The 61,692-nt window shown below is 33.5% G+C and overlaps 3 protein-coding genes across 5 annotated transcripts; 2 read left to right on the forward strand and 1 right to left on the reverse strand.

Annotated features, from left to right (window-relative positions):
• Positions 1-13,233: 13,233 nt before the first annotated feature.
• On the reverse strand, positions 13,234-16,678 carry LOC110102018 (receptor kinase-like protein Xa21). Its single transcript, XM_020830150.2, has 2 exons — positions 13,877-16,678; positions 13,234-13,758 (listed from the first exon to the last, which is right to left on the reverse strand). Exons 1-2 carry the CDS (start codon positions 16,596-16,598, stop codon positions 13,382-13,384), a joined length of 3,099 nt encoding a protein of 1,032 aa, XP_020685809.1. The 5' UTR covers positions 16,599-16,678; the 3' UTR covers positions 13,234-13,381.
• Positions 16,679-26,448: 9,770 nt separating this feature from the next.
• Positions 26,449-52,643, forward strand: LOC110102038 (peptidyl-prolyl cis-trans isomerase CYP95). Of its 3 annotated transcripts, XM_020830182.2 has the most exons (14): positions 26,449-26,560; positions 27,279-27,413; positions 27,711-27,765; positions 29,772-29,860; positions 30,157-30,181; positions 32,892-32,930; positions 35,069-35,186; positions 38,901-39,058; positions 39,340-39,703; positions 40,598-40,710; positions 50,439-50,643; positions 50,727-51,620; positions 51,713-51,775; positions 51,959-52,643. In XM_020830182.2, the coding sequence occupies exons 2-14, from the start codon at positions 27,336-27,338 to the stop codon at positions 52,320-52,322; spliced, it is 2,565 nt and encodes an 854-aa protein (XP_020685841.1). In that variant the 5' UTR covers positions 26,449-26,560; positions 27,279-27,335; the 3' UTR covers positions 52,323-52,643. The 3 variants fall into 3 exon arrangements, with proteins under 3 accessions (XP_020685841.1, XP_020685843.1, XP_020685842.1); XM_020830184.2 differs by lacking the exons at positions 26,449-26,560; positions 27,279-27,413; positions 27,711-27,765 and adding an exon at positions 29,991-30,040 and having other exon boundaries at positions 29,766-29,860; XM_020830183.2 differs by lacking the exons at positions 26,449-26,560; positions 27,279-27,413; positions 27,711-27,765; ... (1 more) ...; positions 30,157-30,181; positions 32,892-32,930 and adding an exon at positions 33,461-33,535.
• A 2,184-nt stretch (positions 52,644-54,827) lies between these two features.
• On the forward strand, positions 54,828-59,742 carry LOC110102015 (nudix hydrolase 19, chloroplastic). The gene is made up of 6 exons (XM_020830147.2): positions 54,828-55,396; positions 56,295-56,435; positions 56,519-56,623; positions 57,391-57,490; positions 57,882-57,974; positions 59,357-59,742. The coding sequence occupies exons 1-6, from the start codon at positions 54,944-54,946 to the stop codon at positions 59,647-59,649; spliced, it is 1,185 nt and encodes a 394-aa protein (XP_020685806.1). The 5' UTR covers positions 54,828-54,943; the 3' UTR covers positions 59,650-59,742.
• Positions 59,743-61,692: the final 1,950 nt, after the last annotated feature.

Here is a 61,692-nt window from a genome sequence, read left to right on the forward strand (position 1 = left end):
GATTCATGTAGCCAACCCCACTTAGTAGAAAAAAGGCTTCATATTGTCATTGTAATACAAATAGCAATAACTAGCAAGACCTTATCCTAGAGTTTTTGAAAATTCTACTAGTAGTACTAAATTTTGCTATAAAATCTAATATGTGATATGCCACATTTAAGTTGAATTCTACAAGTATTATTTAGTTGAATGAGTTGTTTTGTTTGCAAAAGAAATGTAGAATAAAAAAAAAAGTATAAAATAAATTTTATGTGTTTAGTTAGATGAAAAGGGAATGCTATAAAAAATTCACATGCATTCATTTTTCACTCGCTAGTTCATTTTTATTGTATTGTAAACAAGCCCAATTTTGATCAAATTCCTTTTTCAACGTGGCCATAAACCATCATTGCCAACTTATCACTATCATATTACTTTATGTACCATTTATTTTACTTCAAGCCAAATAAAAGATCTCATACATTCATTTTACACTCATCCAAATAACTTCAAATTTTCATATATACTATATTCCTTTTATGTTGTATCCCTTTAACTCTTCATTCTTTTTTCAACAAACAAAACAACCCCTTAAGAAAAACCCTGACATTAATATAACAATTTTAAAATTTTTTATATGAGGAGAATCTTAGTTTTATATCCTAATTTATGAAATATTTATTATGTTTTTTTTTTAATTTAAAAGTGGTTGTCATTTTTTTCATATGACCAAGCTATGAATTTATATTGTAGAGTAAGGATTACTTATTAATAAAATCATTTTTGTGAAGATATGATTGATAATAATGTACCAGTAAAAGCCATTGATGAAGATGGATGGATAATTCGATTCGTATATGTTTCATCTAAATATTTGTTACATAGGAGAATGAGTGTTTAAAGTATTAACTTTAAACAAAAAACCAACATTCTTGTAGAAGGAACATAGTTGATAGTTGACGGAGGTCGAAAAGACCATGGTCGGCAGTTGACGGAGGTCAAAAGACCGTTGTCTAGCGATGGACGTTGGAAGGACAACAATATGACGTCAGAGGCTGGAAGGACCGCAATCGGTGAGCGATTGTGGTCAAAAAGATCGTTGTATGGTGATGGAGGTTAGAAGGATCGTAGTCGGCAGGCAATAGTGGTTAGAAAGATTGTTGTATGGTAACAGAGGCCAGAAGGATCGTAAGATGGCGACGGAGGTCGGAAAGATTGTATAAGGCGAGCAATAGTGGTCAGAAAGATCGTTGTCTAATGGCAGAGGTCAAAAGGACCGTAGTCTCGCGACGGAGGTCATAAGGATTGTAGTCGTCGGGCGAAAATGGTCAGAAAGATTGTTATCTGGCAAAGAAGGTCTGAAAGATCGTAGTCGATGGGCGATAGAGGTCAGAAAGACCATAGTCTAATGAGAGAGGTCAGAAGAACCGTGCAGTTGGCGGGCGACTAAGGTTTGGCGGGCGACTAAGGTTCAAAAGACTGTTGTCTAGCGACGGAGGTCGAAAAGACCATAGTATGGAGACAAATGTCCATACTATGATCGAAAAGACTGTTGTCTAGGGACAGAGGTTAAAAATACCATAGTTGGTGGTCGTGTGGAAGTTCGGTGGCCAGCTAGAAGTCCTACATCAATTGGTGGCCGGGCAGAAGTATGACGTGTAATAGCCCAAATTTTTAACTATCGAGATATTTCCCTCGTTGGCTTAAGAGCCTCACAGTTTTGTCCTGTTGGTGTAAATTCTCAGTAGGCCATCCATCACATAATTACTCTGAGATGAGCACGCTAAAATGTGAACTTTCTTAAAGAATTCCACCTAAACCAAAAGACCCCTCGATGTTTAAGAGTTTAGCTTTTTTTATTTAAGGGGTTTCACACGACATCAATCGGTGGCCAGGCAGAAGCTCGGCGATAGTCCAGCGACGGTCGGTGGTTCGACGGTGGTCAACGAGGAGACTTGTGGCAAGAGAACTATAGTTTCTCTCTCTTCCTTCTCTTCCTTGCTTCCCTCCCCCCTTCCATGAGAAATGAAGGGGTTTATTTATAATTTTTCGAGAGTGGCATGGCTAATGAATAGGAGGGAGATCAAGAGGTAAGTTGGAAGTGGTTTAAAATGACGACATATATTGATTCCCTTGATCGTAGAATATTTATTGGGCATTTAAATATCTTAATGATTTCAAGATTTGCCGATCTTAGGCTCGTTGGATTCATCTTGTCGAGCCGCTAGATTCGAATATAAGCATGTCATGTTTGGAAACCGTTTGGTAGTCTAATGTATAGTTAAAACCTTTCAAATGAGCTTCAGGTCTTTGATTTGGACCCATTTAGGCTCGAATTGAGTTGAACTTGATTTTGTTGGGTTCGTCTTTTTGAGACATTCAGATCAACTATAAATTTGCTGAAATTGGAGTTCATATGGTCTTAGATTTAATTTTGGAAGCTTTTAACTTGATTTTGCCTCAAGATTTGTGTCTGATCAAGATACATTTTTGATGACATATATCAATTATAGAATGAAGTTTGATGATTTATGATTCCATTTCTGAGTGCGCTTATATTTTCTATGTGCAATGTTTGCATTGCATTTTGCAATTAGGATTTTGGATTACTCTTGCAATGCATATGGTTACAAAACTTGGTAAGACCCTTCTCTATAACTAGAAATGTTTTAAATTTATAAATTTGAAAGCATAGAATAAACTAGAAAAGTTGAAATGAAACTAGGGAAAGTTTCTCTGGGAGCATTGTGGCGCTGACATTGTAAGTATTGTGACGTTTCCCTCTCTTTTTGAGAGACAGAACTAGCAAAGCACAACGATATTCGGCACTGTCCTCTCTATCTTGTGGTGTAACGTTGTCCTCCCTGTCTTGAGGTAAATTTAAGAGAGTGCTACAATGCTCATAGTAAATGTCGTGGTGATGAATTCTCTATTTGTAAAGGGCCTAAGGGAATCTATAATATGTTGACTGAGCATTGCGATGCTGACTACTAATACTTATTTTTATATAAAAAATATAAATCCATTTTTCATAATCCCTCACTCCGAAAGCTTGTCAGATAAGAAAGAAGAGAAGATTAGAATGATTCAAAGGCTATGGTATGAGATTCGTCCATCTGACTAGTGAGGGGAATTGTTGTACTCGAGGTAAGCTCCCAATACAATATTTCGTATTTCAATTACGTACGACTTTTCTATGAAAAGTTATGAAGTAAATTTTATTTAAATGAGTATAACAAACTTTTCAAAGCGTAACTTCTGATATGTTGTAGAATGCATTATTCTGGTCTTTTTAACATTTCACTAGTTGATTTCATCTCTATGAATTTTTTAGTATTTTCTGCTAAAATTTGATATTTCTGTCATTGGCTATAGTTCATTAAAGGTCCTAAAATGATGTTTTAAATATCATTTATAAATAGTTTTCTAAATGGTGAATGATAAAAAATATGAGCAAATTACACATGCATTATCCTTTATAATATAGCATACATGTGTTCATGTTATGTTCACATCCTAAATATCTATTAATTATATTTATCTTTGCATATGCATTCATATTCATATGGCAAAAGTTCTGATATGTAAAGTAGATAAAGTGCACAATAAGTTCTGTTACACAAACCCAACTTCCTATTATGGTATGCTTTTAATTATGGTAACATCTGTTATATATAGACGTCGAAGGTTATTGCTAGCTCTATCTTTTTTATGCGGGAGTGAGATGTTAAGGGGAATCATAAGTGGAAATGAAATTATAAGCGAATTTGAGATGGTCTCCTTCACCTAATCAAGGTTGATTGTTGGAGGCATAAATAAAAGTGGAGTTATAATCGACATTAAGATATGCGTGTCACAATTCATAGATTGCATATTCTATTTAATGAAATTAATTGAATATAAAGAATATTCTTGATACGTCCACAAAAAATTGCCTTGATCGAGCACGAATCTCGAGGCATGTTCCAATTGGATTTTTTTTGGGACCATATGGATTCCAATTTCAGCAAACTTATAATCAAATTGAACATCTCAAAGGGACGAACCGAACAACACCGAAATTTGTCTAACCCAAGCCCAAATGGGTCCAAATCGGGGGCTCGGACCACATTTGGAAGGGTTAAAGCATTATTTGAATAATGAAATGATATCCAAATATGGCATGCTTATAGTCAAATCGAGCGTCTCGGCGAGACGAATCCAACGAGAAGTTTAGTGGAATATTTTCACCTGGGTAAGGCCCCGTGGTTTTTCCCTCTTCGGGCTTTCCACGTAAAAAAGATTTGGTGTTTTACTTCTCTCTTTCTGTTTGTGTGTTGGATATTCGTGCATCACTAAGACAAAAAGTTTAATCATTCTACCGCCACGAATCTTTCAGACCGCAACAATTCTATTAAATAAAAAAAATTTTAATACAAAATGCTAATGTTGATAAGTATATTACGCTATTCCTTTATAAGTATATATTGTTGTTTCTTTGAAAATATAAGTAGAAGTACATGTTCTATTCTATTAGTCAGTATATTCTAAGATCCTTGAGAAAATTTAAGAAAAGTACATATATATGTTTGTAATATTCAAGTTTAAACTATAAGTTCTGAAAAAAATAAATTCTAACATGTTTTTGAAAGTTAACAATTATTTTATGTTTATTCAAGTTTAATATTTAGATGTTTTATTCATGAATTACAAATATTTATATTGATTTTTTGCAATAAGATATGGGGTTGCCTATTAAGCATGTAGCTGAATATGTTGTCTTATAATATTTCCGGAGAAGGAAAGAGTCCAATAGACAAGCGGTCAATAGAAGTAGATCAATTTAGAGGCTCCACCAATAAAGTATTTAGTAATCCAATTTTTTATATATTGATGTATAGAACCAACTTATGCTAATTTGGGTGTCTGATTCTTTTGGAAAATGAATTTTGGAATTTCTTTCGCTGTTTAAATAATTTTGGATTATTTAGCTTATACATATGCGCCAAAGAAATTTGCCCCATAATTATTTCTAGAATAATATGTAGCCCAAGTGAGAGATTGTTAGGGCATTATATATAATTTTTTAAAAGAAAATCATTTTTTTATATTTGCCAAATACAAATCTCATTTTAATTTATTAGAAAATCAGGTTTCCTATATTAAATTATTTGCTAGAAATCACTTTTCCTATGTTGGGCAGCACATAATTTCTATTCAATTATATATATAATTTATTTAATGTGGGTTGAAATTAAGTAATCCAAGCTTTTAAATTACTCCTAATAATATTAAATAATTGAGTAGAAAAGCTTTTTGTGGACCATTTTGGTCCACAAAATTAGGCAATCATTCTCAATTGATCTAGATACATTGCTCAAATCAATAAATCTTAACAATCTAGAAATTTGTCGATCCTGAAACACATAATCCGAGTATAAGCTAGCATTGGATTTGTTTTCAACATCTTGAAACCAGGTCTTGAGCAACACATACTTGACAAATTTAGAGTAGAATTTTCAGTAATTGCATGATTTTTTTTTTTTTTATCAATATATAGCTATGATAATATGTTTATAGCTTTTGAAATAGTACACAACTCATCTTGACCTGTAGGTTGGGAGCTTAGGCTATCAACAAAGAGGTGTTGGATTCGAACATTAAATTATAAATCTATATTAACTTATAAACTTAATATTATATTTAATACTAAATTTATTTAATTATTTAAATAAAAACAATTGAATCAAGTAGTTTTAAAAAATAAGACCGATTGAACTGGCATTTTTTGTTGGTTCGGTCTAGTTTAATGCAAGTTTTTATGATGGATCAAATCAGCCATCTGACTGATTCACGATTGGAACAGTTGAACCAGCCGGTCCTAACAATTTTTTTTAACACTGCAATTTTGAGCTTTTCTACTTCTTTGTTGTTGTATTATCTACTTTACATAATAGTAGTTAAGGATAGCAAAATAACAAGTATTACAAGGAGAGTGATTATGTTTGAGATCAAAATCATCCTACGTTTTTGTTATTTTGTGAGATTAGTAATATCTTTAAGCTTGAAGCTTTCCCATAGAAATAGGAATGGGGGCATAAAAAAGGTTATTCTATAGGTAGATTTTGGTTAAAAATTTGAAAACTTTCAAGTCCTTCTGGCATTCTACCTATGAATGTATTACTAGAATGATCTAGCAAATTGAGACACGCTAGCTTTCCAACTTCTGCAAGTGTCCCAACAAAATAGTTTGCAGCTAAACCTGAATAATATGATAGTAAAAATTTACCAAAAAGTTCTTTTTGGAATAGAGTACCCATTTGATTTTTATATTAAAGATTCAAAGAGGTTTAACCATGGAGATTTTTAAAATTTGAAGCAATGGGACCTATTAATTATCTCCCAAATTCAAATAGCCAAATCCGGTGAGTTTAGCCAAGGACAAAGGAATAGTTTCAGTACGTCCAATCATGCCAAAATATATAACTCCTTCAACATGTTAAGCTTCCTAATGTTGTTTGATGTGTCTCCACTGTTAATGATGAATGAATTATTAATTGAAGGCTATTTCAGATGGGAGGTTTCTTGATATATGATTGCGTCATATTTATTATTATTGAAGTTGAGATATAGAGTAGTTAACTGAAGGGATTTTGCCTCTAAGCTGGCTACAGCTGAGGTCAAGAATTTGAAAAAATAGAGCTATGCATGGCTAGCCAATAGATTAACAGGAATGTCTTCTCGTACATTGCTCATTTTTATATGTCGCTTGGGAGCTCTGACTACCAATCAAGAGGTTTGGAAGCTTATCTATGTGTTTGTTTGCTTTAATTAGCTCAGGAGTCCGTAAAAAAAGATGTCTGCTTATAATAACGAGTTAAAACTCAGGTTGAGTTAATGTGTTCAATGAAAGTGAGAAAGATTAGGAGGATCTCATTATAGAGATTGTTATTACTGAGATTAAGTTTTTTGAGGAAGCTGAGGTTGGCTATCAAGGAGGAAGAGGATCTGTCAAGCAATTAGAGTTGATTTTCGGAGTTGTGATTTCATTCTGGAGCTTTTGACGGCATGAGACAATTTCTCATTAGTAGTAATGCTTATGGGTCTCCGAATGGATGTGCAAGCGGAGGTCACAACGCATGGGTTACCTAAAAAAAATGATAGTATGCCTTTATGGATTTTCTGAGTTATGATCGCATTATCCCATAAGACAAAATGATAGTATGTCTTTACACTATTCGCAAGCAAGCTATTGGAGAGCATATAGAATTATGCATATGATTATCCTTGAAGGATAGCAATTTTCACCTACACTTCTCAATGGATAATAATATGCATAACTCGATAGTCATGAGATTTCTCTCATCAATACATCAGCTCAAGTGGGGTTTATTTGATGTGAGTATCAGTTTCCCACAAGTGCAAGCTCCTGTGGTTAATTACATCATAGGCCTCAACCTAAGAAAACTCTTGATTGGGGACGCTCGGGTACACAGCACCAGGGCGTTGCATGCAAATTCACAATCAGATTTCACACATAACAAAATCAAATTTAGATGTCATCCATTACCTATTAGGAATTATATCCCCAATCCGTTCATAACATTGTTCAGCATTTTTTTCTAATTCGAGCGCAATAATTATAGGTATAAAAGCGATGTTGATGGTGAGCTCAAAGACATTTTCTTCTCAGAACAAATTGGTACTACCATGCAGATTATATAATGTTTTATCATTTAAAAACTAAAACTCAAAGTCATCACAATCGATGCCCTACATCACACGCCTCATGTCCTTCCTTTATTATATGCCAATAATTGACTTTTTTTCATCAATGTCATCAGCCAACGCCCCTTTTTCTTTATTGACATCGTCAACTCCTACTAATATTTGAGGAGTCGATTATCACATGAGTTTTTTATTATATTTTTCTTCCTCCTCTAAATTTTTCACATCAAAATACCTCATTTTGACCTGAATAATTTTAACTAGTACTCCATTTATCATATAAATTAAGATATATATATCTTAAACTCTATTGTCGCAAAATTATTCATGCTTATTAACTATCATTAACGTGAACTATTTGTGAAATTTTGATAGGTAGATATTAAATTTTGTTGAACATGGAAAGCACATATGATATTATGAAGAAGAAATGAGATGAATGAAATGAAAAAGAAGGTTTTTTGTCAATATGTGTGATTTGAACAACTAGAACACCATCAAGGATAATATCATTAGGACTTTTATATGACTCAATGAGACAGATTTAACCATGTCTTAGGTAACGTGATGTGAGGAAATTACAGTATAAAAGAGCAATGTTGGTTTGTGATCGAGGCATGATCGTTGGTGGTGGTATGATTGGCCTCATAAGGGATGTGTATCCTAATCATGCATTTCGATGTGTAGTATTCTCTTATCGTGTGATCACGCAAGCTTGTCACTGAAATGACACACTAAACTAGGGTTATGGGGTTAGTTTGGGTTAGTGGTGGGAACTTCATATTGTCGGATTCAGTTTTTATAAGGATATTTTTTATGGCATCCAACTACAAGAAAATCACACATTCGGCGATTTATTCCGGCGGTTTGGCAAAAAACGGGAGGCTTTTCGGCGGTTCAAAAACTGTCAGAAGAAACGGCGCCGGAAACCTTTTCCGGTGGTGTTTTTTTTTTTCCAGCGGTTTATTTCACCGGCGGTTAATACCGCCGGTTAGCTTCCAGCTGTCTAAGCGCCGGTGACCGCCAGTTTTGTTACCGACGGCGTACCAGCCGTTCAACCGCCGGTATAAACATCGTCGTTATTACAGAATAGACCGCCGATAAGCCGTCAATAAAATCACTGGAGGTTAACACCGACGGTATTGCCGGTGGTGAGATCGCGCCGCGCCGACGTACTGCCGGACACCGTCGGCAAATTGCCGGTATTGACCGGCGGTTTTAGAAGTTTTCCGACTGCTTTAATTAGCCGTTCTATATCGAACCATCCAACTTGAATTGTGCTGATAATATCCCCTTCTATTTCACCATCACTTTGAACAATATATCCAATATATCTAAAACGTGTACTTTTATTAATGACTTGATCGCTCAAAGCCACAAACCACTCACTAGGTCTATCACTAATAAAATTATACTTCATATTTTTAGTTTTAGATCTACTCAAGCGAAAACCTTTAGACTCTATGGGTTAACATACATAATTCAAGTTTACCATCAACTCCCTCTCTAGTCTTATCAACAAGAAGAATATTATCAACAAAAAGCATACAACAAGGAACATCCTATCACAAATGTCTAGTGAGAACATCCATGACTAAAGCAAAAAGATATTGGCTTAAGACTGATCCTTGATGTAATATAACCAAAATAACAACAAAATGCATTAAAAAAAAAAACACAAACCTTGGAGGCGAGGAGACAGAAGCGGGGAGAGCCTTCAGCGGCCGGAGTGGAGGCGTGATTTTCGTTTGGAGGAACTTTTTGGCGGCCGGAGGGAGCTCGTTGGCGGCCTGAGGAGGCATCTCGATCGCGAGAGGGTGGAGGAGACGAGGGCGATGGCCGCGCATGAGAGAGAGAGAGAGAGAGAGAGAGAGAGAGAGAGAGAGAGAGAGAGAGAGAGAGAGAGAGCAGGCAATGAAATGAAATGGAAGGCTCGGGACGAATTGTTCTAGGGAATTTTCCGGCGGCTAGCCGGTGGTTCAGACCGCCGGAAATAAATTTACTTAACACCGGCGGTTCAAGAAGCCGGTAATGCACTGGTAAGATTTAATGCCGGCCGTTTAACCGTCGGTTTCTGGACCGCCGCTTTTTCCAACGGTTGTATTTAATATAACAGTTGGTTAGACCGCTGGTAAAAACCGGCGGTCACACCGCTGGGTAAACCGCCATTAATACCGGCAACTAGAAAACCGCAGGTCAGGACCGCCGGTAATTGATGAATTTCTTGTAGTGTCCATTTTTTTTATTGAAACTTCTCTTTTGGAAGTTGTTGGTAGTGATTTATGGAATACTGCTATCTCATGGGGTTCATTAATTGCATATAAAATCAATTGTTCTCTTACTCTCATGGATCCACTGATTTTTATTTTTATTTTTAATTATGGCCCAACTATATTTATAGAAAATGAGATCATCCTCTTGCATTGGGGTTCCAACAAGGGTAGTTAATCAGTGAGACTTTTGAGTGTTTGGAGAAACTCTATGATAGAGTTTTTGCTATTATTTTTTATGGGCAATTTTCTATATGAAGAATAGTTACGCAATTGGAAATGGTTGGCATACATAACTAGTGTGTTTATCGCATGGATCGCAAGCATGGCATGAAGTAGGAGTTGATCCAGTTGAACCCAGATATCCTGATTTGGATTGGTGATTTTAAACCATCCTTGATTTATGATGGGAGAGGCTTGTGTGGCATCTTTGTTGATATCAAAAGAATATTATATCCTTGAAGAAAGGATTGCATTTAATTGAGCTCTCCATGATGGATACCTATTGGGAGTGAGTTTGATTTGAGTGAAGTTGCGCAGATGGATTAATGATCAATAATGAAGTAAGGCAAGCCATAGGAGCGATGGGTTTTGGTTTCATTTGTAATTCAGAGGATCAACTCATCGAAGTTTGAAAAAGTGAGAGAAGAAAATGTTATGTTCTAGTAAATTCAATAGTCTGATTACATACAACAATTTGCATGATATTAGTGGTCAGCTTTTAAAAGGAGACAATAAAGATTATCACTAAAAACAATATAAATATATTTAATTACATAAAGAAAAGAAAAAAAACTTAATAGAATTTATTGTTTTGAATATTGTTTTTTTTTTGGGGAAATTATTGTTTTGAATATTGAATTGAGCATTCCTTAGTAAGTACTAAGGACAATTAGGTGGATCTCTCACTTTAATGTGATGTTTATTTTTTTAATTATTATGAAAATTATATCTATTAGTCATAATGTCACAACCTAACCCAATAAGACTCATACATTGGACAAGTTTTATTGTGTTGGCTTGCGACCGGCATACCATAAGATCTAAGTTTTCAAAAAAAAATTATATTTTTCTTCTAATACAAACTTCTAAAGAAATAACTGACTGCATATAGCTATTAATAATATTCATAATACTGAAAATAAATTCATCCACAAAATTCTTTTCATTTCATCATCAAAGCCTATGTACAATAATTAACTACAATACAAAAATGAAAATAACAATAACTAGCTATGACCGTATAAAAATCAAAAGAAAAAAAGTACCTATTTAGACCCATATCAGATTCTGAAACTACGACTCAGCTTACTCCTTCCATTTCCTAGACACTAAAAATATAAGGCAAACATCTGTGAGCTAACGTAGCTCAATAGGCCACACATATACCGATCTAAATTTTCAAATAACCCATTTTTAAGCATTTAACTTAATATTAAAAGCAATATATTAAATTAATGTTTTGAGTAGAATAATAACTATAGTTATCAAAACTTTAAATAACTATGCTGAGAAAGTAAATAAACAAACACTTTATATATCATAGCAAAAACCAATAGATTAAACTAGACAAGCATCCTGTGTAAAAAAATAGCAAAAAGCAATAGATTTTGTTGAGCTCTTATCCCTCCCATCAAAAATATATCAGAATTCAAGCTCTTATGACTCTCTATATATGCTAGCATAACAGAAAACAGACCCTTATGACTTCCAATACTTGGCACATATCAATCATTAAAATATTCCACCACACATCAGAACCTCTTCATAATCACGCATTTCAATCCAATAAGCACATAATTCATTGTATTTCATAAATTGAAGTATAAATAAACTCATTTTAGAATTTCACCAAATACTACAACAATAGATAGCAAAATATATAATGTATAGAAATTTACTGTTTCAAAATACAACCAATTATCAGGGATTGTGTGAAACATTATTTTAAGACTTTAATTATATTACAACATTATTTTTTGAGTTCAAATTTATCTTCTAATCAATTAAAATACATAACTCTCAAAAATCTCGATGTAAACTTTTCAAAAAAATATCTAAATGTCCAAAGTCTGTCTCTCTATAATATAAAAAAAAAATTACTCTATGAAAGTTTTGCAGGTGTAAAATTATTTTTTTTTTAATTACGAAAATTTAAAGTTAATAAAAAAAATGAGAAATCTTTGAATTTATAAAAACTAAGATAGACAAAAAGTGATCTACCTCGATCCGAACAACTTTCAGAACTATGCCGTCAGTTGAAATGGACCTGAAGCGACTCATCTCTCCTCTCTGTGACTGCCTAAACAAAACATAATGAATAAAATAGTGGATTCACGACGAAGCCCAACTTGAACTCATGGTGACGATGTGCCTGCGCAGGAAAACCTGACAGCAATGGTGCCGCGATGCCGCCGAACCAAGGGTCATGGCACCTTGATTAAGGGGACAAAATTAGATTTTTGAAATATGCAAACAAACACTCAAGACCCATTTCAGAATATTTGCAGACTCTCACATACATACAAAATATTTCCAAACATATGCATAAATATTCAAATGCTGAAATTTAACAAATTTACATTTTTAAGTCGGGTGAGAATATATTGATCTGAATATTAAATCTAAAGGTGTTACATTAACTGTTTGAAAAAAAAAAAAAAAAAAGAGTTGTTCAATCTTTGCCTCTGTTCTACGACGGTACTACAATCTCATTTAACAAATAAGAAAATAAGATATTCATTTATATGTATTGATGAATAATGATTTTTATTATCATATTATATTCAATTTTATAGATACCATCCATTTCCAAAGGAATTTTTCACCCAACTTGTACACATTTCATTTAGGCTTTAAAGTCTACGTTCATCTTTTTCTCTGTCTCAGTTTTCTAAGTCAAGCGCAATCGTTAATCGTTATCTACAAGATTTTTAAAAAGATACTTCAACCAAATTTTGACTGTTTATTAAATTTAAATCTTATAAGTTTTTATTATATATCTAATATTTAATAGATAAAAAGGCCATAAACTTTTATGAAATCTAAGTGATTATAACTGCAGAATTATAAAGTCTAGAACACATTACCATTACCTCAAAAGATCTTCTAAAAATAAACTTATATGAATATATCAACTAAAAAAAAATTCAATTCAATGGAGAAAATCTTTTTTGTCAAACTCCCATATACTTCATATACATTTTTTTTAATTCTGCAACTTTAGTTGAAACTTTATAAAAAAATGAACATTTCATTGATTAATTGATGGGTGAATTAATGTCACAATGAAAAAAAAAAAAAACCTCTCAATCGACACATATAAATTATCCTAGCTAGTTCTACTTCTCTAGTAAATTTACTGATAAAGTGCATTTAAAGTTATTCACATTATTTTTTAATTAAATGTGGTTGACCCCACCTTTTTAAGAGAACTCGCTACTTCCATTACATTGAAGGTATGAAACTCTAATTGCATGTAATTTCATAGCAACATCTCTCATGGATGGCCTTTCCTCTGGTAATGAAGCTGAGCATGAGAGAGCTACTTCTGCCAAGGAAATCAAGCATTTGTTGATGCTTTGAAAATTACTGATAGTATGTCTTTGCTCTTCTGTAAACATTTTAAGATCTATGATGTTATTGATTCTATGAGGAAATGCCATTTTAACATAGTTATGTATGTTTAGGCCATCCTTGAAGATATCATCAGTAGGCCTTTTTCCAATAAGCATCTCCAGTTGTATTATTCCAAAACTATAAACATCTGCAGAGGAAGACGGGAGAACTCCTCCACCATATTCTACAAATAGAAGATAATATATGTTTTAAGGAAATAATACGTTAAAAGACTACCTTATATTGAAAGTAAATATTGACATGAATAATTATAGCATAAAGAATATAAGTCATCTTATCACCTGGGGCTATATAGCCAATAGTTCCTTTAATCTCATTTTTGTTTGAATAATCTTGGCTAGACATACTAACATCCTCAGAAAATATTCTTGAGAGTCCAAAATCTCCTACATGTGCAATCATGTTATCATCAAGTAAGATGTTGCTTGGTTTTATATCACAGTGAATGATTGATGGCTCACAACTATGGTGAAGATACTCCAGAGCATCTGCAATATCAATCATAATGTTCAATCTCTTTTCTAGAGAAAGAACAACATCTCCATCAATTTCATATTCTTGGTGGAGCCACATGTCCAAATTTCCTTTTGGCATGAATTCAAAAATCAATGCTTTGAAATCTCTGCCTTGATGATCAATGCTTGAGCATGAGGTTAGGACTTTGATAAGATTACGATGTCGTATACTCCTTAATGCATCACATTCAGATGTGAAACTCTTAAAAGCCCCATGAACCTCGAGTTTGAAAACTTTAATAGCCACAATAGCTTGATAATCCCTTAAGGTAGCTTTGTAAACGGAGCCATATCTTCCATATCCTACTAGATATGAATTGGAGAAACCATTTGTAGCTTTGGCTAATTTTGCATAGGAAATTCTTGGAAATGGAGTGTTTAAGGATGAGACTAATGAATTTTTTCTTCGACTACTTTGCTTTTGTTTTCTATAAAGCAAAATATAACACAACAAAAGGACTAATAGCATAACTACTCCACTAAAAATTGGGACTATAATTTTGATTAAATGATGTGTATTTTTTATTGATGATGATCTATTAATACACTTTGGCAAATGAAGTTTTGGAATTCCTCCACATAATTTTTCATTTCCAATAAGAGAAATTTCTAAGGAATTATTTGCAAAGATACCTTCATTTGGAACCTCACCTTCAAGATTGTTAAATGATAGATTCAAATACTTAAGTGAGACACGATTTTGTAGAAATTGAGGAATAGGGCCTGATAAATTATTATGTGAAATATCTAGTTTTTCAAGGCTTTTTATGTTGCCTAGAGAAATAGGAATGGAGCCATGGAAGAAGTTATATTTCATATACAATTTAAGCAACATTTGACACCTTCCAAGTGATTTTGGTATTTCCCCACTAAACTCATTATTAGAAAAATCAAGTGATATGAGATTTACTAGCTGACCAACTTCAAGTGGTAGAGACCCATTGAAAGAGTTATAAGATAAATTCAGATAATTTGAAAAGGAAGGGATGAGAAAAAGCTCTCTTGGAACCAAGCCACTTAGATTATTATGGTGGAGGTCCAAATTAGTGAGAATCTGAAGATTTTGTATGCTTGTAGGTATAACGCCTGTTAATTGATTAAGTCCCAGGTCCAATGAGTTAAGATTTGTGAGATTGCCTAAAGAGTAAGGAATAATTCCTGTAAGTCTATTATTGCTAAAAGATAAAGATTGTAACCTTCCAAGCTTTCCAATGCTCTCGGGTATAGGACCTTTCAAAAGATTTCCCTCCATCCCAAAAGCAATTAAATTTTTGTACCTATCAAGTTCATAAGGGATACTTCCTAAAATATGATTGAATCCTAATGTTAATACTTGTAACTCAGTGGAGAGATTCGTAATTGATTTTGGAAGCATTCCGCCAAGGTTATTGCTATAAAGAGCTAAAATTTCTAAGCTGGTGCAGTTAGTTAATGAATCAAGAAATCTCCAATCTTGTGCATCACTTGCTTTAAACTCATTATATTGCATATTGAGGTATATAAGTTCATGCATTCTTCCAAGATCTGGTGGTATCACTCCACTAAAATTATTAAGGCTGACATCCAAACGCACAAGGCTAGTAACATTTTGAAGAACTTGATCGAGCGAACCAATGAAATGATTTTCAGCAATAAAAAAGATTTCTAAGTCTGGAAAAGCTTGGGCAATGTTAGCTGAAATACCACCAGATAGATGATTATTTGTCAATGAAATTCTAAGCAACGATGATAGATTGTATAATGAAGAAGGAATGTTACCTAAAAGATTATTCTCAGCCATATTTAAATTTTTTAACTTGCGAAGGCCACCAATCTCTAGTGGGATACTACCTTCCAAATGATTATTGAGGACATAGAGATTTTCCAAGAAAGAGAGATTGCCAATTGAAGGTGGGACTTTGCCAGTGATGCCATTGTTATTAAGACCAAAGAAGTTAAGCCTTGATATGGAGCTAATAAGAGGAGGGATTTTACCTTTGAGTTGGTTATTGCTGAGTTCCAAAACTTGGAGCATAGAACTATTAGTGATGAGAATGACAGAAATGTCTCCATGAAATGAATTAAAACTTAGGTTGAGATATTTCAACCGGTTCAAATTTGAGATCAGATTAGGAGGGATTTCTCCATATAGACTATTGTTGCTAAGATCAAGCCTTTCGAGGAAGGTGAGATTGACTATGGAAGGAGGAAGAGGACCAAGCAATCCACTGGAACTGAGATCCAAGGCTGTGACTCTATTCGAGTGCTTGCGGCCGCATAAGACACCTTCCCATGAGCAAAAATGCTTGTTAGTATCGTTCCATGAGCTCATAAAAATGGCACGCGAAACCGTACTACTCTGGTACTTCAAGAGTTGATGCTTGAAGGAAATAAGTGATTCAAAATCTGTATTGTTGTCACCAAATGCTGACAATTGCTTGGGAGATAAACAAACAAGGGAGAAGATAATGATTAGGAGGTTGATGCTAATGATACAAAATTTCTCCATTGAATAAGGATGATATGCCAAAGAATTAAGAAAGTGAAAAGGAGTTGTTCAGCCACTCCTGCCTTCAAAAGATTATATAAACAAATTCAGATCAGATCATACCAGAGAGAAGTGCACGTTTCTTCATTTAATAGCTTTGGAAAATCACTCAACAGCAACAACAACATCAAGTTTTTGTCCCACTACGTAGGGTCGGCTACATAAATCCTTTTTCTTCATTGTGTCTTGTGAAAGTCAAATTTTGGTTTAAATCTAATAAAGAAAAATCATGTCTAATATTTTCTAATCAGGTCTTTTTAGGCCTACCTCAATCTTTTTTAACATAAGTCAAATCTAATATCTCTACTTTCCTAACCGGATCGCCGTTTTATGGAAAATTACTTGCATGAATGAAATATCTTTCTCAGCGATTAATAGTTATTATTATCTTATTTCATAATTAGAATTGATGTCATCCATTACGTAAGTAATTAATCTTTCATATTTTTTATACAGCCAAGTTCTCAAAGTCAACTATAATAATTATAGTTCTGAAAGAGAGTTGGGGGAGATTGCAATATCTCGTGAACGCGAATTGTACGTTAATATCCTTCTACAAGATAATTGCAGAATAGTAAGCTGCATGCAGCTTGTTTTCACATTTTAGATCCTTCTCCTCAAGCTCATCAGTCATGCTGAATCAGCTTTTATCTGCTCTGCAATTTTGCTTTGGCTAATGAACTCTTTGTTGCTCTTAGTTATGTTCATCAATCTCTTTCAAAGTAAAAATGATTTGATTTTCTTGTTATATATATTAGGGTAGATGATAAAATTCATTTTTCAAAGGAAAATTTCTGCTAAACTTGTACCGGTCATATCAATTAAGCCATTAGAAAGGTCAATGTTTACCTTTCCTTTGTGTTAGTCAAGCAAAATCATTAATATCAAAAAGTTTATTAAGAGGATATTTGACACTATGCCTCAATAAGATTATGAAAATATTTGTATTTAAGATTTTATAAAATCTTATTAACTCATAAATTTCACTATAAATAAATAATTTTATCCATTTTAATTTTTTTATTGATAGGTTTGCAATAACAAAAATTTTGGAGTTTAATGGAAAAAATATATATTTTATATTTTTAAGATGGTTATTTTCAATGATTCAGATTTTTTTGACTTTCTGAATTTGAAAAAGTATCACATAATCAAAAACCATTTTGGACACAATAACTACCAAAGAAAAAGGAGTTCAGTAACATGCTGCAGAATAGACACGAATGCAATCCGCTGACAATTCTGCTATCGCAAGGAAAATAAAATCACAACAACTTCAATTATAATATTTAAAATCATTGCAAAATTTAAAGAATTAATAATTATATAAATTTTGAATTATAGCTGTTGCAATCTTATGCCTTATCATAAGCTAAAACTGTTTCATTATTTCTTCTATGAGAAGACCTTAATTTGCCTGATAAAACCCAGTTTAAGTGATAAAAAATATTGATGCACATCATCAATTGCATTGGAACCAATTGCATCTCTCATCTCTAATTTCTTGACAAAATTATCTTTTCAGCATCTGTGCGAGAAGAAAAAGTTGAAAGCTCACCCCTCTAGAAATGCTTCTCAATTTGCCTTTTGGGTTGCTTCATAACTTCAATATGTTCACTGATATCAATCACATTTGGATTTGTTTCCTACACTGCTACACAACATCTACCGCACAATCTATCAATTTCAATAAATTTTGAAAGCAGTTGAGATATGCGCACCTGCATTTAAGAAGAACATCGTATGATTTCTTCAAATGGGAAGTCTCTATCTGATGGTGAAGATGCCACAGGTAGTTGCTGATGTTTAATGGAGGTGAAATTTGTAAAAGGTTGCCATGCCGAACTGCAGTGGTGGCTTAGTGGGGAAGTATTGTGAGATAACTGCACAGCTCAGGCGCAGCAAAGCCCCTGGAAGAATGATGTGACCCCTTTCTCTCTAGATTTTTGCAATTTAATTCAACGCTCTAGCACCAGATCATCGGGTGTTGTAGCACACTCAGCATCGAAGCTCTAGGAACGAAAGAGCGCCGTTGCGCTTAATTCTCTAAAAAATTACGATTTAATTCAACGTCCCGACGTAGGTCCACGGGGCACCGTGGCGCTTGACCTCTAATTTTCCATAAAGAGTCAAAGAGAAAAACATCGTAGCGCCAAGGAAACAGAAATTTCATAGCGCTGGAGATGGCACTGCAATGCCAAATTGCCCCAACGCCGCGGTGCAACGGTTGGATCTGTTACATGGTGAAACTACGCGTCAATTCAGATCCAACACCACAGGAGAGAGATTTAGGCTTCTTTTGGGACGACTTTTTTATTGTTTCTTAAAACTAATTTTTTGTTTAAAAATTATAATTTTTATACTAAAAAATTCTTTAAGAAGCAGTTAGAAAGCCGTCCCAAACAAAAGAAGCCTTTGGGATGGCTTTATTGCTTCTTAAAGCAGCTTCATAATATAAAAATTAAATTTTTGTACTATGTAGCTGCTTTAAGAAGCAGAAAGAAAGCCGTCCCAAACGAAGTCTTAGCAGTGCTATAATGGTAGTTCACTTCATCAGTGTCGCGGCGCCACTCTTTGCAGCGTTACAATGGTATTGCCAGTTATTATGTTTAATATAAATAGTTTTTGGCCAAATTTGTGAGGGTTAACCATTATTTTCTTGTGCAAAATAGTGTGAAAGTTTTAGCGAAGAGTGTAGGAGTGAGAGTGCTCAAGATAAGACCATTTGCAAATCAAAAAGTGTTTGTAATCAATTGTAAAAGTGCTTATGAGTGACATCTTACTGACTCCTCTTTTATATCTGCTTAATATTGTTTAAATGGAAACTATTTTTTGTATTTTCAATCAATGGCTGGTTAATTTACTTGTTATGGATTTGTCATGTGTGAGAAAGTATGATTTATTTAAGTTGACTCTAGTGCTTGTAATGTTCAATGTGGTTATTACATCAATTATGTCTTTTATAATAAAATCTCAAAAGCAGAACTTCTAAACAAACAATTTAAAATTACTTTCAAGTATTAATAAGCACTTTTAAAAATATTAGTCAAACATATCTCATTATTAAAACTCCATTTTATTGAACGGCTTTTTCTAAACCTCCTTTTCTAAAACTCCTTTTTATGTAAGCATAAACCGAATCAAACGAAGCCTAAAAAAATTTGTACTAAAACTCCGTTTTAGAAAGCAGTAAAAAAGCCGTCCCTTAGGCTTCGTTTGGGACGGCTTTTTTATTGCTTCTTAAAACTAATTTCTTGTTTAAAAATTATAATTTTTATATTAAAAAATTACTTTAAGAAGCAGTAAGAAAGCCGTCCCAAACAAACGAAGCCTTTGGGATGGCTTTATTGCTTCTTAAACCAGCTTCATAATATAAAAATTAAAATTTTTGTACTAGGTAGCTGCTTTAAGAAGCAGAAAGAAAGTTGTCCCAAACGAAGCCTTAGCAGTGCTATAATGGTAGTTCACTTCATCAGTATCGCGGCGCCACTCTTTGCAGTGTTACAACGGTATTGCCAGTTATTATGTTTAATATAAATAGTTTTTGGCCAAATTTGTGAGGGTTAACCACTATTTTCTTGTGCAAAATAGTGTAGGAGTGAGAGTGCTCAAGATAAGACCATTTGCAAATCAAAAAGTGTTTGTAATCAATTGTAAAAGTGCTTACGAGTGACATCTTACTAACTCCTCTTTTATATCTACTTAATATTGTTTAAATTAAAACTGTTTTGTGTATTTTCAATCAATGGCTGATTAATTTACTTGTTATGGATTTGTGATGTGTGAGAAAGTATGATTTATTTAAGTTTACTCTAGTGCTTGTAATGTTCAATGTTGTTTTCAATTATCTCTATCTTAATTTGGTTATTACATCACATCTGTCAAGCTCTAACTTAAAACCTAGCGTGAATTATTGAACAAATAGAATAATTAAAATGAAATATTATTATGCATTGACATATGAAAACTAGTGTTTTAGAGTCTAAGTAGATAGAATAATTATAGTGGAGTGTAAACTTTACTTAAAACTATTATAAGCTCGACAAATATCTAAGAGTGATTTTGCTCTAATTCACAACACACATTAGATGAGTGAAACTTAAGCAAACATGCATCATTCTCACCATCATAGATTCAGAACACTTTCATTTATGGAACTTTTTAATACAATACTTGCCATAGGAATTTTAGAAAACTCTTTTTCATTTGGATTGGTAGAATAATCTTATGGTTCACATAGACAATACTAGGGTAACTATAGGATATTTCAATTTATCATGTGATCGACTCAATTCACCTCTTTATTACTTAAAATCTATGTAAAATTCAGTTTTTGCTTAATTCTGAACCTTAGTATATTTTATTGTAAACTAAATGGCTGCTATCATCAGGTAGCAGTCCATCTGCTGGAGAATCTGACTATAATTAGTTTCCACATTATTTTTGGCTAGGGAAAATAATATGTATCACTTTATTTATTTGTTTATTTTGTTATAAGGGTTTCCTTCATTTTTGTAATGAAATAATTTTTTTAATGGTTGAAAATTTTATATATTTAAGCCCTTAAGTCACCATACATGTTTTGTTTGGTGTATGTTTTCCAAGTCAAGTTAAATCATTATCTATATAAGATTATTAAAAGATATGTGACACTTTGCCTCAAATATATTATAACTATTTATTTATTTTTGACCTTGAGAACTCTTTAATACGCATTTAATTTTACTTCATAAATGAATAACAAATAAATTTCTATAAAAATAAATAATTTTACATCCATAATTTATCTTTATAAGCATATTTTTCATTTTTAAATTTATAATAATAATAATAATGATAAAATTTAAGTTATGATTTAATTGATTTATACTTTTGATTATTGGGAATCTCAAACATAAATATCTACAAAAGATAGTTTTTGATACAAAGCTTAGATCTTAATCAATTAAAAAATGTTAAACGTTTTTATTTTTTATTTTATCCATTGCATGCTTAAATTTATGTTTGTTGAATTATTGATGATAAAAATATATCTTATATTTTGTTTATGTTGCATCATGAATCAGCTCAAAAATGTTTTGAGCTAATTTGGAATTGAGTAAATTCAAGGAATATATTTTAAAATTAATACAATTTTAAAGATACTATCATAATCTAAAATTTTATTTTTGCTAGAACAAGATACAGCTTTAACAAAGAATCCAAAATCAAGCTCCACATTCAGCTCAAACCTATAGCCTTAACAAAAAAGGTCATCAAATAACGAGGTTAAGTTAAAAAAGTACCTATGAAGGCATGGTACTTAATGGAAATTGTGAAAAATTATCTCTTATATCATATTGGGGAACAAATATGTTTCCTCTATATACTCCCACATACCTTCATAGGTGCTTAATAGGTAGACGATAGGTCGTGATAAGGAACTCACTCTCAAATAAGGCCCACTGCCTACCTGAGGAACTTGCCGAACCATTCAAGAGGCCCAACTGATTAGTTAATAAAAATACTTAGGAATATAGAGTCTATTATTTATAAAAGTGATATGGAGTTTTTAGAGAAAGAATGAGAAGTTTGGAGAGGCAAGGTCAAAGGAATACCAAGACTAGTCCAATTTACGCTAGTTTGATCTGACTTGTAAGTTCACTTTAGGGAATGGAATTTGAGTGGACTAAATTGCTAAATATGATGGTGGAGGATTAGAGTAATATGTGAACTTATGACATGGAGTAGATGATATAATTATGTGAGGTTAAAGGTCTTATAATGTTATGGAGAATGATAATAGATGTAAACAAACCTAAATTAGGTCGAGGGATTTAAGGAGGGTTGTTTTAACCTTTTTTTAATGTCTTGGTTGTGGATGAATGATATTGAAAAATAGCTAGAGTATGGAAGATGATGATACAACTATTTAGTAAGAATATAAAAGATAACCTATCAATCCCACCAATGTTGGTCAACGTAGGCCACCAAACATTAATCAAAAAAGAATAAATTCCTCCAAAGTTATCTTCTCATTCAAAAGCTAAAATTTTCATTGCACTCCAATACTGTTTGTAGAGCTGCAATGACAAATCAAAATTAAAAAAATATGAAGTAAAATTTGAGGGGAAAAGAGAGTAAGTGGCCATCAATGAAGGAATGTGATAATCACTTTCATTAATTCATCCTATCACTATTAAATGATTAATCAATACATCTTCCCTAAGAAGAGTTAAAGCTTTTAGATGCTAAATTTAATTCAAACATTAAAACTCTTATAATGGGCCTTGATTAGGTTCATATTTTAGCATCTTCTCGGGCTCTTTTTTTGAGCTCATGTAATTGAACCTTTAACTTTAGCATCTTATTGGGCTTTTATTTGAGCTATTGTAATTAGAACTTTAGCTTTATATATTTGATTTAATTGTTGTGTTACATCATCTACTCAACCTAAATCCATGGGAGAATTCGCCCAAAAAATATCAATAGACACTGCTTGCATGGACATATCATGGAGGTCATCACATGATAAATTAGGGATTCCTCACCAAGCTTACAGCTTGGCACCTACCACATACCTATACCACATCCATGCATGCACGCTTGCAGGCGTACACACATCCACTCACTCTCTCTTAGATTATTCGCCCTCAAATGGACTCGCCAAACTCATTTACAGGAAATGCTTACTCAAGAAGCCATAAACGTGTCTTACCAAGGCAAATCGACCATTGAACTCATCTATGCCTACTCAAGGAGCCCTAAACTTGTCTTACAAGATAGACTGACCATTTACCTCCTCTTTTAGGCAATCCAAGGCTTATCTTAGTAATCAACGGCTCTCAAACACCCCTCAGTCATCAAATACCTCTTATTCGAAACTTCCTCATAGGCTCACCCGTTATTCCTATTCAACACTACTAAGTTTGCCCATACTACAAAGGTTGCTTGGTGCATTCTCGACACGATTGAGCTCACTTAGGGATAAAACATTGAAGTTCTTCAACCCCTACTCTCTCTCACCGAATCAGGAGGCAATAAGTGCCTTTCATATTTTGTGTAGCTTTATACTTTTTAGTTTTCTTAGGTATAGTCTTTTATGTAGCCATCAGAGCCTATACATAAGGGACAATTATAAGTAGTTTGAGATATTTTTGACTAATTATGGTTGATGTTATGCTAGTTTGAGATTCGTAAATTTTTTAGCATTTTATAGATTCTCAATTTATCTATAGTTTTATTTCTTCTCTCCACTCTAAAGCGGGTTCCTCGCATACTCATCACCAGACAACATCCTTTTTGTTATTAATTGAGCATCATGTCATTTGTCAGTTTTCATTATCGACTCCGCTCACCACAATCTTCTTTGCCTTTATTTTGGCGGCATCTCCAACATCTCTAATTAAACAAATTTGATGAAATTTTGTTTGTTTCTTTGTGGATTATTGCATCATGACTCTATATGCCCATAATCTCTCCAATTATCTTACTTGTGGAAGCTCTTTGTTAGTACTCCTATATAAGTTTTCTCTACTAAATACCATATCATATATCAATATCTGATGCTCACTATATATACTCTCTATTGCACTCTTTGCCAATATTATAGGTTGATGTGATGATGCCCTTTATTGATATTATTTATTAATTTTCTCCTTTGATGCTCTTCATTGATATATATCCATCAACACTCTCCACTGATACATTCCATTTAACAATGTAGATCTATATTGTTTGCAAACACCATTGATATATCCTATTTGTATAGTCTCATATCATTTTTGTTATAACTAGGAGGAAGATTTTTGAGAGCTCACTTGAGCTCTTCTAGCAAGAGGGAGAGGGAGAGGGAGAGGGAGAGGGAGGAGAGGGAACACATAAATTTGAAGGAAATAAAACTAAGCTTTATTCAGATTTTTTCCCAAATATTACATCACATACAATCTATATTTATAGAGATTTACATGGATGTGATAACCTGCATGAACAACAATATAAAACTAAATCAATTCATAACAATTTTCATGCCATTGTTTATCCTCAGTTTGAGGATCATATGTATATATGTTTTAAAGAATAAATCCTTTTATCACAATATCAAATCTCTTTAATTCATATATGCTCGACTCTATTACATATTCCTGTGAGTATTGATAATGCTCGTCCAAGAACGCTTGTAATATCTGTGCAACAAACCTTCAACCTCTTCATTAATATTTTGAAACTCAACCAACTAGTTTCTATTCCAATTTGATTTTAATAGAATTATTTGCATAATTACGTTACCCATGTGCAAAATTATAATAGAAAGGACATTATTTTTTTATAATCAGAACATCTACTTATTCTTGAGGGTATTTTACATTCATTTATTGATCCATTCTTTTTACTATATATAAACACATATATGTTTGTATTAGGCAATTTATTATGATTTAATAAAGATGTAATGCTATCATATTATCTCATTTTGACACATTCCAATAAATTTGACAATCAAATGGTGTAATGGCCGAGCTTAACATCAAGCACAATGCATTTATTCTAATTAATATAAATTAGTTATAATAAAAAGAAAATGAAAAATAATAGCCACTTCTGTTGCATGCCAAAAAAAAAATCTCAGACCCGTTCAGTTCCTTTAAAAGTGTCTTTTATAGTACGAGCTCACTTTTTATATACAATTAATAAATAGTTTAGTGGGTCACATAAGTTGGTGAATGAGCATAAGTTGATATGTCACTAAAAATTGTTTTGATCAGGCATGAGTTTTGATGCAAATATGAATAAAAATTTTCAAAATTAAGTTCGAGATCATCCAAACTCCGATTCCAACAAGCTTATAGTTGAATTGAACATCTCAGGGAGACGAACCCAATGACACCAAATTCAAATCCAATTCTAGCCAAAATGAGCCCAAATCAAAGGATCAAAACATTTTTGAAAGCTTCAGAATATTAATTCGATGACCAAATTATATATAAATATAACATGCTTACAGTCGAATCGAGTGGCTCGACAAGAAAAATCCAACGAGCCTAAGTTTGCCGAAATCCAACATCATTAAGACATAAATGTTTAAAGAAATATCCATAATCAAGGGAATTTATATTAGCCATCAATTTGAACACTCAAATTTATCTTGGATCTTCTCCATATTTTATTGAGCATGCCACTCCTAAAAAATTTTAAATGAACCCTCATTATTCACATGATGTGGAATAAGAGAAAAGCTACGAGGCTTGAAGAATCCTGAGCTTGATCTCGACATCATTGTCGATGAATTCACGCCACTAGGACGTCATTGTTGGACCTCTACCCAACCATCGTCGTTGGACCTCCATTTGGTAGCAAATGTTGAGGCTTCCTATTTCCATTGTCGTTCGCTGATTATAATTATTTTGACCATCTTTCACTATCGATCGCTATTGCCCAAATATGATCCTTCCGACAATTGTCGCCCGCCGATTATGAGGATGAAGAGAGGAGAGAGAGAAGATGAGCAAATATTTTAATTTAAATATTTGAAGTAAAGTATTTAAATTATAATTTAAATATAGCATACTAACAAATTTTAAATGAATCGCTAATTGCCGAACAAGTTGTCAAAATTCGCTCGAATGCACTCATCAAATTGAAGCTTGTTTAACAAGTGGAGCCCACTTAATCAACCTGCTCTAGATAGCCAGCCCACGGGATGGGCCGGCCCACTAAATGGGAGGCACTGGCGTACAATCTGTGTCCATCGCACGTGCCGCACGTGCTCTCGGGTGCGAATTTCGGTGAATATGCTCGATGAGTGGGGGTATTTCTGTGAACTCGAACGAACGAATAAAAGTGTCACGCCAGACTCGCGCTGAGTTCTTCTTAGGTTTTCATCTTCCGGTTTCTGTGGCGGAGAGCGGCAGTAGCTGCTCTTAGCATCTCCTTTCTCCAACCCGGTAAGTCTAGGGTTTTTTCAGATCCTCCTGACGCATGTTATTCTCTGTCCATCCCAACCAAATTGAATCGTTGTTTATAAATTGCAAATGATCTCTCTTAGGATTTCCTGCAATGGATTTGGTTACAGGGATCTTTTTCTTTATCTGAGTAATCTGTTCCAGCGTTTCTTTCTTGATTGCGTTCTTCGTTGTTAGGTTTAGAGTTTCTGTGGACAGCCATGATGATCCCCTTGCGCGGTATGGTTTTTGGCATTTTGATAGGGATTAGCGTTTTCTTCCACCTTAGCTTTATTTATTTGCCTTACACGTGTTTTTCCGATCCGTGAGCTCTTGATCTCTTCTTTAGCGTGATTTTTAGTTGTTTCATATGCATACTATATGTTTTTCGTTATGTATTTTCAAAATTACTTTGTTCTGCCTTTCTGCTTGGTTGGGATGCTTTATTTATTCAAAATTAATATAAAGTAACGTGGGTTTTTCCACGCTTGTCTTTTGTTTGTGGTTATAGCTTGCTTTTTGTGGAGAATTAGCTGCGAACTATCATTGTTTATATCCTTGTGTACAATTTCATACAAGGTTGATAGCAGAGTTAATTCCTCAATTATAAATGAAAATAATTATCAATTTCTTTATTTTTGACCATCTATGATTTGTACAATCATTCATGAACTATTTTGGAAGGCATTTGTGTTAAATATAGTCTTGTAAAATTTTGCAGGCTAATTCCATTTGGTGCAAGTCGTTTGAAGAGTTTGCATGAGTTTAGGCTTTGATAATGGCAAAGGCAAAAAATCAGTTTGTCTTCTTTGACATATCTTTTGATGGCGGATCTCCCAGAAGAATGGTCTTTGAGGTACATTTTCACTATATTTTTAGGATTAACCATTGAATCTTAAATTCCAAATAAATGAATAGTTATTCAAGATGATTAATTGCATTGGCATCTGTACATATAGAGCTCCTGTTAGCCTTATGGTTGCTTGGTAGCTTTATGTTTAACAAGTAAGAATGCTTCATATAGTCTACGACAAAGGCTTGAAATCAATTTGAAACTATGAAAAAGGCAAAAGTGCACATGTTCTTTGCTTGATCAGATTCATCTACATTGTGTTTTGAAAGATTCTTACTTGAACTATTTGATGGCTTGTAGCTCTTCTATGATGTTGCCCCCAAGACGTCCGAAAACTTTCGTGCTCTTTGCACAGGTAATTGTTTCTTAACACCTTCTTTTCATTCTTGTCATGCAAGTCATTTAACTAGGGGTTTTCTTGTGGTATATGACTACAATATTGTATAATGATTAATCCTTTTACTTAACATATTAAAGCCACTTTAATTATGAGCCTTTTACTAGTGAATTTTTGTTTTTCAAACTTGATTTGGTTCTTTATTATGTTGCCAAAAGTTCACTAGAAATGTTGATGCAATTTGTGTTTATGTAGTTCCATAAACACTAAGCAAACATTTTATTGAAAGTATCTTGCTTTGCAATCTTTATTGGTTCAGTCATGGAAAGAAGGAAGTTTAGTTGTTGCCATTTTCTTAATTATTATGGTTGATAATTATTTCAAAAACTTGAAGCCCGTTAACAATTGCTGGAATTTTAATCAATCCAAAATTGAAATAGTTTTGCCCAAACTTGCACATGACTCACTCGAAGTTATTTTGATTCAACTTGAAACCAAATCAATATATGATTTATTTACATGCAAACTCACACAAATATACTTTTATTATATTTCATATTCATATGCAAACCTTTTTGCTAATAATTTCATAGGATATATATATATATATATATCCTAGTTAATAATTTAAAATATTTTGAAAAATTAATAGATTTAACTCGAAGGTTGGAATTGTGGGTGAATTCTATCATTTCTAATTAGATTTGAACTCAGCTTGGGTAAACAAATGGATTTTTTTTTCTTTGAGTTGAGGCTAGTTTGTTTTTACTTGACTATATCTATATATGTGTTTGTTCTCATTATAATCATCCTCAGCTAATTCTTATTCCTTTTTTTTGATGTCATCCCTCCTTCGCTCTCTCCTTTTTTAGCAGGGGAAGTTACCCTTACATAAAGTTCTTGTTTTAACAATTCAAAATTGGGTGAGAGTTGAGGCTAGTTTGTTTTTCCTAATTTTGATAAAAATATTAGTTTTGATTTTTTTTGGAACCTTTATTGTTAATGGTTGTTCTCCTAAGTTGTTCAACTGTGAAAATGATCCCATTCTATCTTTTGAGGTAGTGTTGTGAGTTTTGTTCAAAGTTTTATTAATTGGATCAATTTTGGCTTAGGTTGAGGTAGGATCTAAGTCTATGAGCTGATTGATGAGCTAAACCTGAGTTAGACCTAACTTGAATTTGGCCGAGCCTTGATCAAGTTTAGCTAGCTCGAAATTGAGTTAAAATGTATATGCATGTGCATTTATTTTAATTTGAATTAATGCGTGTTCATGCATATCAAGCCAACCTTTCTCAAGCTTGGCTGGGATCGAGATCACATTGAATGACTTAGAGTTGATCTTACGCTGGGTTACTTGATCACTTTGAGATCTATTGCCAATTGTCCTAATTTGATCTTTGTTGTGGGCTGATTTACTCTTTTGGCTTTCTATTATGTTCTTTTCTATAAATTATGTCTCAATCATTTTCTTATTGAATTCATTCAAGTAATTTTTTTAGTAATCCTATTTTGTTGTTTTGATTCAATAATTTCTCCAAATTATACTCTATATACGTCTGGCACCAAACTTTTACGTATTTACAATGTTTATTGATGTATAAATTGTGCCATAATATTACTTTAAAATGATTTTTTTTTTATTATTCTCAATAATTCCATGAAATAATTTGAGGTACCTTAATGTTATTTAAAGCATGGTTTTTTAACGTCTGCGACTTGACAAGCTGTTATAAGTGCATGACTGAGATGAATTCTGCTAATAAAAATTGAAATCCCATTTAAAGTATGTTACTGATAGTGAATTGATGTGAAGTGGTGTCGTTTTAAACTATTGAAAGCTTTCATACAGGATATACTCATTTTTTTGAAATTTTATTCTTTGCTTTATGTAAACTCGGAATGTTACTTTATTTTGTAATTTGTAGCTGTATTAATGTTCCTGTAACATTCAATGAACTCTGATCTGATTATGTCCTTGTTGACATAATAATCATATGTGATCCATTTATTTTGTTTGATCATAGGTGAAATGGGTGTGGGCCGTACAACAGGGAAACCGCTTCATTATAAAGGATCAATCTTTCATCGTATTATTCGAGGATTCATGGCACAGGTATGTTATTCTGGTGCTTTTTTAATAAGTTCTTAGTACAATGAGTGATTGTTGGCATATTCTCATCATTTGCCTAGAATTAGATGCAACCATTTTATATATTAGTCAGTTTGTCATGTTTATGATGTAGGATACAGGAATGATGGTCAGGGCCTCTTTTCTTGGGTTTTAGTAATTAAGGTTGTGATTTGCTATATTATCTATGTTATTTCACTGTGTTATCACTAGCCAAGACATATTTGGTTACATTAGAGTTCTTTCTTTAAAATTATCTGATATATTGTTGTATTTTGCAGGGAGGAGATTTTTCAAAACGAGATGGTATGCTATCTGCTTCTTTTTGTCCTCCACCTTATTGTTGAGCGTTTTACCTTTTTTTAATGTTTCAAAGATGATCTACCTCTTCACCTGTATGGGCCATTTTATCTATTATCATGTTTATTTTGATGGCATTGTTGATTTGTTTGTACTTTGAGCATTGATTGCGTTGTTTTGTGGCACATTTTTGTTGAAGTAATTCAGTTTTTAGCAGGGAAGTCATAGTTATGATATTTCTTCCATGGAGCATCTTGAAGGGAAAAGAAGCAATTTACTGTGAATTCTTCTTGTTTTTTCTTTGTTCTACTCTTTATATCACAATCATAAAGCTATGCCCTGAAAATAATCTAAATTTGTTTTTTTTTCTCTTTGAATTGTACACAAAGATTCCATATCCGGCATCAGCCCTTCTATTTGGGTAGAAATATAAGTAGAAGGGAAATAGGTTGCTATTGTGAATTCTAATGAAGGTCAAATAATGATTTGTTTTGTTTTGTGAGTTTTTTTAATTTCATTATCAGATGCTACTCAGAAACTATCATAAAATTGCGAACCTATTGTAGTATTGCCCAATATTGCCCAAAGAATTGATTAAATATTCCATCAACATAAAGATAACACGTGTTAGTCAAGGCTAGTAAATGTGAGTGAACATAGACTATGAAAGGTATATAGTGCTTGTCAATTTTGTAATCACTAAAAATTTAAGAAATAATAATTGTTCAAACCCTTTTCATCTTTCTTTGCAAGTTACCAACCTATATATAGATGTGTATAAGTTTGTATGTGATACGGTGCACTTGATAAGAAACTCGATAATATTTTGTTTAAGGCTTATTTATGTTCATTTCTTATTTATGTGAACAAGTTTGAATAATTTGTAAAAGTTGGTCATATGAACAAATAAATTTAATATTATTTTGTTTGTTCATTTCTGTTTGTGAATATGCTTGTTTGTTGTTTAACAACTACTTAATAAAATTTTGATTTAGTGACTTATTTGGAATTTATTATATATTATTGTATCAGTTTTCTTATATCTTATACTCTTAACAAATTATTTAAATTATTAAAAAAAATAATTAAAAAAATTATGTAAATTATTAGAAATATAGGTATGATATAATGATCTAATAAATGGCTAGAGATATAGATTTATAAATTTCCTCTTTAATATTTAAACTTCACTAAACAATTTAATTATTACTTAATGAATTATGCCGATTTAAGTAAAATCTATAATTCTAATGTTTTTTAACATTTGGGCTATATGTTTAAATCATTAGGATCTAATATAGAATTATCTTGGCTTGAATAAAGTTTGATTTTGGCCTGATCCCCATTTTAAAATAAATAAACAAGATTTTAAAACTGAATTCTCATTCAAACTTATCTCGAACTCAGATAAATAAACATGCTCATTTACAATCCTATTTATGCATGAATAAATCCAGTTCAATATCCTATTTCTCCTAAAAGGACATCATCTAGTCCGAATCAATTCGTTTGGAGGTAAAAAAATGTATTCCGTCATCAGCATCAATTTCTAATCCACAGTTTTGGCCCTTTCAAGGAACTCAGTGAAAGTATGTGAATCATATGGGTAAAAAATTGTTTTTTAATCCAAGTTATTTCTGCTTGCATACCATTTTACGCTCAAAAGAGTGAGTTAAATCCTCCAAAACTTTTTTTTTAAATTCTAATTTTAGCCTTTGATTTTCCAAAATGTTCTTTTCAAAAGTCAAATAACATCAGGTAATCTTGAATCTGTTTTCTATTACTCCAACTCCAGTTGGGAGTATTCATTTTAACCTCTGAACTTTTGAGATTTTAATTCCCGGTGATTCAATTTCAGTCATTAGTGTTATGCTCGTGCAAACATTCTTTAACCTATTTACCTACCAATGAACCTAATGGTTAATCATTTTACATAGCAATGAACCTAATGGCTAGTCATTTTACATACCAATGAACCTAAATTTAATCGTTACCACATTGATTCCTATTAATTTTAGTCCTCAGAGGGCTGGTTTATCATGATTTTTTTAATCCATGTTTTGAACCTATTTAGAAATATGATGGTACATGGTAGCACATTTTCTAAGGAATTTTTAATTTAGAGATATCTGCTGTGATTTTGTTTATGTGAGTGATGTACATCTTGGTAGAGAAGAGTACTTAGGGAGGTTGTTAGAGTAGCAGTTATCAAAGAAAATGTTGTAGAAAATAAACTTGGTTTGGGATGTTCCATGGGAGCTGAAAATTTATAAATAAGATGGGCTGGTAGAATTAGTGTGGAAAATTAGAGCATGTAAAAGTGCATACTTAATTTTATTGTTAGTTGTGAATAAATAATTACAAACATTACTTGAACATGAGAATTTATATAAATGAATGGAGAAGAAGGATTAATGAAGCCACTCACAAATACTTGGGATCTGGCTAATCTTGATGTTGATGATTGTCACGTCAACCATGTTTCCTAAGCTTTTCATCTCATTTTATTCAGCCTGAAGCATATAGGGTTTTTTTGTTTGTCCGCCCTTTTTGTGGGAGGGTTTAGTGATTTCTACATGTCCTGTTGTGGTTTTAGTTTAAGTTCTAGCGTTGTGTCATCTTCATTCTGTGCTCTCTCTGCTGTTATTATTTTACATCTTTAGAATGATTTCATCTTTCATTTATTATTATGCTTACAACTTTTCCATGCTTTCAGGAACTGGTGGAGAGAGCATCTATGGTGGAAAATTTGCAGGTAATTGTGAAGTTAAATTGGCTACTCAGTTTTCAGTATTGTGTTCTGTTAATGCAATTTGTGATGCGGGCTAGTTTCAATATTCAGTTTTGGTTTACTTTTGCGTATTGATTTATTGTGTTCTGCTTTCTTTGTGAAAAATGGATGCTTCCGCTATTGTGTGCTGGGTCTTGTTTGTCATTAGTAGAGCTTGATAATGTATGGTTTTAGTTCTGGAAATTGATTCATTTCTCCAAAACAATATTTTATTCCCTTCTGATTAAACATTTTTCTTTTTCTTTGAGTACATAGCCTGGGAGAGTTTCAAATGCAATGTTTTCCCTATTGAAAGCAAGTCCTGATGAGCTTCCTCATATGTTTTTTGTTATTTCAAACCTTTATTCATAATTTAGGTGACATTTAATACCCGGAAGATATAAAAGTCTTCAATAATTTTGTGGTTTGTGGGGATTGCTTTCTTTGGTAGTTGATTTGACATTATTTATTTCTTTGATACTTGGTTTACTTAGGCCTTGAATTTTATATGACCAACTATTACTGAATCAACCTACCTCTGTTGTTGGATCCAATCAAAGGCTTTTGAAAGTCAGGCTTTTGAAAATATGGTAATCTTCTATAACTATTGCTGTACATTTCTATGCATGACAATATTATATGCTAGTGTGTTTAAGGGTCTATCTCAGTTCTTACATTAAAGAGCTTAAATTTGGAGTTCAAGATAGTAATGAGCTCTATGCTCTAGTTTACGGGTCCATTTTCTGTATTACTAGGTTGTCAATCTTAAAATTGGGGTTAAAGGTAGCAATAAACTATTTATATACCTTTCTTTGGAAAGGGCTTCTAGCTTTTGTGTTTTCAAGGATCTTGCTCTTGAAAAAGTGTAATACCTTTCATTTTATGGTTCATTTTTATTTTAATTATTCATTTGGGTTTTGTTTTCAGTGTTGAAACTTTTGTTTAAAAATTGTTTGGACACAATGGAAAATATAATTTTTTTAATGATTCTTCCCTTTATTTTACCTGGAATAATTTTATCCCAAAAAATGATATCTTTTTAAATTTGCTGGCCTCAAACTTTTGTTGTTTGGGTAAATTTCTTAAAGTTTGAGATGTACAACAGTTTTAGTTTTAGATGTTCTGTTACTCTTTACAATCTTTGTTATGTGTACATCAACATAAAGTTGAAGTTCTATGGATAAAATTGCAGCATATTTTCCGTTGATTTCCCCGATCTATTTAATATTTACATAAACTTGATGTCCTTTGGAGATAATTAGAAAAAAAGAACTGATGTCCCTTGCTTGGCACCCATTATGGGATTTTGGAGGCTTATCATACCACTATAGTGTTGATGATGATAAGCTATAATTTCACATTCTTCTTTATTGAACTGATCTTGCATTGATCCAATTTGTCACTTGGTAGAATTAGTGAATCAGGTTTTACTTGTCTTGTTTGAAAGTCTGTAATTTTTCTATTTAATTCAAATGGTTGAAGAAAACTTGATACTTTCAGTTTCCAGATCCTTGACTTTCTTAATGGGTGCTGCATATTCCTGGTTCATTTCTATATGTTGATGTATTCCTCTAGCTGACTGTGGTTTGCAAACCAGTTTTTACTTTATTTTCCGTTACCCTATTTTATTGTGCTGAATTACATTGGTTTTACTTTCTGTTTTAACTGTTTCTATCTTTATTAAATCACTTATACAAGTTGTAGCTCACAATTCATGCATCTTATGGAAAATTTAGCAACTCTAGCGCTTTTTTGGAGGATTAACTTGAAAGAATGGTTAAAAATATTGTCAATGTATGTTATTGTTTTTCCTTAAAGTATTTCTTAAAAATAGCTCCTTTTTTGTACTGCTTATTCTTTAGTATCAAGAAATGCTCTTAAATTGCGGTTTAAAATCCGGCATGCACTGAGAATTTTAGTCATGTTAAATGTATTTCGATGCATATATCTTTGACGAACACCTTAGCAATAGTTCTGCAAGTAATTATGAGTATATGAATATTTTTTGAATATCCTCATTTCCAAATTTTGTTCCATTCTTTTTGCAGTATTGCAAAAATGATTGCTGAAGTAGCGTCTCAATTTTTCTTCTTCTAATCTGTATGTTTTTGATTAATTTGCAGATGAAAATTTTGTTCTGCGCCATGATGGTCCAGGACTTCTATCAATGGCAAATGCTGGACGTGACACAAATGGTTCCCAGTTTTTTATCACTTTTAAGGCCACTCCCCACCTTGATGGGTTTGTTTCTGATTACTGTTCTTACTTTTTTTTCTTATATCTAATATCATGTCTGTGTCTGTTTGGATTTGCTGCATAAATGGAATATCAGGTTTATTATCAGTTTCAATTTGCAATGGCTTTTAAAATCGGTTCTACTTTTACTGACTTAAACTGGGAGTCTCTTATCTCCTTTTTATGGGATGCATTAAAACATGGTTTCTGAATTGTAGTCGTCTTTCAGATTTCTTCTTTAATATGACATTATTTACTAATATTTTATGTGTTTTCCCTTCTGTTCAGTTGTTTTTGAGCTCTAAGCAGTCTTAAGTTTTCATAGATTATTATGTTTGAAAGCTTTTCCTGAGTAATGTGAACATTTTTTGTATTAATCGGTGACTTTTTCCATGAGGATGAAGATACACAAAATCATTAGTCATAAGGAACTTATGAAAAATCGAAAAATTTGAAATGAACTTTCAAGTTAAAACATATTTCTTGGTATAGATGATAAAGAATATTTAAAATTTTCCTTTTGAAACGTAAATATTGCCATATGAATCCAAAAAACTGATCGCTTGATGGAAAACAAACCGATTGTTGTTGGACTCTTTTAAAATAACTTTCTGCATTCTTATCATCAAGTTGATAGTTGCCTAGTGGAGACTTAAATTCAAATTATTTCTAATGCGTCTTAATAAATCACATTGAATCCCTAAATTTAGGGATGTATAAGGGATGCACATTACATCAAAATGCTCAATAGATGCAAATTTAATCCATAAGCCCGCACCTAAATAAAGATTCTACATATAAATTAGGGCGGTTATACTATGTAAATTCAATATTTTCTTACATTCTACGAAAATGGTATGTTTGGGGAATGGGGCATTGAGTGCGGACAATTGATTTGGATTGTTGAGAGGAAATGAAAAACAAGTTTTTTATTTCTTAATAAAAAAATTGAAATATAAGAAATTATATTAAAAAATTTTATAAAATATTTAAGACACGTGTGTCCAATTTATTTTTAATATTTTTTTAATTAGAGATGTGTCCGATATGTATTGGAGGCGTGGCGTGTCCAAGAAGACTGCATATCTCATTGAGGAGAAGTGTTGGTGCATCACATCCTTTCAATATTCTTACCTTTTGACGCCCTAAAGTCCAGGAACATTATTTCCGGTCGTTGACAGAAACGTAAGGGATTTTAGGCCTCTAGTGGTTTTGGCAGTCTGGTCAGTTGCAAGAATCCACCATAAAACATCCTGGACATTTGTCAAAGAAGCTTCCTGAAGTTTCGATGATTAATTATTGTGGGGTCCTGGACTCCAGTATGATCTCCTTTCCTCCTAACCTCTCCAGACCTGAGTCCACTCTAAAACAAGAAAACCCTTTCCGAACTTCAGGATGAGCTGAAAAAGAAACTCACAAAGAATTCTCCTCTTCTCTCTTTAGGAAGTCCTTTATATGAATATGTTATGCCAAATAACACTTGACCTTTTAGTTACTAAATTACCTTTAAGAAGGAAAATAAAAGAAAGCATGCCTTATAATAGTTAATTAATCATGAAAAAGACTTTCTATAATAATTGCCATTACAACTATGCCAGAATCAACGGATGTTGTAGGAAATGCATAATTTCATTAATTTATTTATCCTGAAATGCATCCCCATATTTAAAAAATATCACAACCACAACAAATTAAACAGATAATTGAATGAACATCATTCACAGATTACGATGATTCAAAGCCATGCGAAGTCCGTTTCTTGAAAATTGGTCAAATTGCAGATGTAATTCACTGGATTAGATAACTACAACATCAAGCCTTTATCCCACTACGTGGGGTCGGCTACATGAATCCTTTTTCTCCATTGTGTCCTATTAAAAGTCAAATTCTCGTTTAAATCTAATAAAGAAAGGTTATTCCTAATATTTTCTAACCAAGTCTTTTTAGGTCTACCCCTACCTTTCTTAACATAAGTCAAATCTAATACCTCTACTCTCCTAACCGGGTCATCGCAAGGCCGCCGTTTTATGTGACCAAACCATCTAAGGCGACTTTCTCTAATCTTATCTTCTACTGGAGCTACTCCAACCTTTTCACATATATGCTCATTTCGTATCCTATCTCTAAGAGTAAAGCCACTCATCCACCTGAGCATCCTCATCTCTGCCACACTTACATTTCTATACTGGATTAGATAACTATGGTAAAAAAATTTGTGCAAGTATTAATAACACGTACTTCAAATCTCAAATGAAAGTTACTTAATGTATCCTCGTGCAAAATAGCCAATTGCAACGGCAGCTTTAAATTTAGAGAAAGGCCCTGCTGACCAAAAAAATTCTTGGAAAGAAATCATATGATCCATTTGAAATGATATCGTGATATAATAAGTTTGCGAGATAAAATCATAAAAAACCTACACAACATGAATATCCAAGAAAACTTATGATGAGATATTCCATCTGAAATATGCTGCAATCTCTGGAATAGGTTGAGGTCCATAATAATACATGGCGCCATTTTTGTACTATTAATTACATGTCAAAATGATTTCTATTTGATATCAATTTTCATTTGCGATCTAATATAAGTTGGATTTTACTTGGCTTGGTACCAAATGAAAGATTGAAAACTTTAGTTTCGACTTTATGCAGAATACATACCTCTGACCATAGATGATTGATAGTTTTTAGAGATTTTCTTAAGATGGAAAAGTAATTTTAAATCCTGTTCTAGAAAGGAATATTGAAAATTAATCTGTTGTTAGAAAAGTGCACAGACATTTGAATGGGAAGACCTAGGATTCTTTAAAAAAAGTAACCTCCCTGCTGCACTTCTCGGTCACTAGCCCGCCTTTAAAATTCAAATTATTCTGGTTTGTGTCCTAATGGGTCACATTACATCTCTTAATTTTGGGATGTTTTAAGGGACTTATATTACACCTACTTGGTACATCACTTCAATGTGGATTTATTTATTTTGCACAAAATATTGGGATTGCATTAATCACTTTTTTAAATGTATTGTTCAACATATTTGAGATACTTATTGCATGTATTTGGAATTATAGATGTTTAATTTGGCTTGTTCTTGATAAATTGTTTGACAAAAGCTGTGAATTCAATATAAACTTTACCTTTTCTCAATTATTATTGAAGCTATTATTCCTTGTGCTTTTCTCCTCTAACATTCGCATGCCCTGGCTTGGACTTGGCGCATTCTGTTTGCTTCTCCTCTCCAAATCCTTTCCATTTGAGGTTGCCTACCCAAGTTGCTAGTCCTTTTTTGATTTCCGCATTCCCAACTTTCCTCCACGCCAAAATCATCACTCGTCTTGTACTTCTTTTTCATCTCTGAGATCTGATCTTTCCACTCGTCATTACTTCTGTCTAGCACATTGATCATGTCGTTGCTTTATTTCATGTCTTTAAGTTGACCGCCCCATATATCTTTCTTTTCTATACCCGATTGGAAGAGACACCATGGATTTAAATTAAATTTGTCAAGTCCCCAGATTTATTAAATTTGGGTTTTATGATAAAATGAGGGAGAATGGGATTTAACATTATGTAGGATTTAAGTTCTTCATTATTTACTGTTTTGCAAGGTTTGACTGAAATCTTTGTTTAAACCCTGGTTTTAAACAGCCCCAATGTAATATCTTCTGTCATCATTTGAGTTATTGATTTTTTAAGCCTGTTTTTCTTGCCCTTTTTATAGGAAGCATGTTGTCTTTGGAAAGCTCATCAAGGGACATGAAGTTTTGAAAAAGATGGAGCGTGTTGAAGTTGATGATAGTAGACCTTGTGTTCCAGTAAAGATAGTTGATTGCGGTGAGTTGCACGATGGAAAACTTCAAGGAACACTGACTGAAAATGGTAAGTAATAATATTATTTCATCTTTCATCTATCACGTTGGTTTAATTGACTTTTTTTTTTTTATCTCGTTAATATTTTTAACCATGAATAGCTACTGATTTTTTTAAAGTCGCTTAGTGTAATCTTTTATTTGGCTTATATATGCTATTTATGATGACGCTTGACACCCACGGATATAATGAGTGATTCTTTTATGTGAACTTTTTCATTATTCTTGTAATTGTATTGTTTGGTGATCTTTTCCCTTGAATTATCCTTTTTTACTTTATACAACACTTAGACAAAAAGAAGAGCAAGTCCAAGTCGGGCAAGGATGGGTCTTCTGATGGTGATTCTGATGAAGGAAAGCGGAAGAGGAAGCATAAGAAGTCTAACAAAGGGAGAAAAAAAAGGAAAAGAAGACGACACTATTCTTCAGAATCTGACAGTTCATCTGATTCCGACACTGAACCTTCAGAGACTGATAGTGAGACAGATTCTTACTCATCTTCAAGTGATATTAGTAGTTCAAGTGATGAGAGATACAGGAGAAGGAAAAAATATTCAAGGCGTGACAAGTACAAGCGTGCAAAAAGAAAAAGAGATAAGAAGCGTGAGAAAAGACGGAGAAGGCGTGCCAAAAGATCAAGACGCAAATCAAGAAGGTTAGTTGCTGTGCTTTTTTATAATTTTCCCTATTTTTGTTTTATAATTTTTTACTTGTTGCGAATGTTGTTAATAGTTTTTCCTTTGATGAAATTATATTTCTTCCATCCAAAATGTTATTATCCTAAAATTACTTGTTTGAATGCCCTTTACGTTAAAGTAATTTGATGAACTTTGTTGTTTAAAATTTTTCTAGATTTGGTGTATTTTTTCTTTGCTGTTCCTTTTTGTTTGGCTGTGTAGAATTCCTAGAGGTGCAAGCTGTTGACAGTGATCAGTTGGTCCAAGTGTTTTGACATTTTCATATTTTACTCTAATAGTATTCTTTGTTAGGATTTTCGTGAACCTGCGGCTAGAGGTGACCTCTTGCTCTTCTATATATACATATATATATATGATAAACTTAATGATAATATATGTTTGTGTTGTTTACTTGTCTTTGACCTTTGCAAATATGAGAGGGGAATCACTGTTGTTATAATTTATTTTTTTCTGCCGGAGGGGGCTTGAGGTTGAAGATTTTCAGTTAAGAGACTTGATTAAAATCAACAGACCTGAGCAAATGAAGGTTTGTGAGCAGGGGATGTGATAATGACTCACTGAACCAACAGTAAATTATGACTTGAGAATCTGACATGTTTTGCATGTAACGCTACTCATAAGTAAATAGTTGGTCAATTCTGGGTTAAGGCTTGAATAGGTTGATAAAATTTACATTTGGTTTGAGAATAAATGGGTTAAGACTTGAATTGGTTGATAGAGCCTTTACCATCAACCTGGTTTGGCAACCCTATTTATGTTTATGGAGTTTTGCATATGAAATATTGAATAGATCTTATTTTTTCTGCAAATCTTGCATTGAAGAAGTTTAAACTTGTTTTTGTTGGCTAAAGGGTGTCAGGTAATGATACTGAAACGGAGAGTTTGAGTGAGACGAGCTCTAAGGAAGATGAAGACGGTGGACATGGACGGGCTCGGAAGTCCCATTTATCCTCTCATATTTCAGGTATACTTTTATATATTCTTGATCTACTCAAGTCTTAGCATATGCATCTTGCATCTATTTTGGAGTAAATTACCGAGAAGACTGATATGATGAACAAATTTGTTTAGCTTTTGCATATCTATCTTCATTAAATTTCTTAGTTTAAATGTTATGGCCTGTATTCTAACTGTTTTCTTATCATATCCAATAGTCTAAAATCAGTTAACTCTTGGTGCTACCTCTACTCAAATTTATGACCGTTTGTTTGGTATTCCAATGAAATATGGTTAAGGAATTGATTTGCAACAACTCACAGCGCATAGCTTTGTTAGGGTGATACAAGTAGCACTATCATCACGGCCTAATATAAAGCTATTTTTCCTCTTTTTGTAAGAAGTATGTGGGTAGCCCTACATCATAGTAATCAACTTCTAATTTTATATTTAATATTTTGATGTGAACAAATTTGTGTTACTGCTCTTGCACAAAAAACTAGGATTTTTGTTGTTTATGAAATATGAATCCAAGCTTGTTAAAACTAATCCTAGATGTTTTTGTTCTTAGATTATTGCACTTATTATTAAGAATAGTCCTCAGGCATGTTTTTCAGTATATTATAACATCCTTATATTGGCAAAGTTCTTGTGCCTTTTATTTATGATACAATCAAGGATTATCATTTTATATTTTTTATTTTATGTTCCTAGATTTGGATGCTATGTAATTTTGGACTATATTTTTTTATATGTTATTTTTATGTTGCCCAATGATGGAAATCAACCTATGATCATGCTTGGGTTTGATGCTCTTAGGTAATTCCACTCCATTGGCTTTCCACTTATGTTGAATTTGCTTCCTTGCTCCTTGGTGGCTAAATGGGTATTTAATTTTGGGTTGTGTTTCCTTATTGGACTTTTGGCCCATTTCTTCCCATGTTGGCTGGTTGCTTGTTGTTCCCCATGCAGGTTTTAGTTTCTCTGCTTTTGGTTTTCCATGCTGGCTTCGGTTTCCCTGCTACTAGTCGTTCAACTCCCCTCCTTGTTGATTCCTAGACTAGTGTTTTATCTCCCCATTAAATGGTTGTCTTGATTGGCTTCTATTGGCTATTTGGGTGGCACATTTAAGTGGACAATTATGGCATTCTTCTCCTATATAATATGGTTGATTTGCTACTGGAAAAGGTTGTTGTGGGTCAAAACAAATCCAAACCTGAGGGTTTCTTCCTAACTTGAGAGTTATCTTCTTCCTACACCCATTTCTTCTTCTCGGACTTCTATCTATTTCTTCTCTCCATAGTTTCCCTTCCACTTGTATCTTTCTTCTCCAAATATTGTGAGTGTAAGGTGTTGTTGTGCCCCATTTGTTTGTATTTACAGGAGGAGCGCCGACTTGAGCTGGATTATATTTTTTGTGGCGAACCACTGGTTTGATTTTTCCTTTGTGCATCATTCTCTATTTTTGTGATTTGCATGTGAGGTGACGTTACAAGGTTGTTCTGAGGGTATTTTAATTTAGTTGTTTGGTTATTTTGTGTGCTTTCTTATCAATTTTCTAAGTTTCGTTTCCTACTTAGTTTTCAATATTTGTGTATTTTATGTTATATTGAAAGTGAGCTTTGTCAATTGCATTCCTAGTGATCTCCTACTTATTTTAGAACCTAGATTGCATCAATTTTGGAGGTGTACATGAGTTGAGTCAAGCATGAGTCATACCTAAATCGAGCTCGACTGACTGGCCAAATCCCAAGCTCGAACTCGAGCTCATGCCAAGCGCAAAGGTTGAACTTGAGCTCGGCTCGTTGTTCGAAAGGTGGGCTCACGAGCCAGCTCGTGACCGTAGAGTCTCGACCATCGTTGGAGAGGAAGAAGGTGCGTGATGTAGCGAGAGAAGGATGCACGCATGTGGGTGCAAATGAGAAGTCCGGAGCATTCTTGATTGAGCTCATAGAGAAGAAGAAGAGAATTTCTTTCGGGTATTAAAATTGATGTGACTGCAAGTACTTTTTTTGAATAGGTGATGCAATTTTTTAAATTATTTTAAAAAGTTGCATTTTTTATATTTGTTTTTATTAGTTTATAGCTTTATAGTTTCACAAGAAAATTTTTTACAGTAAGTTAATTAATACATAATTTAAAAAACAATAATACAATAAGAAAAAAAATTGAATAAATATATTAGACGAACCGACTCGCGAGCTGAGTCTCGTCAAGCTCGAACTTGAGCTTGTTTAATACACGAGCTCGAGCTTGAGCTCGCAGCTGGATGAGGTGTGGCTCACGAGCTAGCTTGACTCGCTTACACCCCTACTTCCATTACGCCTTTTTTTTTCCAATTTCTTCTACAAGCTTTCCTTATGTTTCAATTTCGTGCTTATTTTTATAAAAGTTTCATGCTCCTAAATATTTTTCCCTATTATAGTTTGTCTCAAATATTGTAAAAGGTCCAAGCGGTGAGGTTGAATTTCTCTTTAAACCTGCTAACTTGTTCTGCTAAATAATACCATTCTCTTTTTTGGTTTTATTTTTAATCTTTTTTTTTGAATTTTAATGCTTTTGTACATTCTTATAAGATTTATAGTTAGGGAAGAAAAAATTTTGGAGTCTGGTAAGGGAATCAGCATCAAATGTGCAACCTAAAGAGATTTGGATGAAAGTGGTGTTTAGAAGAATTGGATTAAATTGGTAACATTCTTATCCATTCCTAGATTTTAGGGTAAAGATATAATTAGTCATTGTATTTAGGATAAAAATAGTTAGAATCTATGGATGCTGGTTAGAATGAATTTTTCGGAGATGTTCCCTCCTTGATTTAAGGAAGTTTTGATTTTCAAAATTTGAGAAGTTATCTTCTTCATTTAAGAAAGTTAGTTTAAACTCCAAAATTTTAATGAGATTTTTACTTCTTGATTCTTTCTATTGGTCAAGACTTGAATTTCTCTTTTGTATTATATAAATGTGTCCCTTCAGATGCAATGAAAATCAAATTCGGGGTCTCTCCTAACTCTTTATTCTCACTGTCTCTCTCTCTATCCCCCTTATTGTGTTACTTCCGTGTCTTTTCCTTTTACATTCTCTGTTTTGGGAAATAATCAAAAATTAAGAAAGGTTGGATAAAGCATCTGTACAGGCATTCAATTGTCTAAAATATGTCCGTAAAAGTGTTCAACTTACTGGACAGCAAACCACAACTTTTTTGAGATGAAACTTACGCATGGAGAAAGGAAAGGGAGTGAATAACTTCTGAGCTCAGCCATACTTTCCTGCCACAGCTGCTTCCCATACTCTTGGATCATCTGATTATTCTTGATTACTTTAATGCTTAAGTATTGGATCAATCAGAGCCAACAAGTTTGAAAAAGTGCAAAATTTGATGGAGATTGGTTTCGCTTCTTGTTTATATAATTGTTTACCGGCAAAAAAAAATCTTGATCTCAAAATCCGGCACTCACTAATTCTGTAGGATTCTTCACCTGCAACATTTGCTTGTTCTTGTGCTTATGTTCATGGTTGCGCGTTCTGCCCACATTACGCATTCGCATACACATGATACCTCACTTGCGCAGTAGCTTTCTCACGCTTCCTTTGTCTTCATCACGTTTTCGTTTCTCATATAATACTCACTTTCTCATATTGTCAACTTTAGCTTTAAATTTACTAACAATTCACATTTGCAACAAAAAGAGGGAAAATTCATACATCCCAGGAGAAGTTATGGCATTAGTAGGCATGAAAAAAATCACAGCCAACAGTAGCAATAACCAATAAAAATGCTCTACGTAGATTTATGTAAATTAAACGAAGAAGCATTAGTACTTAAATTATTTGTAAGTATCACATCAAGAAGCATCACTTTCGAAAACTCACAAAAAGCAGTAGTAGAGTAACATAGAAGCATTGCCTAAAAATTCACGAAAAGCTACTATAGAATGTAAGGCGATCAACATTACCCAAATGTCATAAATATAACCCATGAAATAGAAAATTGCCAACTAATGAATAAACTTCTCTCATCTTTTTTACTAATGCATTAATGACACAAGCTACCTCAGAATCCTTAACCTTTGTATTACTTAATGATGAATCAAATGAGTTGTCTAAAAATACATCTTTTGACAAATTCTTTGTTGATTTGTTTAGATGATTTATGGTAAATGAACTAAAATTTAATTTTTTATATATTTATCAATACAGAAAGTGTTCAATTCATTCACAATTTATATTTAAATCAGTTGGGTTATTTTTGTAGAAGAGGCTGTATGTCCATATATATATATATATATATCATAGTTGTGTGATTTGTCTTTTTTTTTGGGGATTTAGTTATAGGCCATTTTTAGTATTCCAAATAATGAATCATTAGTATTTTATATAATGAATCATATTATTTTTGTAGTGTTTTCATAACTTGCCTGGATATCATTTTGGTCATTTACTTGATTTGCATGGATTATTTGAAGTTATTCATTGATAGGGGTGCCAATTTGGGTTGATGGTTTAGGTTCATGATTGACTTGAAGTTGACTTAATCCGAATATGCTTGACCCGAACCTGACATGTTTATTGTTCAGGTCAAAATGTTTAACTTGAAATTAACTAACTCGTTTATTTTATGGATCCTATATTGTTTGTATCAACATGACCCAACTAAGTCAAATGTGTCCTTTTTAACCGAAGAATATACATGAATATTTTAACAATGTATTTTAGCTTTTCAAATCCAAAACTAGAATGGAAAGTTGGCCAATTTTGAGTTGATTCTTGTTATTCAGTTCTACACAAACCCAACCCGAAGAGTGATTGAGTCAACTCGAACTAGAATAATTCGAGTATGATCTCGTGTCGAGTCATTTATCAATTCCCCTATTCATAGATAATTAATATTGATCCGGACAATTATAACCTTTATGTTGATGCAAACAAAATTTACGTAGAATTTAAGCTAGGTGATAATGTCATTATACATTTAATTTCATAAATATTTCTAACTGCCTTTTTTTAAGAAGTTATAAGAAAAAAAGGCAACTGCATTTAAAATTTGTGCAACACATTGAAACTAATGCCTGCAAATTAGAAATTTCATGAAACTAAACATTTAGTTTTTTAATTTGTATGAGACCTTATTTAATGACTCGATTGTCAATTAGTGAAATTCTACTCTTTCCACCTCTTCATTGTGAGTCAATATTCAATTCTCTGTTAGATACTTATGCATAACTTATATCCATTATGGATGATATTGTATCCATTATGGATGCTAGATTTCAGCCACAACTTGTACATTGACAAGATGAACTTGATTATGCTAGTTCATGAGTTACCATATGAGGCTTAGAATTTCAATTTATATTTGTTTGATGAATACATATGCTAAAGTAATGAACTTCAAATTTGTTGAAGTTGAGCATTTTTTATGAAAGTTTTGTATTTATTTTTGTCAGAAATATCACATCAAGCATTAGTTTCCATGTATCATATATATTTTATTTTCAGTATTTGGTTTCTATTATTCATTTGTTCGTTGTTTGTTATTATATTTGAGGTCATGTAGTCATGATGACCGAGAAAGGTTGTAATGGTTGAGGAGGGTATTTTCAAGCTTTAGGTAGTTTATTCGGTATATGCTATGATGGACCACGTTAGGTTAGGGTATCAAAAATCCAATTTATCATTGTCATATTTTTCTAGGTCATGCAGATTGTTGTTGTGGTTGGCAGTATTCTTTAAAAGAAAGTTTTGTCATACATTCCCTTAGTTTATTAAAAAAAGGAAATGATAAGGGCGTGTCTTGCAACTTTTGTAGAGGTGTATGATTTTTGTTTCTAAAGGCAGGGCGTGTGTTGTGCTTTTTAATCTACCATCAAGAAGGGGAATGCATCTTTTGAGTAGGTATGGACTCCTAAAGAAGAAGGGGAAGAAGAGAGACTATAGAGGGAGAAACCATAAATCATTCATTTCATAACCTTTTTTTATAATAGGTGTATTTATAATATTTGGGTAGATCAAGTTTATATTATAGAACAGGTCTATTTAAAACAAACTTAAAGTAGAATAAAAGAAATAAACTAGTTTTTATTATATATCGATAGATCATTTAGTTTGTTCTTTCTTTGGTCAAAGATACATTGTTGTCCTTTGCTTGTTTTAGTGTCTATGTGGAATATATTTTTGGTTTCTTTTTTTTGGTAGATTTTTATGCTTCTAGATTTGTCTATCATATTTGAGGCCCATGCTTCATAGTTTGATTGTATTATTTTAGGATCTCATAATATTTGTTGATGTCTAACAACCCCATCACAATGGAAATTGGAAAACAACATTGTCCTCAAGGTTGAGAGAAGAAAAAACGAATAGGGTCTCAAAAGTTACCCAGTGGCATCATTCGATAATTTAATTTTCATTGTAACGAAACTTGGCTGTTAAGTTGTAAAAAGTTAGAAGGAGAAAAATGCATAAGGAGAAATTTTTAGTGACTGTCATGAATAGTTTTATGAACTTTTTTTGAATGTACCCTAACTTGCTGAAAGGTAGAACAAAAATGAAGTTTGGAAAAAAATCTATATAATTCATTTAAAATTCTTGTATTATTGAAATATGAAATTTATCTTTAATGGCGTGTGTATTAAGGGCTCTAGAATTAATGCAAAAAACACAAAGTACCATCTCGCTTCATACTAAAAAAAGTGTTGAGATTATGACAAATAATGCCAGAGTGAAGCATTTCAGAAACTAATTGGTCCATACCATCTTTTTAAAAATATGAATAATGATAGGGATGGATGTTAATTGATTGAGATAAGGGTGGAAGATGAATATGTTGGTCAATGGTACAAGGTTGTGATAAACCTTGTGGTGGCTGAAACAAATGTTGAGATTATAAAGGTAGAATTGGATAATGGTAGATGGTGTGTAAGAAAAGAGAAGCCTGTTGGAGAATGTGGCTGTTGTGGAGAAGGGATTTGGCTGGTGGAACCAAGAATGCCAGTAGAAGAAGTATCTTAATGGAGTGGAGTATGTGGATGGTCAATACACAAACTATCAAGTAAGTTGTCTATGGTATCCATGAAAGCATGGATTTGTTGAAGGGATGAGACAATGGAAGCAAATTGAACATCGTCTTATCGTAGAGATTTTTGCATTTCAGAGAATTGTAATTCTTGATTTGTTTGCATTGCTTGTAGAGCTTTTGCCAAATCTATTTTGGTCATGCTGAGAAGAATGTGAGGGCTGCTGAAAGCGGAAGAATATGGGGTTCTTGATAAACTAGTAGAAGTCAGTTTCTGAAATTGACAAAAAAGCGGAAAGAAAATCAAGTAAACAGAAAACCTGATGCGTTCATGAAAGAATCTGAAGGTTTGAATTAAGTTTGTAGTGGAAAGAAATGGAAATCTGTAGGCCATAGATGGTAGGAGAAGAGGAACAGAGGTTCCCCAGCAGCTGAAACAGAGGTTCGCTGCTTATTGTATTGGGCGCTGTTTGGTTGGGGAAATGACCTGCTGTTCTTGTAAACTGTAGTTCTTGATGGCTGAGTGAAAGGTGGATTCCTCCTGCTGAATGCAGGAGAGTGGTTGACCGGCTGAGTGCAGGTATAAGAGTAGCGGCTGAAGAAATGGCTGTATAAGTTAAAAACTTCTGTTCTTGATATTCTTGCAGATACAGAATCTAAAAAAACTGAAGAAATTCTTGAAGGCAGCAGCAGATTTCTTGTTGCTGTTCTTGAATGCAGCAAGTTAGCAGGCTGCGGCAGTGGAGACTGTTGGTCCGCAGGATTATTTTAGAGTGGTCCAGCCAGTCCATACGGAACCAGCTCACGCGCAATAGAGGTGGAACTTCTCCGCCTCCTATACGGGCCGCTCAAACTACATAGCCAAAAGCTCTGATTAGGAAGGATTTGGGAGGAGTTTAGGAGGGAAATTTGAATGTAGGGACTGTTTAGAGATTTCTTTTTGGATTGTATGCATTAAATTGCTTGTTTTCCTAGGGTTAGGGCATCTTGAATTTGGATGAAATTTGAGATCTCTCTTAGGTTTTGAGCTCTAGTGGCATCTAGAGATTTGGGAGAGATAGATCCTCTTGAATAGAGGATCATTTTTATCTTGGTATTTTCCGTTTCCCTTTCATCAAATATTACAAATTATCTACTGTTTTCATGGTTTTGTGTGGATTCTTGTGGAGAATTCTTGCTGTTTTTCAAATATTGATAGGAATTACTTGAGATCTACGAGTGTTTCCTATCATATTATGAGGTGGAGAATGGTGTTTCTGTGGAGGAGAAAAGGTATGGTGGCTGGAAAGAGGGCTGAATGACTCTTCAAGACAGGGTCTTGGTTGGAATCTGTGGTTAAGAGGGCAACTGCAGCAAATTTGTGAGTGGTAGCCGAGCCTGTATGAAGAATTGTGGATGGTGGAAGGAGCTTCTTGCGGCTGCAGTTGAAGGCTAACCCGTGGAGTGGAAGAATAACAGTTGGTTGCTGATGTTTTCTGTTGATGAGGGATGAGGGATGTTGCTGTTGCTGTTGCTGTTGGAGTGGAAGAAGAATGGAAGGCCTTAAGGTTGATGGCTTGCGGCTTGCAGGAGGGACTCCGGATGGTGGACTGCTGCTGGCCTGTAGGCGGGAGGCAAAAAAATGACAGAAATTGGAGTTCTGGACTGTGGGAATGAGATACAAAAAGCTGAGAAGAAACCTCTTGCTATGTCATGAGGGTAGTGCAACAAGAGTGCCATTTGTTATGCTTCTTGATTTACATCAAGGAGAAAACACCTTTTGAGTTTGTGTGGACTCCTTAAGGAAGAAGGAGGGGGAAGAAGAGAGACTAGAGAGGGAAAAATTATAAATCATTCATTCCATAACATAAGAAAGTAGTATGTGTATTTATAATATTTGGGTACACCACGTTTATAATATAGAATTGTTCTATCTAAAACAAACTAAAAATAGAATAAAGGAATAAGTTAGTGCTTATTACACATGTATAGACCATTTAGTTTGTACTTTCTGTGAGCAAAGATACATTTTGTCCTTTTGACTTAAATACAACATCTTTTTTAGTTTTTAATCTTGTGAGTGCAACATGGATGTGTGATTCATTAGAGCGTGTTAAAAGTATGACTGTTTGTTCTTAAAGAAAGTCTTTTCTTGCACCTGCATTAGACCTGATTTTTTTGTTCGTCTATTTTTCAATGTAATTTTTTATTAATTAGTTTAGTACTCTTAATTTTGGTTAAAATATGATCTGTTTGGAATTTAAAAAAAAATTAATTCTTCTAGTCACAGATTTTGTTTATTTATAAATTTCCGCTAAAACATGTGGAGATTATTTTATTATCAATTGGGCTTAAAGTACTATTAATTTTTTCATTAAAATAGGATGAGTTGTTCGATTAATTGCCAACTATTAATCTTTGAATCTTCAACTATCCTTTGCATGAAAACATACCATGCAGCATAGTAGTTACCCTTGGAATCCTCGTCCTTCATCACTGGCCTGCTGTGGGGATACTCTTAATAGATCATCTTTGTTATGCGATTACTGTTCCATAAGCACGAGCTTCTTAGTCAAATTAAGTTGCAACTTTTCACTCTTTTTTTATTTTATACTTCCGTTACGAAAGTTGATTGACAGATGGTCTTACTCTCCTAAAAATACCTTCTACGGTCACTTTAAGTTTGTGTGTATTGTTTATCATCCATGGTTTTTAGTCTGTATATTGGCTTGACGGTTTACCTAAAGATGCTCCTATTTGCATGGCAGTTGATAATCAGACCATTATAATCTCAGAGAAAGAAGCTACTACTAGTCTTCCAACACTAGAGGATTCCATTTTGAACCCGTCAGTAGAATTAGTTAAATTGTCTAGAGAGAATGGGGAGCTGCGCAGCAATGGCATCACAGAAGCAAAATCTGATCGAAGTACAGATTTTCTGTCTGCAGTTGGTGACAAACATATCAAATCTAGGTATAAAGATATTTCTATCACCTCCTTACGAATTTTTGTTGATTCTTCTTCCACTACCTTACATTTCTGACATTGATGAGCAGGAGCCATACCAGTAGTCCTAAGAAATCTATGAGCAAGAGTATGAGCATAAGTCCCAGGAGTCAAAGCAAAAGTCCACGTGCAAGACCCAAGAGGTCTATTAGCAGGAGCCCTCCTCGGAGTCCCAATAAAAGCCAGGGCCACGCATCTCAAAAAGTTTTTGTTAGAAGTCCAGTTAGAAGTATCAGCAGAAGCTCTGGTAGGAGCATCAGCAAAAGCCCACGTATGGGCATTAGCAGAAGCCCAGGGAGAAGCATCAGTAGAAGCCCTCCTAGAAGCGCCAGTAGAAGCCCAATCAGGAGAAGCATTAGCAGAAGTCCAATCAGGAGGAGCATAAGCCAGAGCCCAATCCGAAGAACCAAAAGCCCAGTTGCAGATGACAGAAGTCCTCTAGAAGCCCGTCAAAGAAGCAGTAGCCGAAGCCCTGCAAGGTCCCTGCCCCGAAGAAGTGATAGTAGGAGCTCTGGAAGGGTTCCTGCTCGAGTAAGTGTAAGCAGAAGCCCTGTTATACATGAAAGACGCAGTATCAGCAGAAGTTCATTGAGATCTGCACGGAGAAAGAGTATCAGTAGGAGTCCTGTGAAATCCTCACATAGAACTGCTAGTAGAAGCCCATTCAGGGATACTCGTAGAAGCACCAGCCGAAGCCCTGTAAGATCAACTGGAAGAGTCGCAAGTCGAAGTCCTATAAGGCAGAGGTCACGAAGAAGTTTGACTAGAAGTCCAGTTAGGAGGAGTTTATCAAGAAGTGCTTCACCAGATGGATCACCTAAGCGCATCAGAAGAGGGAGAGGTTTTAGTCAGCGTTATTCCTATGCAAGGAGATATCGCACCCCATCACCTGACCGTTCCCCTGTCAGATTGCATCGATATGGCGGAAGGAATGAGAGGGATAGGTGATGAAACATGCACATAAAAGTTCTTGATACTTGTTCTTCAACTGTTTTGTTTAAATATTTCATTAGATATCCTTTGGTTACTTTATCAGATATTCAAGCTACAGAGGTTACCGTGATCGATCTCCACCTAGGAGATATAGGACCCCTCCCAGGTACTTTCGTTTGTTATACTATCTATCAGATTCCCAAAAACATGATGAATCTTGTTGAAAGTTTCTTATTTGGTTGCAAAAAATGCATTATTCATGAAGATTGCATATGGTTTCAAACTGCTTTTCTCCTTTCACTTTGAGAAGTTATTTGAAGTCTGCGTCATTTTTTATTTGTATTTGTAGGTATAGAGCTAGAAGAAGCAGAAGCATTTCAAGAAGCCCTATCAGTTACCGTGGCAGACCAAAAGGTGGATACAGCCGTAGCCCTATACGCAGCCGCTCACCTCCATCAGATCGGCTGATGAGATCTCATGGTAGCTACCGGGATGCACCTCGTTCTGAGAAGCCAAGGTCAATTTCTGCAAGCAGGAGTCCGTCGGGATCTCGCTCCAGGTCTAGATCGCGGTCGTCTCCTGATACTCCCTCTCCAAAACTAGCCAGCAAGGAGAAGTCGGTGTCAAGGTCTCCATCAAGCAGTCCTCGGGATGGGAAGAAAGGATTGGTCTCTTATGGCGATGGCTCCCCTGATTCTGCTGGGCAGAAGTGAGGGTTTCAGGTATCTGTACTAGTTTTTAGTTATTGTTTGTGATGAGAGAACCAGTCCTGGATCCACCATATAAATGCTTATTTAGTGCTTGACATTTCTAGGAAATCTAGTTCTGGGTTGTTCCATGCAACTAAATTTGCTCTGTTACTGATTTTGATGTTTATGTTGCACTTTATTTTTTTTTTTTGGGGGTTCGTCTGTACTTGATATTTGTAGGATCTTGTAAGTTTAATTCTCGTGATATTCTGTTTCTAGGAATTGGTGAAGATCCTTGTGTTGTTGTTTAGATGCTTCTGATTTTATGTGAGAAAGTTGGTGATAGTTTCTGGGGAAGACAGACATGCTGTGGTATGCTGTGGTCGTGATCTAAATTCCAAATTGATTTAAAAAATGATTTTTAAATGAACCTACTATTTTCTTATGTTGTGTTCTTACATTCTCTAATTGATTGCAGCAACTTTTTAACAAAATACTAATTGCTTTACTTGAAGTAATGAAGGCATTGCTTTCTAAATGCTTGAAATCAATTCTTGCCTAAAAACATGTATATAATTGCCTATCATCTTCTTCACCCACATGATGGGAGCGGACTAAGATCTATATGTTAATCATTGGGTTGCATTCTAATATTCTTTCAATGAAAATCTATGACCAATGTATAGTTGATGGCCTAATTCATCATATCTTCAACAGTAATAATGACCGAGACCTCTTGCCTCACTTGAGTCATCTCATCCATGTCGAATGGTTAGTTGGCTCAACATTCATGTTAAAAGATTGATTTAGAGGATCAAATGTTTCCAGTCAAGTGATAATTTTTGATTCGCTATGGTGTGAAAAGATGATGTGTATGTTTTTGATTTCAATTATTGTGTACATATATATGGGTTCAACAAAGTCACCTTAGGCTTCAAAATGTATTTAAAGTAATTGTTGAAAAGTTACCAATTTTTCATCCAAATAGGCCCTAGTAGATATGATATGGATACATTTCTATTTAAACGGTATGATATATATGATGCTAAACATTATGTCGGCTTATAACAATGTGAAGAGCTTTCCTCTTTAATGTATACTTCATAAATCAAATAGGAGTAGCACTTATATGTCATAAAACAATTTTGCTGTGTATATTTGATAAAAATGTCACAATTATGCAATTAAATGATTACCGTATATGTTCTCTTAACGCACACAAATTATTACTTTCTAAAATAAATAGAAAGAATTTCTCCTTAGATTAGGCTTTGTCACTATATATTTACGGGCCACAAAGGAATAAGAAAGCAAGATTCTTTGTGTAAACTTTCTCTGATGAATAAAATATTTTCTCATCTTATATTATTGCTCTAAACAAATGAACATAACTGAGGCAGAAATATCCAAGTCAAAACTTTACGAATTTTTTTTTTATATATGTAGAGTTAATTCTTAGATAGATGCAATACACATTCTTTCGGTGTTCCAAATTAACGAGACTATAAAAATCAATCCTCAATAAAATTTGAGTCAGGCGCATTCTCTTACTTGAAGTAAACAAAACATAAATAATATGATAAGCCGTATCCTATCCGAAATGATGACCTCATATGGGCATCGACCAGACTGGTATCGGATTTAGTGGATTTATGCTAAATCAAGCCCAAAGTTTTGTGCACGCATTGAATCCCGGATTTCGTAAACCCGATTTAACGGCTTTAAATCATGGAATTTAGTAAATCGAGGGGGCGGATTTATACGGATTTTCCGAGAGAAGCGCGAAAGGGAGAAAGTTACCTTCACAAGCCAAGCGAGCTCCCGTTCTTTGCTTCCGATTCAAAAGTCGGTAACTTTCCGATACGGGTTGATGAGAAGTTTCGTCACCAGGAGGCGAAGTCAACAACCACGAAGGAGCCGCAGAACCAGCGACGGCGTCGCAATCTATACACTGCAAAGCAACGAAAAAGAATCAAACACGATGAAAGAAGAATTGAAAGGCAAACCATAGATGCCTCTACAAGTTATTATTGATTAACTTAATTAATATAATTTAAATTATTAATAATTAAGTAAATTAATTAAATAATTAATTGTATAATTAGTGAATAAAAATAATTATCTGATTTAACTTAATTGTATAATTAGTAATTAAATATTAATATAATTAGATTAATTAATATAACTTAATATATCTATTATTAAATATATAATTAATTGTGTAAATAATAATTAACGAGTAATTTATACTTAACATATTATTAAATTTATAACCCATTATATTTTTTATTTTTAATTATAAATTTATTTTTAAATTATAATTATATTTTTCACATTTAAATCCCTAAGTACTATAAATCCTGAAATATATTATCAAACAGCTTCTCAGAATTCAACAAAATTTAACATTTGATATATCAAATAATTTTAGAATTTAACACATTTCGGATTTATTAAATCCAGATTCTACCCACCCTTCTACGTCCGACAATTAAGAAAAAAATGTAAAACTTTGCTATTTCCTCGTCCACATGCGGAAAGTCAAGAAAAAAGAAAAGAATGGTAAATCAGTCGCCCCGTCCATAAGAAAACGCTGATTAAACTACTTGAGAAGAAAGCGAGATTTGGATACTCATACTCCGGCTATGTCGATTCATCTCCAGGCCCACGCTTTCGCCGGAAACCCTCTTAGATCGAACAAGCTCGTGCAATCACCTAATTCCGCACTTGAGAAGTTAAAGTCGCTCCTTTTGCGAGGGTCTGAGGAGGATTCGACGCTAGAGGTGAAGATCCTGGCCTTCAGGAAGGGACGGCCTCTGGCGCAGTCGTTGGATCCGGTCGGAGATTCGCCGCCGGTTTGGCATCTGAGTTGGATCTCTCCGTCGCAGTTTAAGGAGGTGTCAGTGGATTCCTTTGTCTACCTGGGTTCGGGGGAAGGGGAAGATGAGGCGTATTGGGCGGTGGAGGTCGCCGACACCGCTACTTATCGGTTGGGTGGCGGGAGCGATGGTTTTTGCTTCGTGGAACTGAGGACGCTCATGGTTGCCACCGATTGGGCTGACACTGGTGCCATGGGGGAACTGTCGATTGCTGGGCATGTATGCCTCTCTCTCTCTCTCTCTCAAGCATGCCCACTTACACACACTCAGTCAGGTAGGATTTAGCAAATCTTGTAAATCTTGAATTAGTAAATCTTGAGAGGAAATCTGAAAGCTGTTTAACCGTTAAATCTTATTAAATTATGATAAATTATTAGACTATTTATATCATAATTTAAGATTTATTAGGGAGCTAAAATTCTCACGTCTGTTAAATTATGTGAATGGTGGGATTTAATAAACTTTAGATTTAATTAATAATAAGATTCAAATGACATATATCAAAACAGTTGGCTCTGAAATCTTCATAATTCTTTTTGACAGTATTTAAGCTAAATCTTGCCTGAAATAGAATACAAACAGCCCCTCAGTCTCAATATAAATTCTGCTCTAATAAATTTGAACAAGCGGAAAGAAATGGATGTGAAATACAAGTCAGCATTATAAGTTGGTGTAAGGCTGGTTTTGATGCTCATGATGTGTTTGTCAAATTATTATTATTTTTTATTGATTGTCAATATTCAATCTTGTGAATGAATATATGTGCTTTTGACTGCGGGTGATTTTGGCCCCCCTTTAGATTTAAGAAAAGTTCTATATATTTATATGTTATGTGTAAAAGCATCTTGCTCGGTGTACTCCTAAGCTTCTAGTCCTCCATTGTATGGAGTAGATTTGTGTGGATGCATTGGTGCTATGAATGGCTAAAGGAAGCTCTGTAATTACACTCTTAAACTGCTCATCTTTCATGTCATTGGTGCAAATGCATGATAAGTATACGCATATAAAATATTTTTCAGATCTCGTATAGTTCAATAAAGTTTGCATAATTCAGTTTCTTCTCCTGCAGTGAAATGAAATGAAACTCTAAATAACTTCTAATATGCCACTTATTTAGGCCCGGGCTTTGCTGGATTGGCATAGAACTTCTCGATTCTGTGGCCATTGTGGATCCATCACAGTTCCCATAGATGCTGGAAGGCGTAAGCAATGCTCAGATGAATCATGCAAGAAGAAAATATATCCTCGAGTTGATCCCGTAAGATTTCAAGTTCTTATATATATAATTATGGCCATCCAACGAAGTTTACTTTGACTCTTTGGGTGCATTTTTTTCAACAGGTAGTTATCATGCTAGTAATTGATAAGGAAAATGATCGTGCACTTTTGAGCCGCCAGTCAAGATTTGTTCCTCGTATGTGGAGCTGCCTTGCTGGCTTTATAGAGGTACAAAAACACATTACCTGTGTTCAACTTTATTTGAATGTTGTTCAGAATAGTATTATATCTTATTGTATGCTCCTTGATTAGCATTTGGTTAAAATAGACTTGACATGGAAAGTATCATTTTTAAGAAATTGATTATGATGAAAGCTTTATTAGGAGATCAGGAGTCTTGTGGAAGCTGTGATTAACCTGAAATCCTGATGAAATTTTCAGTTTCTCTCTTCTAAGGTTTTATCCTTTCAAAAAATTTCTGATTTACGTTTTCAGGAAATGTATTTTGGATGATCATTGTTATAACTTAAGCCAGTGGGAAAGAAAGAAACGGATGATAATTGATAAAGTAATGGGATCGGTCTGTTGGTTTCTTAGTCAGCTGTTTTCCACAAACTGATTTCACAATATTTGGTTGGAAATTCATTATTTGTGTGATCATGCAGCACATTTGTCTATGTGCATAGTTAATATGCCATAGTCTAACTGTGTATACGTTATCCTCTGCTGTAAAATTTCAAATGTATCCAGATAAGTTTATTTGTCTGATTGTGAAATATCCTCTCTGGCCCAATTTGATTAATAGTTAAAGACATGTACTACTTACTCGAGCTTTATGACAAGTAAGTGATAAGAACCTAAGAGAAACAACCAGTAAGTCATTACCACCTAAAAGCTGAAATGGTTGATCCGTTATAATATTTTTGTAGACATTTCTTAATTCTTATAGATTTCAAAGCTCTTCTCATGAAAGTGTTAAAGAGTGCCTTTTTTAGCCAGGAGAAAGCTTAGAAGAAGCTGTGCGAAGAGAAACATGGGAGGAAACTGGCATTGAAGTTGGGCAAGTTGTCTATCACAGTTCACAGCCATGGCCTGGTACTCATTTGGATTTAATTTTATTATGTTTTCAGGATGTATTCCATTGTCGTTCTTCTGTGAGACTATCTTTCCTTCGTGCATTTAATATGGTTCATATTGAGTAAAATAGAATTAATTATTTCACTATCTGTCTTACACATGCTCAAATGAATGTTGTGCTTAAAAGGAATAAATCTCAGCTTTTGCATAGGGCTATTAGGAAAAAAGTTTTTTTTTCCTGCAGAATTCATAGATAGTAAATCATGAAAACAACTTCTCTAAACTAAATACTGTGTGATTGCTATTAAATAGCCAACATTGCATGTCATTAATAATGCTTATGTTTTTAGAACTTCCTATTTTTTGTGTAGATTTAAAATTCTTAGTGTTCTTATTTTAAACATTTCAGTTGGACCAAGCAGCATGCCATGCCAATTGATGGTTGGATTCTTTGCATATGCAAAGTCATTTGAAATTCGTGTGGACAAAGCAGAATTAGAAGGTATCACTCTGAACTTTTTTTTTTGGAAATAAAATTTCTATACCTCCTTTGCACAGCACAGCTATGCCATAGTCTGAAGCTATCTGAATCATCTCAATAATATCACAGTTTTAATTCCATATAACTCTTAGGGTATTTCAACAAAAAAGAGCGACATTGCTTATGAAAAAAGAGCAATGAAGGCAGGTTGACAAACTTGCCAAAAATTTGTACTGATATTTTGCGTTAACTTCTATTCTTGTTGCCTCTAGTAATTCTCATATTTTCTTGATTCTTTCACATTAATTTTTTCAATCTACTATATTGATGAATCTTTTGCCTTTATTGTCATTAAATGACCCACCCACCTAAGTTTATTTTCACTATCTTATTTTCAAAGGTTTCCCTTCTATCATTTCCTTAATGAAAATCATTTTTCACTTTATCATTCATAATTTTACACACTTTCATCAGACCATTCTCATTTTAACCACAATCAATTTGGTTGTCGGTGTTTTTTCTCTTTGCAACACAAAAATAGCTGACCATTCGATTTCAACTTTATAAGTTGTGTCCTCGTTCATATACTGATTTAGTCTAAAGATTCAATATAATAAAATATATACACCTAGGTGTCAATTTATCTTTCAATAATATCATTAGATAATAGTTTTTTTCTTTACTTAAATTTACAAAAAACTTGCTCAATTTGTGTTTGACTAATGCTCAAATCCTTCTCTTCTAATAAGCAATTTTCTTGATATTGTACAGCATTACACTTCAAGAGATGTCTTGCTTATCAAACAATCATTAGTTGCTATGATACTTGTGTTCTTTTTTTAAATTATGTCATAGGTCTCCTGACAACCTACACAAAATTGATAAAACTAGATGTTTATTTTTTATGTAATTTTATAATATTTTTTTATAAGTCACTCATAATAAAACTTTAATTTTATGTATTTTCAAATTGAAAATATTTTTGACACAAATATTTTCCTCAGCATTTGAATTGATTATGTTATTCAACATTTTTTTTTTTGCATATCTTTAATCACCCTCTTCCCTTAACTTTATTGAATCACTCCAAATTTGATATCTTTGTAAATGCCACAATCTGAATATCTGCCTTGTTCTTAAATAGTCGTAACAAAATTCTTCTTCCATTATTTGATATCCTATTAGTTATAATTAATATTTTGTTAAAAACATTATTGTCAAATGCTATCATCTCTTATAATTTTATAAATCTTGTAGTTATTTCATTTGAATGGAAATCATTACCTCTTATTTATTGTTCTTGTTATGTATTATCTCATAATCTATTATGATCTGACCTTTTCACCTGCTTTCATGAATCGTTAGAAATTTATCCTTGTTTAATATCTTTGATTTATTTGCAGATGCTCAATGGCATGACAGGGAGGATGTGAAGAGGGCATTAATAGCTGCCGATTACAAGAAAGCTCAGAGAACGGCGGCCATCAGGGTGAATGAGATGTGTAAAGGAGTTGAGAAAGGCCAAAGTTTATCTGCAGACTTCAAAGTAGAGAGTGATAAATTCTCTCCCATGTTTATTCCTGGACCATTTGCCATTGCTCACCATTTGATATCATCCTGGGCTCATGATGAACCTGCACCTACAGAGCTTGGAGTAAATCAAAGACAACCGAGTTCTTCTGTGTCCAACTTGTGAAACTCCTTCCAAATTACTTGGCTTCTACTTTGAATTAAGATTTATATAACATGAAATGAGATTAGTACTATATTGGTATTGAATTTTACTGTATGGAAGTTGTTGATGTGTTGTTATTATCTTGTACTTTAAAATAATAATAATAATAATAACTATAATTGTTATTCACAAACACCAGTTTGCATCTTGAAATCATATAAATCATTGATTGGTCTCTTGTTCGAAAAAATGCAGAAAGCATTTCAGTAAAATATGTGTGAAGTAGTTGCTCAGATAACCGAAAACTAGTGCTCATCTAGCCCAAGAGGATGTCTGTATCTTACTTGAGATCCAGGAATAATCATTTGCACATAGAACAACAAAACCAATATATTTTTATCAAAAATCTAAATATTTCATAAGATAACTACAACTCTGAACAATGAATTGCACATAGAGAATCAACAGTGACTTTCATACTTCTACATAAAGCATTATACTCATGAATGTCTTTTACTGTATGGAAGTTGTTGTTATTATCTTGTACTTTAAAATAATAATAATAATAATAACTATAATTGTTATTCACAAACACCAGTTTGCTTCTTGAAATCATATAAATCATTGATTGGTCTCTTGTTCGAAAAAATGCAGAAAGCATTTCAGTAAAATATGTGTGAAGTAGTTGCTCAGATAACCGAAAACTAGTGCTCATCTAGCCCAAGAGGATGTCTGTATCTTACTTGAGATCCAGGAATAATCATTTGCACACAGAACAACAAAACCAATATATTTTTTTTATCAAAAATCTAAATATTTCATAAGATACGTACAACTCTGAACAATGAATTGCACATAGAAGAATCAACAGTGACTTTCATACTTCTACATAAAGCATGTAAACCAATAAACTATATCGCAATTGTATACTCATGAATGTCTTCACGAGTACCTATCAGGTCTTGATGAGGATACTTGCCCTTGAGAAGGGTTTCTTTGTGGCCTACAGAGGGACCCGCTTGAGGGGATTGACAAGCTCAACTCACCTGAGGCTACTGCCCTGCAAGGGTCGAATCGAGGATCCCTTATCAAATCATCTTAGGTATGCATAGGTCTATCAATTTCTGACACGTCCCAAAAATCCGTCCCGAAAAATTCAGGTTAGGATCAACTTGTGATAAACGGGTTGGGTTCCGGTCTAATTTCTTGACCCATGTATATTTCGGGTCGGGTTTGAGTCAACCCTCCAACCCGCTGGCGTCCTGACTAACTCACGACCTCTTTGTTTAATTATTATAACTTGGAGAGTTTGAGTCGAGATGTCGCGTTCAACTATTTGAGTCTTCACCTCTTATGTCTTATTCCGTTTAAGGGTTTCTAGTCCTCACTCTCTTTGAGCCCTCAGGGCAACTAGATTATAAATTTGTAAAAATGATTTTTATGGCTTGAATAGATACTATTTAATTGAATAGAAATTAAATTGATTAAAGTCATATTGCCAATTTATATCCTTGGAGGGCACAATTTTTAAAATTGTTGAAGCTGATATTTCTTTGTTAGATTCATCCTGAGTCTAAGACTTGCCTTTGGTTGATAGCAATCAATGAATTATTATTTTTATTTATTTATTTATGCAACATTGTAAGTTCTTTATTGGTGAGCAATTGATGATTATGCATGAAACCTTGGACTTAAAGGGTGAAAGGCAACAATTAAGCAAAGCAACTTTATACTTGTTTAGTTAAGTTGTATTTGACTATTTATAAATTGTAATATATTTTTGTAAAGTGTAAGTTGTTAGAATTTATGAATAAAATTTAAATTTTATTGTTTACTGATCTATTGCTTTTTTATTGTTTATTATTTCTTAATTTCAATAATTTGCTTAAAAATAATAAAAATTCATTTTTAATTTTTTTTTTCTAGTGGGTTGGTGGGTCGTGTCAACCCGGGTTGGATTTGGGTAGACCCATTTATGCCCGGGTCAAGTCGGGTTCAACCTGAATTGACACCCCTAGTATCCATAAATTTACACTGTATATATATATATATATATATATATAT

This window comes from Dendrobium catenatum, unplaced genomic scaffold (genome assembly GCF_001605985.2).
Source record: "Dendrobium catenatum unplaced genomic scaffold, ASM160598v2 fragScaff_scaffold_1021, whole genome shotgun sequence".
Classification (NCBI taxonomy): Eukaryota; Viridiplantae; Streptophyta; class Magnoliopsida; order Asparagales; family Orchidaceae; genus Dendrobium; species Dendrobium catenatum.

Coding starts and splice junctions, on each gene's coding strand:
- LOC110102018 (XM_020830150.2), bottom strand. CDS start 16,598: ATGGAGAAATTTTGTATCATTAGCATCAACCTCCTAATCATTATCTTC. Junction 13,759..13,876: donor TATTGGCTATATAGCCCCAG/GTGATAAGATGA, acceptor TTCTATTTGTAG/AATATGGTGGAGGAGTTCTC.
- LOC110102038 (XM_020830182.2), top strand. CDS start 27,336: ATGGCAAAGGCAAAAAATCAGTTTGTCTTCTTTGACATATCTTTTGAT. Junction 32,931..35,068: donor CTATGGTGGAAAATTTGCAG/GTAATTGTGAAG, acceptor ATTAATTTGCAG/ATGAAAATTTTGTTCTGCGC. Junction 40,711..50,438: donor TTTATCCTCTCATATTTCAG/GTATACTTTTAT, acceptor TTTGCATGGCAG/TTGATAATCAGACCATTATA.
- LOC110102015 (XM_020830147.2), top strand. CDS start 54,944: ATGTCGATTCATCTCCAGGCCCACGCTTTCGCCGGAAACCCTCTTAGA. Junction 56,436..56,518: donor TATATCCTCGAGTTGATCCC/GTAAGATTTCAA, acceptor TTTTTTCAACAG/GTAGTTATCATGCTAGTAAT. Junction 56,624..57,390: donor GCCTTGCTGGCTTTATAGAG/GTACAAAAACAC, acceptor TGCCTTTTTTAG/CCAGGAGAAAGCTTAGAAGA.